This window comes from Camellia sinensis, chromosome 15 (genome assembly GCF_055761805.1).
Source record: "Camellia sinensis isolate YWXY chromosome 15, ASM5576180v1, whole genome shotgun sequence".
Classification (NCBI taxonomy): domain Eukaryota; kingdom Viridiplantae; phylum Streptophyta; class Magnoliopsida; order Ericales; family Theaceae; genus Camellia; species Camellia sinensis.
In genome coordinates, this window is record NC_138975.1 from 77,335,062 (window position 1) to 77,407,150 (window position 72,089).

General features: G+C 37.7%; 1 long non-coding RNA gene and 1 other non-coding gene across 2 annotated transcripts in view; one reads left to right on the top strand and one right to left on the bottom strand.

Annotated features, from left to right (window-relative positions):
- Positions 1–33,494: 33,494 nt before the first annotated feature.
- On the bottom strand, positions 33,495–53,239 carry LOC114321402 (conserved oligomeric Golgi complex subunit 2). Its single transcript, XR_014356986.1, has 12 exons — positions 52,621–53,239; positions 48,893–49,106; positions 44,757–45,096; positions 43,274–43,435; positions 42,947–43,046; positions 42,570–42,785; positions 42,368–42,476; positions 39,404–39,598; positions 39,086–39,190; positions 34,427–34,552; positions 34,182–34,316; positions 33,495–33,961 (listed from the first exon to the last, which is right to left on the bottom strand). It is a non-coding gene; the product is annotated as a conserved oligomeric Golgi complex subunit 2 (transcript).
- Positions 53,240–69,211: 15,972 nt separating this feature from the next.
- The window catches only part of LOC145813743 (uncharacterized), a 4,202-nt gene continuing 1,324 nt past the window's right edge, over positions 69,212–72,089 (top strand). The window contains exons 1-5 of the long non-coding RNA XR_014356987.1: positions 69,212–69,609; positions 69,761–69,846; positions 69,960–70,005; positions 70,651–71,360; positions 71,447–72,089. The exon at positions 71,447–72,089 is cut by the window's right edge and continues 1,324 nt beyond it. This is a non-coding gene — a long non-coding RNA (uncharacterized LOC145813743). The remainder of the gene's footprint in view (positions 69,610–69,760; positions 69,847–69,959; positions 70,006–70,650; positions 71,361–71,446) is intronic.

A 72,089-nucleotide genomic window follows, 5' to 3' on the forward strand; every position in this document is an offset into this window, starting at 1 on the left:
TGTAAAAAATTACACCGAACCGATAATGTCAGTTTTATTATTGTGAACACCGATACAGACCACTTCTCCCATCAAATCGCACCGAACCAAACCGATTGAAACGGTTCGGTTTGGTGCGGTTTAATCGATCTAGGATTTTTCAAACTTGAGCCACTTTTAAATATAATCATTAATCTATATAAAAACATTAAATTAGTTATTTGTCTACCATTTCAAACATATCCAATCCATCCATTTAATACACTTTTTAATTCCTAAATTAACAAAAATAAAAAGAAAAAAAATTAAAAATACTAAGGTTTCAAGAATAATGAGTTAGAGTTAAGATTATATATAATAAGAGTTTACAAACTTAGGTTATAAAGATGATAAGTGTAAACACCTCATTTTTGACCAACCTTAAGACTCAGACGTCATCGTCTGTGCACTCGGTGATTGTGCATGTTTGTGCTCGTTTTGAGTTTCCGAAGCCTTCGACTGAGCACCTTGTCTTGGAACCTCTTAACTTCCTCCTCTTGACCTGGTTTTTGGACCATGCCTTGCTGCCTTTTGCCTAGAGGGAAACAGAGGCCTGTAGACCACTTTTTGTAGCCGTGGGCTACCTTTCCCTCTCTTAGGCCACTTGTAGTGGCCCGTAGACTAGTTTTCGGAGCTTCCGGCTGAGTGCCTCGCCTTGCGGATTCTTGTCTTGCTTCCTTTTTGGTTTGTTTTTGAACCAAACCTAGTTATCCTTTGCCTGGAGAGTGGAACAAGGGTGTAGACCAGTTTGTCCCCCTGTAGATCACTTTTTGTCCCTGTAGACCACTTTTTATGGTCGGCCAGCTAGGATTGGTGGTCTGTGGACCACCTAAGGTGGTCGGCAACCTGCCACCACCTTCTACTCTCTGTGTAGACCCTTTTTCTCCCCTGCCAGCTAGTTTTCTCCCCTGTAGACCATTTTTCTCCCCTATAGACCAGTTTTCTTCCCTGTAGACCACTTTTGGTGGTCGGTCGACCAGCCTAAGTGGTCTACAGCCTGCCACCACCTTCTACTCTCTGTGTAGACCCTTTTTCTCCCCTGCCAGCCAGTTTTCTTCCCTGTAGACCACTTTTGGTGGTCGGTCGACTAGGGGGAGTGGTCAGTTGACCACTTTAAGTGGTCTACGGCCTTTTTTTTACTTTTGCAGATATTTTTGGTGCCAGCTGTACTAGCTGGTGGCCACTGAATACATCCTCCATACACGTGTATGACGAGATGGAGGCCATTTCAAGCTTGTCGACCAAGCTTTGCATTGCATTGCTCTATATAAGGGGAGGTTCCTCCCCCTTTACAAAGGTTGAGCATTTTTCAGAGCTAATGAGATCCCTCTCTCACTAAAATTCTCTCTCTCTATATATATTTGTGCTATATTGCCGCAAAAGTGTAGTTTCTTGATACTTTTGCACACAAACACCCAGTAAAACACCACCATCATTGAGCTGAGGTTCTTGGGAGTGTTATTTGAGTTTTGAAAGCTGGTTTTAGGCTGAAGAATTGGCTGTTCTTGTTGTTCTTCAAGGGTGAGTCCTATTCACCCTTTTAAAGCTTTGTTTTGATTGCATACTTAGCCACCTTTGCATGCTTCTTTTGGCTTAACTTTCAACTGCAAAAACCTTTGTTTTAAAGTGTTTTAAATGGTGGTTTAAGGCCTAGTTTGAGTTAGGGGTGGTTTACCCCCTTTGGTGGCTTGTTTTACCTTACTTTGTGCCATCTTTTGAGGCCATTGAGACCATCTCTTTTTGGCCTTCTCACCACTGAAACTCAGAGGAATTTCAGCGGTAGAAAAGTGGTTTTGAGGTCCTAAATGGGTAGGGGTGGCCCCCTTCCTCTTCTCTTGTCTGTATGTGTTGATAGCCCTCCAAAAGAGCATGCGTTTCTACTTCTTAGAGGCTTTGTTTAGGCGCATTTTTATGACTTTTAAGACCTGCCATAACTCTTTTTTTGGTTGTCTTGGGCACCTCTTGCATGCTTATTGTACTTGTAGTATAATCCTACTTGTAGCCTTGCAAAGTAGCATGTATTGGCTCCATTTCAGCATGTTTTTAGCCATTATTTGACATTTCATGACTTTTTTTTTGGGTTGGTTTGGTTGCCTCTTGCATGCTCCTTGCACTTATAGTGCAATTTTGTTCACTAGCCTAGCTTGCTTGGTGTTTTGGCCTTTTATTCTAGCATGTGTTGGCTATGTTCAATCATGTTTCTAGCATTGTTTTGACCTTCCTTGGGACTGTTTTGAATCATCTTGACCCTTTGGGGCTTCCTTGATATGGCCATGGTACAAGTGCCTTTGCTAGCCCTAAACTTTGAGCCTCCTAGCATGCCTCATTTGTGATATGTGCATGTTTTGGCTCATTTGGCATGTTATTTCAGAGCATATAGTGTTGCCACACTTCCATATTTTTCACTCTTTAGGTGCTCTTGAGAGTTGCACCTTAATGCCTTATTCATGGGCCAATGCATGAGCATGCATTTTCTTGCTTTCAATGTTAGCATTTCAGAGCATCTCACCCACTGTTTTGGCATGCATGGGGTCTATTTGATGTTGGTTTAGTCCATCGAGCATTGCTTTGCATGATTCTAGTGTTCTGTCGTTCGCTAGCTTTTAATGCTCAAGTATTCTAGCATGTTGTGCATGAGTGTTTACATGTTAGAGTCTTGTGCATACCATCTTAACATGTCAAGTTTAGCATGTTGTTGCATCACATGTTGTTTGCATGTTGTTGCATTGCATGTTGTTTGCATGTTGTTGCCTTGCATTTTGTTACATTGCATCTCGTTTGCATGTTGTTGCATTGCATTGTGTTTGCATGATTGTTGCATTTCATTGTGTTGGGAGTGTTGTTGTATTGCATTGTGTTTCGATCGGATGTTGATCCAAACACGAGAAATGAGGGGCGTTTCATACTTGAAGTGATGAAACGCGCCTCATTTCTCAGTCGCCGACCCTCTTGATCAAGCATGATAGAGGCAAAGGCTCTTATGTGTTATTTGTGCATTCATTGACATTGAATTATGCAAACTTGGCTTCTCGGCCATCGTGCATTGCGATGCTTGGTTGGAGGCCCAAGAGTCGAGTACCATACTCTCTTGAGCTTGAGAAATTATAGGGAGGGGGGTTGTGCACACATACCTTGCAAATGCACTGCTATGCCCCTTCTTGTTCTCTGTTGCAGCAAAACTGGAGTCTGGCAGAATTTCTGGTTGGCAGACCAGTAAAGGTGGTCGACCGACCACTTTTCTGGTCTACAACAAACTTTTCTGGTCTACAGGTGGTCTACACCACCCTTTTCTGGTCGACAGCCCACCAGGAGGTCCCTATGTTGGAGTAGAAACATTCTGGAGGTTTGTGCACCTTTCAGAAACCAAATGCAAACAGAGGCAATTGGGAGCATGGTAATGGATTTCCGAGCGAAGCCAACCGAGCATGCATCATTCATTATTCTGAGGCAAAGCTGTGGCAGCCTAATTTAGATGTTTTTCATACTTAGTTGGTTTTGTAACTTAATTGATTTGATTAATTAAGTCAAAGTTTTGTAATAATTAATTAGCTTAGCATAGTTAATTAGTTGTTTTGTAATAGTTAGCTTAATTAGCGTAGCTAGTTAGCTCTCTTTTATTCGGACCCTCCGTCGAGAGGGAAAATTTTGTAATAAGTGTGCGTGTGTGTGATGCATGTCTTCCAACCCCATTTCTTTCTCTTTTTTACTTATCAGCTTTCGATGGTTAGTTTAGGGCATATTTCGATTATCATACCTTATGCTTCCATGCGTGCATCCATTCATCTGTCTTGCATGCACCAGGCTCGGCACATCATACAAACTGCATTGTATTTCAATACCAATTTGAATACATGTTATCTAGTTGCATTCACATGACATCTTAGAATAGTCGAGCCTATTTTAGTTGCATTTTTGCATGTGTTGCATTAAGCATCTTAACATAGTTAGGATCATGCATGATTACTAACTAGCTTCTGTTTTGGCTCGGAGTACTCGGTGAGTGTTTATGCTTTAGCATCCTTGCATGTGTGTAAGTGACTGCCATGATAGCATGCTTTCCATGAGGCTAACTACTTAAGTGTTTAAATGCATGAATGCCTGTGGATGAAGGTTTGATTGCCTGAGTTGGAACAACTCGATGATTGTGAGTTTTAAGCTCACTTGAAGTGGCAAAATCATGTTTTTCTAAGCCCACTTGACGGTGGCAAATCTGCGTCTTAGCCTACTTGCGAGTAACATCTTCAAACTATTTTCGAAAAACAAACATGAGTTGTTTTGTTCCAATCCGCGTGATTGTGTCTATACTTGTTTGCTATGCGCATCACGTAGTAAAGGTTAGCTAATAAATCGGAATAAGAACACATGTGTTTTCCAAAACAACATATCATGTTAGTAGAGGCCGATCCTTTGATCAGGTGAGCGGGGGTGCTCATTTCATGACCTTCCCCCCTCGTACCCGAGTTCCCGAGTCGAAGCAACTTTGGTGATGATGGACACGTGGCCTTAGGCACGAGTCAGGGTTTCCTAAATTTTCAAAAACAAAATATTTAGGTGGCGATTCTGAAATCTGGCAAAGCAGTCCATGTTTGGCACTTTTTGATTCAAAATCAATTTTCTAAAACGATTTGCCGGATTTGGACTCTTTGGTGATTTATTAGTCTCACATTGCACTTTGTGAGATTAGATTCAGAACCGTCACAAGAGTCCGAACTGTAGTAGCTATGAACCCAATTCGCGCCCTCGCGCGTGGAGCAGAGTTTGGGCGGTCTACAATAAGGTTAATTAATTAAGGTTAATAATTTATTATAATTATTAATATCATTATATTATTAGATTATATATATATTATAAATACAATACATGTTGAAGCAATCCGTTTCAGTTTAGATTGGTACACAAGGTGCTTAAACCGATACCAAACCAAAAACTGAACAAAATCAAATTTAAAAATAGCATAGACCGATTCTTATTAAAAAAACATGCCAAATATAGTCGGTTTGGTCCGGTTCAATTAGTTTTTTCGATTTTTCTTACATCCCTAGTCACACCTATAAATGATTTGAAGCTAACCCACCACACTTTAGGGCATTTCAATCAACTCTCTCTCTTTTGTCTCTAAAATATCATAAATGTAGATATAGTTACAGAGTATCACAACTCTCAATCCACATTCTACTATTAGAGAGTCAATCTTCAACACAAGTTGTCAATTGATGGCAAATATAAATCCTTTCCTTCCCAATTGCTTTGGTTTTGTAAAGAAATGATAAAAAAATAAAAATAAACTTGAAAAATGACTGAGTTTTACAAACTTGTAAAGTTGCAAAAGTATACAAGAAGGCTAATTTAGTTAGTTCAAAGACAGCTTGGGAGGCAAAATTGATTTGGGACTCTTTTGTATAATGATTCTGACATGTTTTATATACATTTCTTACAAGTTGTACTTTTCTCCATCAGTGTAACCCACATCAACCAGCCCTTCTCCACCCACCAGTTACACCCAGTCCCTTAAATTATTTCTATCTTCTCCACCATCTCAATCCACCAAGCACAATTGCATCTCTCTCTCCTTCTCAAATTTTTCCACCACAAATCACACTTATTAATAATCTAAAACTAACCAAAAATCAAAAAAGAAATTTTGCACCCAAAATAAGTTGAAAAGCATGTCTAAAAATGGACACCATGACCTAGGAGAAATCAATTATCACTATTCAACTTCTATTCACATCAAGTACAAAAAATTATCTGCTTGGAAACAATCAAATATATATACTGAAGTTACAACTTTACCTATTATTTTGATTGGCTAAATGCCCATTGATTACTATATATTCTTACATATTTTTGGGTAAATTACATTGACCTCTCATGCTATAAAGAAAGTATTAATTAGTTGTATTTCATGAAACATGTATAGAAAGATTGAGTACTATGGTCATATCTACTATAAAGGTGCCATCTTTAGCGAAATGAAGTTGGAATTTTTTTCAACATTTGTCAATACATCATCCCTAGACATGCAAATAATAGGTTGGACCAATGGCAAGACTATTGCCGATTTTATTGGTAAGACTAATGTATTTGTTTCATTCTTGTATTATTTTTTTTTTTTCCTTCTTTTAATTTTTAATATGAAAATCTTTGTACAAGTAATTTATAATTTCCTGCCACCTTTCTTGGCTTGCCAATTGTTTCACAGCCTTACAATGATATTGTCAATGCCAGAATATCAAAAACCGATGTCAACTATGCCTATGTAGGTTGTGGTATGCTACCGCAAACTAGCCCTGTTTGCCCGCTAATATATATGTATATATAAATGTTTTTATTTTTTATTTTCTCACTTGATTTATTTTTATTTGTTCATGTTTATCCAAAATATTACTTCCAAGTTCCATTTTCAAATATATATAATTATATTTTTAATTTCTTTAAAAAGGTTGGACTTTCAGAGATCAGATTAACAAATTCACTTCAACCACGCAAGATACCTTGACCAAAATATTCAGCCAACAAGATCTTGTAGAATATTTGAAAAACTCAATCTTCATATTTTCTTTGGGAATAAATGACTATTCCCGCATTTATCTTCCCTCTAACAATGGTAGTCCTAGTAAATTTATGCTCGACGCCTTTGCAGAAAATCCTTCTCAATGAACTATCTATAGGTCTAACGATAAAATGCATCATGTTCACATCACCACCTTGAGTGATTATAAATTGTTTTATTGCTTTATGAATTCTTGTATGCAAATCATGATCTATAAATTATATTAACAATTCAACTATATTATTTATTTTATGAACCCTATTTGTTTAAAAATTAAAACCTGTAGATATAACTGTTTATTAAATATATTTTTCAGCAATTATTTTATAAGTACCACCACGGAAGTCCCATGCTTTGGGGGACTTAAATAACCATTGGCTCTCTGATTAGTCACTTTGTAACCCTTTGTCTATTATGGATCCATTGACCTTCTGTTCTATACCGTGGTTATAATTATTTTACTTATATGATTTTTGCATTATGTTTCTATTAGTTAAAATGATTTATTTATTCGAACCAAACTATTTATTGTTTAGCCTAAATAATTAACCATGGTGATTTGTATACCCTTATGCTCTTAGTATAATATTTCTTACTCTGCCATGTGCTTATAACTATTAAACCCTTTCAGGTAAAGAAACTTAAGAAGGAATTGTTTTACCCCATTAATTAGGACCCAGACTTGAGATAATTGTGTTTTTTTTTTTTTTTTTTTGGGTTATTTGTAATTATTGTCTGACTCATGTTAAATAAATTAATGTTCCAAAGTATGCTTTAAATATTTATGTGTACCTTTTATTTTATCCTGCTACATTATTTAATTTGTTTAATCTAGAATTAATCCTTGGTAACTTTAGAAATCAACTAGTTGTGACATCCAGCCCTAAGCACCAAGGTTAGGTCATGACACTCAGATTGTCTGCCGGTTTGAGGATGATAGGCGGCACTAAAAGTCAATTGGGTATCCATAACACTCTGCAAATTTTGCCACAACCGTGCGGTAAAATGAGGGTCCCTATCCGAGACAATACTTGCTGAAACCTCGTGAAGCCGAACGATCTCTCCAATATAAAGCGCAGCTAAGAAATCAACCGAATCCCCCCACATATGTAGGAAGGAAATGAGCTGACTTAGTCAATCCACAACCATCCAAACCCCATATGTGTTCTAGGATGGCTAGAAACAAAGTCCATAGTGATGTGTTCCCACTTCCACTCTGCTATAGGTAAGGGTTGTTGGCAAGTTAGACACTTAGACACAAACAACACTACATCTCATTTCATACTCCTCCACTAAAATTGACGGCTAAGATTATGGTACATTTTTTTACCTCTCGGATGCAACGCAAGGCGTAAATGATGGAATTCCCGAAGAACTTCATCTGTACAGAATTCTGGTACAAAAAGACATTCTAAAAATAGAACACTTGAATCAAAATGTACCCCCAAGCCCTTCTCTTCCTTGCCTTGGGAGGTCTTCCCTTGGATTACCTCCACTTCTGAATCACCCTATTGAGCTTCTATAACTTGTGTGACGAGTGTAAGTTGTGCAAGAACTATAAACAAATTGGCGTGCTTAGGAGACTCGCCAAATGCAAGTCAAATTCACCTAGATCACCCAACATTTCCCACTCTATAATAGCAAGAATAGCAATGGTACTCACGGATTTTCTACTCAAGGCATCTACCACCACATTGGTCTTTCCCGAAAGATAATGCAATATAAAGTCGTAATCTTCCATAAATTCCATCCACCTCCTCTAATGTAGGTTCAATCTTTTTGAGAGAATAGATACTTAAGGCATTTATGGTCTGAGAATACATCAAACTTCTTTGTACAGATAGTGCCTCCACAGTTTTAAGGCAAAGATAACTGTTGTTAACTCTAGGTCGTGAGTTGGGTAGTTTCTATCATGAGTCTTCAACTGACACAAACCATACACCACAACCTTACCCTCTTGCATTAAGACACACCCCAAACCTTCCCTAGAAGCATCGCATTAAATGGTGTAGCCCAACCCTCTCTCCAGAATAATCAAAATAGGTGGAGTAGTCTACCTAGACTTCAACTCTAGGAAAGATTTCTCACATGACTCACTCCAAACGAACTTGACACATTTTCTGGTTAGTGTAGTCAGTGGAGAAGTTAGGGTAGAAAAGTCTTTCACAAACTGCTTATAATAACTAGCTAGACCTAAAAGGCTACGAATCTCAAAGGCATTCTTTGGTCGCTCTCAATTTTGCATAGCCTCTATTTTTGAAGAATCCACTATGACCGCATTCCCAAAAACTACATGACCGAAGAGCTTCACCTTGAAAAGCCAAAATTCACATTTCTCATACTTAGCATATAACCAATGTTCCCTAAGCAATTATAAAACAATACAAAGGTGTCCCTCATGCTCTTCCTCGGAAGTTGAATAAATAAGGATGTCATCCACGAAAACCACTACAAATTTATCGAGATATACTTGGAAGACTCGATTCATTAAGTCCATAAAAGTGGCAGGGGCATTGGTTAAGCCAAAAGGCATTACAAGAAATTCATAGTGGCCATATCGAGTACGAAAAGCCGTTTTCGGAATAGCCTCCTGCTTCACTCGCAACTGATGATAACCTAACCTTTGGTCTATCTTTAAAAAACACTTGGAACCTTTAAATTGGTCAAAAAGATCATCTATTCTAGGCAACGCATATTTGTTCTTAATAGTGATCCTATTCAACTTGTGATAATCAATGCATAACCACAATGAACCATCATTCTTCTTGGCAAAGAGAGCCGGTACTCGCCATGGAGAAGTATTGGGGCGTATAAAGCCCTTGTCGAATAACTCTTGTAGCTACTCCTTCAAAACGAACAATTCTGTCAGCATGAATCTATAGGGTGACATGGAGATGGGTGTCGTGCCAGGCACTAAGTCTATAGAAAACTCAACCTCATGATGAAATGGTAAATCGGTAAGGTCCTTAAAAAAGACATTAGAATATTCGCAAACCACTCTAGGGAATACACCTCGAATCCTATTATTCTCATCATCGAATAAGGTTGCAAGAAGAGAGCTAAGTTCACCTCGACCATGTGGGTCATACAATGGCTGTAACAATCTATCGGTTCTATTCCCTAGAAAAGAGAAACAATCACCACCCGGTGTGCACACAGTGACTCTCCTATGATAACAGTTTATAACGGCACGATAGGAGGACAACCAATTCATGCCAAGGATGACATCAAAACCCAACATATCTAATAACACAAAACTGAAAAGGAGTCGGTGATCAGCGACTTCAATCACACACCCGTAATATCCCTGATTCAAGACAACTTTACCCCCAGCAGGTGACTCTACCATGAGCTGAGATTCTAGTTGTTCACTTTCTAACCCTAAAATGGATGCGAATGCAGATGCTATGAATTAGTGTGATGCTCTACTATTTATCAACACATTGGCCCAAGTATTGAAAATAAGGTATGTACCTCTCACTGCCAACAGCCCAGATGATTGCTCGGATGGGGCAATGGCATGAACTCGCCCTTCTGGTCCCTGCTTGCTCCGATCTCCCCTCTGGATGTAGGCCGGTTGGACTGATTGTGTGGAAGTGGCCCTTTGTACCGCCCTAGATGCCTATCCAAACTGAACTGGCTGATGAGTTTGCCTTTGACTCTACTTGACTGAAAACCTCACACTAGTCGAAACCCTAAAGCACTAGTCGTCTTGGCTATCTGTGGACCACACCCCTTTGTATGACCAAACTAGCCACACTAATAGCAGATGCATGATTGACCTCTACCTAGTGTTTGGCTCTAAGAACAAGTCGAAGTTTGGCATTGTTGACTACCCCTTTGGGGACGTGCAATGGACTTATGGCCTTGCTCACCACACTGATAACAAGTAACTCCACTTTGCCCCGTACTATCCGTACTCTTCCCTAGCCTAGGAATCGATGACACGACCTGTAGAGGTGGTGACTGAAAAGACGACAAACCCCTTGACTTTTTGGATGATTTAGTATCCCCCCAAGACTTTGAAAACCCTTGCCTCTCATGCCATCACCTCATTTCTTCAGCCTTCAACATTACTTCCACATATGCTATAGACTCTACCAACCTATCATAATCATGAATCATATTTCACATTACTTTCATCAAGATCCCTGGCCTCAATCTTTTCTCAAACTTTAGGCATTGGCGCCCCTTCATTGTAACTAGGTCAGGTGCAAAACGAGATGGACTAGTAAAGGTAGCATCAAACTCTGCTACAGCAGATTCAAATTGTTCAAGCTCCTCAAATTCCCTCTTTAGATGCTCATTCACAGTAGGAGAAAGGTATTTCTCATAGAAGGCATGTTCAAATGCCTCCCAAGTATGCTCAATTCAACTCTTGGTATACTTCCAGCATTGGCTTGCGTTCCCCTTCAACTGGTAGGTGGCAAGCGTTACTCGAAGTTCACCCTCACAGATATCCAAAATCTTGAAAGACTTGGTGATTTGATGTAGCCATTCGTCGGCCTTCAATGGTTCAGTGCCGCCGTAAAATTTGGTAGGGTTAGAGTGGAAAAACTCCTTTAAAAATGAAGTCCTAGACTCTCTTTCAATAATCCTAGCCACTTTCTTGGCTCTAAGAATATCCATGGACTCTCTAAGAGCCCCGACCATCTCTCGAGCTAACACCCCCATAGCGTCTTGGGATGATGGAGTGACCATATTAGTTTGACCCACTTATTCTTCCAGATGAGGGATTTCCAATTGGGATGGAATGTCCCGACTGCCTCAGCGACGTCTACCACGACCTCTGCCACATCCAGACATCCTATGTAAGATTAGATGTAAAATAGAATTAATTCATAGTTCACATACTAACACAGCACCTCAGACATTACTTCCAATTAAGTCTTGATTTCACTCTAGACACATGGACACACAAATAATTAGAGCACATTCAAGTCATCCTCCTAAGATATCAACTCGTTCCATGACACTCAAAGATTTCCAAGTGGAAGAGGTATTGATCAAGTGCCTTTCCAAAGGGACTTTGATGGTTGTAATGGACACCAGTTATATCCTAGAAACTTGACCCCATACCCAAATAGCACATAAGCACGTAAATAGCCAAACATGTAAGGCAAATAACATCCCATCCTAACATGATAAACCCATTATGGCATGAGCCACATCCCACGAGCTTCAGGTATTCAAACTCGGTTAGCTCTGATACCAATTTGTAATGCCCCCAAATCTGAAACTATAAATTATCCAACACAGCCGAGATGTACATATAATATTCAACTCAAATTCACAATAAATCCCAAATTTTCTCTTTCTCAATGAACTATAATTCCAAGGTTACAAAATACATATTCAAGCTTTCACGGTTCAAGAAGATAGAGAAAAGTTAAACAAATGCCCCACAACGGCTTACAATATTAAATACATGGCCTTTAATGAACAAAAGAGGCCCTTGATCTCAAAACTATATAAAAGTTCGACAATTACATTGCAAATTCAAAATATCATTGACTTTTAAACAAAAGAGTTGGTCAGCTTCTTTTTCAATGGGGTAGTTGCTGTTCAACAAGTCCTGAAATTTGTTAGATAGAAATGAGCAATTTCCTAGTAGAGAATATATTTAACCACGTATATAAACATTTGATTTAAATTATGCATAACAATGTTCCTTTACTTATGGACATTAATTTCCTAACCTCATAACCTAATACACATCATTCCATTTAACTCCACATTTCTTGGTCCTCACACGGATGGCCAGTAGACACCTCAAATATTCCACATTTATCATCCTCACACAATCAGGCATGTGGACACCTCAACATTTCCATATTTGTCGCCCTCACACGACCGGGCAAGTGGGCACCTCAATGCCCCACGTAGGTAAAACCATATCACACAACACGCAACAATCTAAAAACTCAAATTTCATCTCAACATAAGGGATCTAAACACATATCCAATTTACCCATTAATTCCTCTCTTATTACTCACCAAAATCCATGAACAACAATTAGGGTTTCTCAAGAAATTTAGGGTTTTTCTTTCCATTCCTTAGTTTTCCAAAATTATTGATATATACATTATTTTTTCCTAAGAAATAACCAAATCTCCCACAAATCTTAGGACAAAACTTGTTATCACCATTAGAGTATATATATATATCACCCATTACAAATCACATCTTCGTATCATGAGATTAACACATATTCAAACCAAAGCATAGATATACATGGGTATAAATATTCCTACCTCAAAGGTTGTGAGAGATGAGATGAAGACCCAAGGAGTGAGCTTGCTAAATAACACGATCCAATCGGTTCAATGTGTAACTTATGGTGAGATTAACAACTTTGATAAAAGGACAATGATGGATTCTTGCTAAAAATGAGTGAAATATATTGCTTTGATGCTAGGGCTTCCAGAAATAGGTGTTTGCAAGATCGAAAATCCGATATACTCGTAATCATCTCTTATGCCACAAATGACAATTATCCAAAATTTAATTTAATTTATGCACAAAATATTAGTTTTCGAGAGTAAATTTACAAAGATTTCTCTCAAATGAACAACCTTCCACTAACTATGGCGGGTCTAAAGCTTAATAATATATTAATTCCACATAACAGCATCACAATGTGAATTCATATAAAAAAAAAAAAAGCTAGATTAATTTAATAATGAAAAAAATTCACTAATATAAATAAATCATGCTATTTAAAATAACAACATACTACAAGTTCTAAATATTTAACATGCTGTATACAGTATTTAAATAATGACATAATAGATTTCTATAATTTTTGGAATTTTCTAAAAAATTACAAGTAATTAATAATCACGCAAAAAATTAGAAATAAATATTATAGCATCTGAAACAGTACAAAAATCATACCGACAAATTGATGTACATCACAGTAGTCTACTACAAAAATTTCAAGTTCAGAATCCCAATCACGCTCCCCCAAGAGCAATTTAACATAAAAATATTGAATTATTCATTAATGAAAAATATTTTATTTTTCAAAAAAATATGAACCTTTAACATATTGAGTCTAACGGTATAAGCTATGCTTCAATTAGAATTATAACGAATAATATAGAAGCAACAAATATAGTTTTCAAATTAAAAACAACCAAACAAAGCCTTAACTGTCCTAACGCCTGCATCTACAAATGATGTCATTGTAGACAACCTATTTTGTGCTAGCCTTGAGACTTCTGTGCTCTTTTTTGAGTTCCCGATGATGAAGACGAGATGTGTTAATCTTACAAGTTCTACAACAAGAAGCCTAAGGGTCAAACTTTAAACATTCAAATGTTTGTTTTGGACAAAGTGTTTTTCGACCAAAATGGAAACCTTATTTCAAAATGAGTTTAGTGGTGCAATTCCGAACATTACCATAGTGTTCTGAGGCTCTTATTTTCAAAATCAAAGCATTGTATTCTTTCAAATAAATTGAATAAAGAATATAGTAAGAATGAATAGAAGCAATTAAATCCTTTGAATTACCTATTTCTTCTTTCAATTCAAGCTAAACTTCTCTTGTTGGTCTGACGATGTGCTTTCTAACTAGTCGGACACCATATGTTGGCTGGTCAAAAACACACACCAAGAAGAACAATCGGCTAAATGTTCCAGGTACAAAGCATCAGAAATTTCAGCTTGTTCAACACATTTTCCACAAATATCTTAGATATTTACACCCTAAGCTCTATAAATAGAGCTTGGCAACTCATTTTAAAGGGTTGAAAGTTTGGCCCAAAGCTCATAAGAGCCTCTTGACCCTTCTCTCTTGACTGCATCTCCTACATACCACCATTTAGCTTTGGACATCCAAGCCCCATTAAAGCCTGATCCTAAGCACCTTGCTAAGATTCTTGGACATTAAACAATATAGCTAAAGTGGCTTGGGGGAATTAAAATGGAGTTTGTGAATCAAAAGGACTTATCCTTTTAAAGGTGATTTTCTTACACTTTTAATCATTTTTCTCTCTTTCTTTCTTCATTTCAAGCTTTGTTTTCACTATGTAACTATTGTAGGGATGGAACAAGTCAGCATGGATGTGGAGGGAGTAGATTTAGCCACTCATCCATTGAGTTGATAGCTTTTTATTTATTTTTTTTCTTTTCTTGGCTTTAACTCTTAGTTCTTATGCACCTTGGACCCTTGTAGATGTGTTTGGGAGTAGTTATTAGCCATCCATTCACAAGTTCAATAAGTAGAGTAGTTTTTCTAGTTGTTACACTTCTCTCCTTCACTTATCCTATCTCTCAATACATCAATTCATGTGTTTCAACTCCTTACTCAATGTCAATGAGTGCTAGGGGTTTGTCTCATAGGATTGCTTGGGTGATCCATGGAATTTGATGTTGGAAAAGTTGTCTCATGCCCTTTTCCTTGAGCATTTTGGAAGTAAAACAAGATATTTTGGGTCAAAGGAAGTTGGAAATCCTTTCTCAATCATTTGTGAACATAGAAAAGGGTGTAACAATCCTTGTTAAATGACTAGATAAGAAGTTTTCAATAAATTTGATGAATCCCTTATTTTTTTGGGCTTGAATTGGTTCTTGATTTTGATTCATTTAATTGTTAATTTGTTGCAAAATATCTATTGTATATATTTATTCATATTATTGTTAAGGGTTATAGCTCATCCACCTCTCCCCCAAATGATCCCTGTTAGTAGAGGAGGTAGAAATGATGAGTAACCCCCCTCCAGAAAGTGTCTTTTTCCTGCTGTCCTGGAATTCTGCACTGACCTAAATCCTAGCCGAAAGAAGAATTCACGACCAATTCCCCATTTGGTCGGCCCATTTTGTGTCTGGCCAAACATCTCTTTCCAAAGACAGAGCAAACGGTTTCTAGAAAGTGCTATCCTTGATGGTTCTAGAACTACTGGATGATTTATTTAGTATGATTTGTTAGATTCAATAGTAATTTGGCTGAATCGATTCATTATTGTAATAATTTATTCACCCCCTTGTTTCTCTTATTATTTGTTCGATGTTGTAATAATCTCTCTCCCTTTCTCTTTCTCTATCCTTCTTTCTCATTCAAATTGTTGTAATAATCTTTTAACCCCACATCTTCCTAACTTTTTTATTTACATGCTTTTAGTAATGCAACATGTTTCATTGATCATACCTGTATATTGTATCCATTTTTCATGTATTCGAATCTGGTTCATCCACATTTGTGGAATTTATTAGTTTCAAAAGCTGAATACGTGTGTTGTTCCATGTCTTGAGATGATATTCATGTCATATCTTAGTATCTGGTCTTCTAGGTTCATTTCGTGTATGTATTCCATTAGTCGGTTGTATATAAGTTCATCTATATAAGTGTATATATCTAAACATTTCTTGGGACCCACCTCAGAGTACTAGATGAGGAATTTTGGCTTTAGCATGCTGCATGTGCATGTTCCTTCTCATATTTGTTGCTACATCATGAGGCTAAGTGCTTAAATGAGATATCTGTTTAATACTAGTGGATGAAGGTTGTGTTGTTCATATTGGAATATAGTTGATTCTTAGGCTCTTGAGTTTGTACAAAAATACTTTTCAAAAATGCATGAAATCAAAGCATAACCAAAATTAATGGCATAATCTATACTTGCATGCCTTAGATAGTAATGGTAGTATTATTAATAACCGGAATACAAATATATATTGATTATTAAAACCACATCATGACATAGGAGAGGCCAATCTTCCGATCGGGTGGAGGGGTGCTAAATTAATGACCTTTCTATCTCATACTTAAGTCCCTGAGCCGAAACACTTTCGTTACGATGGACGGTAACCTTTAGCACGAGTCACAGATTTCCTAATTTTCGTAAAAGATTAGATGGCGACTCTGACTGATGATGTAGTCCATTCCTGGCAAACATTTTGCAATCAAATGGATTTTCTCTAAAAATTAATAGATTTGGATTCTGTAGACGCGCCTATGGGCCTCACACTAAAAATTAATAGATTTGGATTCTGTAGACGCGCCTATGGGCCTCACGCTACAGTTCGAACTCCAATTGTCACAGTTTTGAATCTAGTCTTTCAAAATGCAATACAAGACTGATAAATCACCAAAGAGTCCAAATCTGGCAAATCGTTTTGGAAAGCAAATTTTTGTAAAGAAGTGCCAAGCATGGACTGCTTTGCCAGATACAACGTCGCCACCTAAATATTTTGTTTTGGGAGAATTTAGGAAACCCTAACTCGTTGCCTAAGGCCACGTGTCCGCCATCACCAAAGTTGCCTCGGCTTGGGAACTTGGGTACGATTGGGGAAGGTCATCTATGAGCACCCCCGTTCGCCCGATCCGAAGATCGGTCTCTACTAACCATGATATCTCATTTTGAAAACATTATGTGTCCCTATTCCAGGTTATTAGCTAGTCTTTAACTACATGATGCGCACAGCAAAACAAGTATAGACTAGATCGCCTAATTTGGAACAATGCATCGCATATCCGTTTGTTTGGAAAATGGTTTGAGGTTTGCTACTCGCAAGTAGACTAAAACACAGATTTCAATGAATTTGATCCAATTCAAGCAACCCAACCTTCACCTACAGGCATTCAGGCAGTTATAGCACATAAGCAATTAGCCTCATGGCAAGCATGCCGTCATGTTAACACTCACATACATGCAAGATGCTAAACCATAAACACTTACAGTGTACTCTGAGCCAAAACAAGGAACATGTTAGTAATCAAATGCATGATCCAAGTCCATGTCAAAATGGCTAATGCAACGCATACAAAATGCAGCTAGAATAGGCTCGGCTAATCTACAATGGCATATGAAATGCAACAATTCAACACGTATTCAAGTTGGAATTGAAATACTTATGCAATTAGTATGATGCGTTGAGCCCGGTGCATGCAATATAGATGAATGATGCAAACATGCATAGTGTAAGGTTGCTGATTGAAACGTGCCCTAGAACTAACCATTGAAAGCAGGTAAGTAAAAGGGAGAAAAAAGTGGGGGTTGGAAGACATGCATCACACACACGCACGCTTATTACAAAAGTTCGCCCTCTCGCGGAGGGACCGAAAGAATAGTACAAACCAAATAAATAATTAACTACTCCAGCTAATTAATTATTACAGACCACTTAACTAGTTAAGCAAATTAACTAAGCTAATAAAGCGGTAAAACAGCCTCGGGAAGAGGAATGAATGCGTGCACGCTCGGCTCCGCTCGAAAATCCACCACCATACTCTTGCTGCCTCTGCTTGCACTCTTTTTCTTCTCTGGAGATTGCACACAAGTCCCAAGGATGCTTCTGAAATACTCCCTGAGGGTTGTGGGATGCCACCGACCAAGAGGAATGGTCATCGGCCATGGAAAAATGGTCATCGACCATTAATGTAGCTCTCAGCCAGAGATTTGTGGTCGGCCAGCACTCAATGTGGTCGGTCAGCCATCTATGCCTGCAGAAACCTATTTTTGCAGCAGCAAAGGGCAAACAAGACATGGCAATGCATTTCAAAGCAAATGTCTGCACAACCAACCTCCCTATCATGTCATGAACTCAAGGGAGTTTGGCTCTCGACCTTCGGGCCAACAATCCTGCATTTCAATGCATGATGGTCCAAGGTGTTAAGTTGTGCATTTGATGTCAAATGAAATGCATACAAACACACAAGGGACCCAACCTCTATCATGCTCGATCAAGAGGCAAGGCATGCATGCTCAATGCAATGCAACCTAGGCATGGAAGCTAAGCATGCACCATGAAAATGTGAACAAGCATGCAAACATGCAAGAACGTGACAACATACAAACATGTAACAACATGTTATGTGACTAAAAGAGAGAATGCATGCCAAATGCATTACAACCTAAGCATGCAACAACATGTCATGGATTAAGTACACAACGGGGCACAATTGAACTAGCATGCTACAATATGTAATTCACTAAACATGCAACAAGTATGTGACAACATACTAGGCAAGCATGCAACAACATGCAGGGATGGTCTTAAACTAATATGGGCAGCTCTCAAATAAACCCAAAATCAGTGGCCAAAATGCTATGGAAATGAGGTCCAAAACACATACAAACATGCATATGTGAAGGCCTAAAGACTAAGGCATAAGAGGGCAACTTTTAAGCACACTTAAAAGGGACAAACATGGACATATGGCAAGCATTTATAAACTCTGAAATCATGTTAAGAATGGTGCCAAACCAACCAAACCATGCAAATAAGGCATGCAACAAGGTCCAAAACTCAAGGCTAGCCAAGGGGCTCAAGCCATGACCATGTCAACCAAGCCTCAAAGGGCCAAAGGGACTCAAAATAGTCCCGAGGCAGACCAAAATAAGGCCAAAGACACACTTAGATGGCATCTAAATGGTCTAAACATGGAAGCATACACAAAGGTCCAAACATGGAGCATAAAACACAAACTATCCAAAGCACGGAATAGGTGATAAATGCAAGTATTTGAGCATGCTATATGGACTGAAATATCATTATAAGTGATGCCAAACCACTGAAACGATGCAAATAGAGCATGCCAGGGAATCCAATACTCAAAGCCTACAAGCTAGATTGCATGGTAGCTATGTAAAGCAAGTCATGGATGACCCAAACAACCAAAATCAGACATCAAGCACACCAAAACATGCATAAAAGCTTCACAAAGCTAGGCCAAAATCATGTTAAAAACACATGTTGCAACATGATGCATGTTAAGGCCAAAACATGGGATTACAAGACAAGTGTATGGAGCATACAAGGCATGTCTAAACCAACTTAAAACAGTGCTATATCATGGCAAGACAAAGCCTAATATGCATTGAAATGGAGCTAAAACAAGCTCGGTAAACATGCTACAACACAAGCCATTCATGCAAGCATTAAAGACAACATGGAGAGGGGATGACCCTCTCCCATTTAGGGCCTCAAAACCACCTCTCCACCACTGAAAATACTCTAGATTTTAGTGGTAGAGAGGTCATGCAAAGCTAAGAACAATGGCCAAAATGGATGGCCTAAAACAAGGCCTAACAAGGCCTTGGAGGGGGGGGGAAACAACCCCAAACCTCAAAGAGACCTTAAACAAAGATCAAAAGCAAGTAAAAATAGAACTTTTCTTAGTTTATAGTCAAGCTCAAAACAATAAGCAAATAGGTCTAAAACCTTAAGCAAAAATGGGGAAACTAAAGCAAGAACACTCACCCTTGTAGACCTTCTTCAAGAACAATGGTCCAGCAGGTTTTTTGAGTTCAAAGCAACCCAAGAACACCAAAATCAACCTCCAAGGATGTCAGCTCCAAGAGGATGGTGTAATGCTAGGTGTTTTTGTGCAAAAGTATGAACAAAACAACCTTATACACACACAGATATGTAAAGAGAGGGGGATATAGAGATAGATAGATATAAACTTCTAACCCTAATTTTCAGACCTCTGGAACTTTTTTGGAACCTTTGAGGAGGGAGGAGAAGCCCTCCCTTTATAGGAATTCCAATCTTGCAAAACTTACAAAACAAGCTAAGCAAGAGGGAAATCCTTCCATACACGTGTATGGAGGGGCTGCATTGTGGATGCCAGCTATCACAGCTGGCATAAAATATCTGCCAAAAGCAGATGAACAGTGGTCGGCCAGCCAAAAATGACAAATTGACCAAAACAATGGTCCATAAAGAGTGCCGACCGGCCATCACCAATGGCCGGTAGCAACAAAACAGGGCCGGTGGCCTTAAGCCATGGCCAGTGAGGTGTGGGGATGGCCAACAAGCCATTCCCTGCCCTCAGAAGCAAAATAACAAGTGTTTGGTGCAAAACCAAACACAAAACAAGCAAGTCGAGAGATCCTAAGGCAAGGCGCGTAGCCGAGACCTCCGAGAACTCAAAACGAACACGAACATGGATGATCACCGAGTGTTCAAACAGTAACGTCTAAGTCTTGAGGACGGTCAAAAATGGGGTGTCTACAAATTCCTACTCTCTGTTTCACATTACACTAGTGACATCAGATCAGAAATCGGGAGTCTGAACTGTTGGGCGCACTTGGTAACCCCAAAGGCATCCTACAGTTTCTGGCAACTCTGCTGGCGACACTAAGAGAGCTTGACTCAAAGCTCATGATATGGATTTTTATTTTCATGTATATTCATTGAATTTCATACATGGTGTGCTAAGTCAATGTATTTTCCATCTAACACCTTGGATGGCTTGTCGAACGTGGGCTTTGTTATGGTAGGAATACAAGCCTCAAATTTGGATCACCAATGTACTATTTGATCCTCCCTTCACTTATAGATGTTGGAAAGGGTAGGTATATTAGGTGTCTTAATGAGGTACCCTCTTTGACCAGATTGACCTAGTTTATATATTCAGCTTTAGAAACTTCCATAATTGTGACAAAATGCTTTCCTGTTTCTAAGATGCGGTGGTACCACTTGTTTGAATAGTGAAGCCCTAGTTCATCTCCAAAACTATAACAGGGTATCCTAAACCCCCATAGAGGTGTTTTGATTGCCTTACTTGCTATATGTTATGTGTGAGTTCAATGTAAGGGCGCGTTGTTCATATCAGTAGTTCAGATACATCAATGGTTGGATTGAGAATAGTTCAATGGGATATACAGTGGTCAGTGGTACAGATATAATGATTGAGCTAAAATGTTACCGGATTGATGTCTGATATATGTGTTGTGAGCCGAATTGCTACCAGATTTGTGTTTGATGTGTGTTTTGTTTTCTTTGTTTGTCTTTTTTTTGCTAGGTAGTTGGTTCATCATAGCTTCGAAAAGTTTTGACACCCCTAAAACCCTATGGACTCGTGTTGGTAGGCTCTACAAAACTACAGATTAGGTTTAAGGTCAGCCAATGTTAGTGTCACTTTCATCAATATCCAAAAAAAAAGTCAGACAAATACAATTGATTCAGAGTCTGCGTCAGTCACCTCTTAGATCTCCTTCACAGGTTTTAAATCAGTCACCCCTTAGATTTCCTCTGTTTAGTACCGCGATAAACGATTCTCTAATCTCTACAATGGCTTAGAATCTGCCAAACATAATGGAAACGATTGCTAATCTTCAGCGGTCCATGGATGTTATTAATTAATTGTATAGTAGCCATTCAAGGCGATGCCATCCCTGGGATGCAACAATCAGTCAAGGCAATTGCTGCCCATCCACTGCCAGTCAATCATCTAGATCTAGACCTACCTCTACCAATTAAGAATTTCCCAAGTTTTGGCTAACCAGAAGAACTAGCCTAGGCTTCTGATGCTAGAGCCCTGATACATCCATTGAAAGACTATTTTCCTTCGATATCGCCGAGTTTGATCCAACTATGTTAAAGATAGTTAAGTTAGAGAAATTGTTCAAGAAATCCCAGGGGATCAATTTCATTCTTGATATTGAGGATGGGTATACAGAAGTAGCTATTAAATTACCAAAAAGATTCAAGATGCCACATACTAACCGATTTGATGGACTAAAGGACCCTATGGTACATATTCACCTGTTCTCAGATATTTTAAAACCCATGGGTCTGACCCGTCCTCAGAAATTGTCTTTGTTTGAAAGGACTTTATCAAGAATTGCTGCTACTTGGTATGTTAAATTGGAGGATAAAGTGAAGCAAAGTTTGGAGGAATTGGCTGAGATATTCATCGCTCAGTACTCCTATAACACACAAATCGAAGTAACCACTCGGGATTTGGAAGCAACTCGCCAAGAACCAAATGGAAACTTTGTTGAATTTATAACAATGTAGAGGGCCAAGGCTGCCATGATGACTAATAGACCCTCAAAAACGGATCAAATCTAGATAGTGGTATGAAACCTTCACAACAACATGTTACAAAAGATGATAGTTCTCCCGCTCTTTACCTTGAAAGATTTACATGAGATAGGAGTCCAAATTGAAGATGCTATGAAACAGGGGATTATTGTAGATGAGAAAGAACCCATAAGAAAGACTTTCGTTCCCAGTTCCAATGTTACTAGCAGTAGTAACACAGTTGCGAAGCCATAAGAAATTAGTATTGCCACCACATCAGCTAAAACAGCCAACCCCATTACTGATGCCACCCCACAGCCCTACAATCGAAACTGATTCCTGAACCATGACTTCTATCCACTTTATACGTTGGTGAAAACGGCCAACTCAAACTTCCTGATCCTCGATGTCTTCCTGACCCACTTCCACCCAAGCATGATACATCCAAGTACTGTGCTTTCCACCAGTAACAAGGCCATGAAACTAACTGATGCATTTGTCTCCGTCACGAAATTTAGGATCTCATAGACCACAAAATCAAGCTCCACCTCAAAAGCCAAATGTCACCACCAACCCATTGCCTACCATGATCAAGTTCTGCCACCTCCATGTCTTAACCTTATCCATACACTATATCCGCCTTTAACCCCCAGCATATACATTACTCCTTTCCACTTACCCAAACTTGAGGTTCACGTTCTTGAGGACATTGATCTGTACATGGTAGATGCACCCCAATCTTAATTGGAACCCAAATACTCTATTATGGCAGTATCTAAAATATGGGAGACAGTGATAGAGAAAGAAGAGGAGAAGGGCATAAAAGAAGGGACAAAACCTGAGTGATAAAGGTACCTGTGATTGAAATGGAGATATTACCGGATGAAGGATATAATCCCAATAGATGTATTGTGTCAACTAACTGCCCAAAGCCAAAGGTTATCTTACCTGATACATTCTCCATTGATGTCATCAGGGAAGATGTACATGAGCAGGGTTGGACGATTTGGCTGATTTGGAAGAAGACTTGGATAATCTCCATTTCTCCGAAGAGCAAAGCCTGAAGGATGTACAAATAGAGTGGCGGAGCCTGAATAATATGGCTAGTGTTCATGGATGGACAAGCAGTGATAGGGATTTAGAAATGAAAGAGGATGACTAGGAAATAAGAAGGAAAGCGCAAGCCAATAGAAAAACAAAGAGAAAGGGAAAGATAGACGAAAGTAGTAAAATCGGGAAAAGCAGTAGGTCAGAAAAATCCAAAACGGAAGAAATTGAGAAGGAAATGACAAAAGGGGTTGAGAAAGATGAAATTGAAGTGGAAACACTAGAACAAAAAATGTCACGACCCAAACCCGACCCTGTAGGTTTAGTGCCATGACCGGCCTGTAATCTTAGATTTCCTACAGTCTCTATTAACAAAATCAATCTTAGTATAATTTACGGGGCTTAGCAGAAGCAATTTATGACATAAAGATGATCCATTGAGCTGTGCTTATATGAAAACATCCTCATAGCATAATTATACGTCCATTCTTTGCATATGAGCATTCATTCATCACAATAGACTTTTAACATTTAATACACATTTCAAATATCCAAAGCTTTAAAATTTAAAAAACCCCCAGTAACAAAAACAAAAGTAGATCATAAAAAAAAGTGGTTTTGACTTGCTTGGCTCTGCTTAAGCCGCAGATTGCTTCATTCTGGAAGCTCAACAAAAGGCTGACAAAAGGGTAGACTCACGGCTTTCTCTCTAACCTTGATGTGCAATTCGCTCACCTACATACATATATAAATAGTGAGCTAGGGCTCAATGAGTAATAACATAATAAAGAGCTTATATGAATGAAGTTCAGTAACATATCAAATATCAATTCCAATTCTATTTGAATCTCGATATCAATAGCCATTTCAATAAATTTACATGGTACATCCATTAGAGTAACAATGCATCAATGACAATGGGACCACAAGGGTCAATCAATGGGACCACGATGCGTCATTCGATATTCCATATTCAATGTGACCACGTGGGTCTAACATCAGAGATCTCTTTGTTTCAATTACTCAATGAGCCATGGTATTACATCCCCAGGCAAGGGCTTATTAACAATGGGCCATGATATTGTTTCTCCTATGCATAGGCCTCACTAAAAGATGTCACGATTATAATTTCAAAATAGAACTACATTCATTATAAGGAAATAATGTTTCAATAAACCATCCAATCAATCATATATCAATTTTGAGAACAATAACAATTTCGAAAATAAAGATAATTTGAACATATCTTTATAAGTTACTACTCACAGTGGGTTAAATCGTCACTAGGCCTTGGGCGTCCACCTATACAAAATGCATAACAAAAACACATTGAGGTTCCATTTCGATTTAACGTGTAATCTCAATTCAATTCTCATCTTGAATGTCTCTACATCAATTCCTTATTATTGATGTCTTAATCAATGTCTAAGAATGCTTTAGTAAGCATGAGGATGTAATGATGCACTTATGAAAGCTTTTTGAAAGTTGCTGAAAACAGGGTGTTCGCTTGAGCGCACACTTGTCGCTCGAGCGATCCATCAAAATGTAAAGGGTTCGCTCGAGCGCACACTCGTTCGCTCGATCCGTGTGTAAAGACTGCAAATGTACTAGATGCTCGATTTTCACACTCAACGGTCGCTCGATAGTCGCTCGAGCCAAGTACTGAGTAAAAATGGGTTTGCTCGTGTGCACAATCGGTCACTCAAGTCATCATGCAATTGTCTGAAAAACTACTGGGAGCTTGACATGTACACTCGAGCAACACTTCCATCGTTCGAGCAAATTGCTCGAATTTTGGAATTTCCAAAATTGTGTTTAAAGCTCAAAACTCATCTTTTAGGTGTGAGACTTGCGTGGCTTGTTCCAAAAACATAGAAAAGCATTGTAAAACATGAAAACAAAACTAATTTTTAACCAATTGTCCAAAATCGTGGTCCATTTCTTAAATTTGAACTCAAACTTTAAGTTATAAACCATGCATTTCTTAACTTGAGTTCTCTTCCTTCCAAAACATAACAAGATGGCATGAAATCTATAAAACCGTGACAAACCCACAAGTTCTTGTCTTCTAGACCTCATGCATGTATGAAATTCAAGAAATCTTAACTCAAAAATGAAGAATCATGCATGCATGTATATAATTGAACTCAACTCTTCCATGGTAATTCTAGCCTCCATTGTAAACTTACACGCATATGAACATAAGAACTGGATGAAATCAACTTCTATATGTTTTATCTACAAAGATTAAGGGAGGATTTCATACCTAGAGTGTGAATTCAAGAGTCGATTAGCTCAATTCTCCAAGTCTTTCACCAATGCCCTTCAATTTCTCTTTTCTCTCTCTAGAGGTGTTGAGTTCTTCCTCTCCCTCTCTCAAAATCTCAGCCAAGTTATGTTTATGAGTTCATTTAAGCTTATGTAGCTCATATATATATGGGTAATTAGCTTAAGTTAATTAAGCTTACTTAGGACTAATTAATCACACTTAATTCTAATTAATTCCAATCAATTATTCTAATTATTTTGATTTGAATCAAATTTTGATTAAAGTTGCCATAAAATTCTAAATATTCTAATTAGCCTATAGGGCTAGTCAATTTCAATTTTTAAAGCTGTTAAGGCTCTGAATTTCTAATTCTAGGTCAGTTTTCAACAGATATTTTATGCATTAACAGATATACACACTTAAACATATAATTAAGCAATTGAACTCACACGAATAAATATATAAAAATAACGTACGCGTTGGGAATCGTCACATCTCTCTCCTTTAGAAAGTTTGGTCCTCCAAACTTAAGCTACCTCTATCGGAAAACAATTCTAGGTAGCGTTGTTTCATTTCCTCTTCTTTCTCTCACGTGGTTTCTTTTTCTTAATGCTCTTTCCACTCGACTTTTACCATAGGAATAGTTTTGTTCCTTAATCGCTTAACTTGCCTATCAATAATCTGAATTGGCTTCTCTTTATATATCATATCTTCATCTAAAGCAATCTGATGATAATCAATCACATGAAATGGATCTCTAAGATAAACTCGAAGCATAGACATATGAAATATGTTGTGCATCTGTTCCATTTTTTATGGTAAGGCAATTTGGCAAGCCACGGGACCCATTCTCTCAAGGATCTGAAACGGTCCAATGTAGCGAGGAGTCAATTTTCCCTTTTTACTAAATCTCTATTGCCCTTTCATCGATGTCACTTTATTAAATACATGATCCCCTACTTCATACTTTGAGTCTCTCCTCCGTTGATCAGCATAATTTTTCTGTCGGCTCTGAGTAGTCTTGAGTCGTTGCTGAATAATCTTTATCTTCTCAGTTGTCTGCAGCACAAGTTTGGTTCCATATATAGCTCTGTCACCAACCTCTATCCAACAAATTAGAGATCTACACTTCCTACTATATAGTGCCTCATATGGCGCCATACCAATACTAGCGTGGAAACTGTTATTATAAACAAATTCAACCAATGGCAAATATGTTTCCCAGCTGCCTTGGAATCCCAACACACACATACGAAGCATGTCCTCAAGAGTCTGAATAGTTCTCTCTGTTTGTCCGTCAGTTTATGGATAAAAAGTTGTGCTAAACCTTAACTCTGTTCCCATTGCATTCTGTAGATTATGCCAAAATCTAAAAACAAATTTAGGATCCCTATCTAATATAATAAACACTGGAACCCTATGCAATCGAATAATCTAATCAATGTAGATAGTAGCAAGTCCATAAGCATTAAATGAGGTTTTCACAGCAAGAAAATGAGCAGACTTTGTCAATCTATCAACTATAACCCAAATAGCATTCATACCTTTAGATGTTCAAGGTAAACCGACAATGAAGTCCATGGTTATGTGCTCTCATTTCTAATCTGGAATAGGAAATGACTGGAGCAAGCCTGGCAGTTTCTAACACTCTGCTTTCACTTGTTGACATTGTAGGCATTTAGAGTTGAATTCAGTATTTTCTCTTTTCATGTTGGGCCACCAATAAACTAACTTCAAATATTAATACATTTTGGTATTCCCCGGGTGCATAGCAAACATCAACTTGTGAGCTTCTTCTAGAATTCTTCATTGGGAATACAAAGTCTCCATTTAAATTTCAATACTGAGTCTTTAATTGTGAATCCCAGTTTAGGTTTAGCTTCAAACTCATCACAAATCTTCATCAGAAATTCATCATTCATTTTCTTTTGTTTGATCTCTTCGATAATTGTCGTTTTTGCGGACATTGCAACTATCTATCCATTTTGTTCAAAAGGTACCATTTCTATTTCAAGCTTTTCAAATTCTTTTAAAAGCTCTTTCTGATCTGTAAGTAAACAGGCTAAACCTCCCACGTTCTTTCTGCTAAGTGCATCTACTACGGTATTGGCCTTGCTCAGGTGGTAATGAATCTGTAGATCACAGTCCTTGATCAATTCAAGTCATCGCCTCTGTTGCATGTTTAATTCTTTCTGTGTGAAAAAGTACTTCAAGATTCTTTCTGTGTAGATCATACTCATTGGGTTTACCATCGTGGTCACCCTTTTTAGTCCTAGTTGTATCAAATGCAACTAGTTGAGGCTCTAACTCCCTCACACTTCTTCAAGTGATCAACGCTTGCACCTATTTATGGTGCTTTCCATTCCCACCCGACCCCTCTGCCCCATATTGACCCTTAGGGTTAGCCACAGTCTGACTCGGTAATTTTCCCTCCTCCCTCCTATTCATGTTGTTAGCCGTTTGACCTAATTGAGCCTCTAGCTTGGTAATGGAGTGAGTATGAGAGTGAACTATGGTGCTAACCCCTTAAGCTCTGAGAGAACTTCCAACACCTAAGTCTCAAAAGCTGACTTTCCTTGAGGAACAGGCGGGGCTTGTGGTTTCCGGTAAGGTTGTGGTGGTCAGTAGGAAGATTGGTTGGCAAAATTATTAAAATTCGGCCTTGGTGGTGGAGGATTGTAAGAAGTGCCTTGTGAAGGAGGTCTCCATGAAAAATTAGGGTGATTTCTCCATCCCGAACTGTATGTGTTAGAATATGGGTCATTACTCGGGTTGGAGAATCCTTAAGCCGCATTCATATGTTATTGGACTAATTCTGGAAATTGTGACGCCGAAGGGCACTCATTCAAGTCATGAGCAGGGCCCGCACAAATAGCACACGTCTCATGAAATTGAGGTTGATCTTGCTGTGTAGGGGCATGTCCCGAAGCTAATAATTGGTTCATTTTGTAGGACAATGCCTCTACTTATTAGGCTAACTCTAGGTTTTGCCCTACCTCATAAATGCCCCCTCTTTTCGGGGGCTCCAACTACTAGTTGCCGGACTTGTCGAGCTACGGAGGCGTGGTGAAGGGAATTATCACTTAGGTTCTCAAATAATTGCCATCCCTCAACGTCATTTTTGGACATGAATGTCCCACCACAAGAAGAATCCACCATTTGGCGGTGAGGCTCAATTAAGCCATAGTAAAAGGTTTGAACAAGTTGCTAATCAAGCACTTGGTGGTGGGACACTGTTGGAGAAGGTCATGAAGTCTTTCCCATGTTTCACGAAATTGCTCGCCATCAATTTGAGCAAAATTGGTGATGACTCGCCTGAGTTGGTTGGTCTTACCAATGGGAAAGTACTTCTCCAAAAACTTATGTTGTAAATAGTCCCATGTTGTGATAGAATTAGCAAGTAAGGAGTGTAGCCAATATTTGGCTTTGTCCTTTAGTGAAAATGGGAACAATCGCAATATTAAGGCCTTATTGGTGAAATTTTAGATCCACACTATAGAGCAAATTTCCAAAAATTCATGCAAATGTTTGTAAGGGTCATCATGAGCTAGTCCATGAAACGATGGGAACATTTGGATAGTGCTGGACTTAATCTCATAATGAGCAGCAGTAGAGCCTGGTAACTGAATGTATGATGGTGATGTAAGCAATGGGTGTGACGAAATCCTTAAGAGTCCGGTTGGGCCCATTTAGGCCATTTGGGTTTGCCATCTCTATTGGTTCGAAGTATGAATATGGATATTCAAGCCTAGGAACACAAAAAAAGGCTCTAAGTTTCCTAAGAATCCTTTCTAGTTCAAGGTCCAAACTCCACAATTCAGGGTGACAAGAATGACGCCCGTGCATACACCACTCACACACACAGCAGTTTAATGAAAACACTTTACTTGTCTTGCAGGTACTTGACGTGTAGACCGTTGTCTCCAACCTCCACTTGAGCTCTTTCTTTCTTTTTAGTACTTTGGAGCTTTGCTTATGAGTATATGCTTTTTTTTTCTTCTTTTGTTAAATCACTTTAGTGCTGCGGTTTGTTTTTAAAGCTCGATTGCGATCTGCTTGTACTTCGGTGATAGCTCTACTTGCAAAGACTCTGCACACTTAGCAACACTAAAATTTAAAATCCTAAACTAAAAATTAAAATAAGAATGTAACTTTAAATTAATTAATTTCGTCAAAAGTCCCCAGCAACGGCGCCAAAATTTGATGGGTCGTTTCACACACCAAAAATAAACACTAAACTATACCAAATTCCTTAAAATAACGGTAAGTCCAAGTATCGATCCACAGTGTCAAACGGGAAATTATACTAATTTAATTGTTAAATTCCTAAATTAATTTTGATAAAAATGATTAAAAGTAGGGTTTGAGATACTGATTTTTGGAAAAATCTTAGGGCAAAGAATTCACCACTAATCACATAAATAAGACTTAATATCGGCCATCAATTGCAATCCGGTTTGAACTACCCAATATTTCACAACTTCAAGTTTGAAACATTGAACAAGAGGATTGTCGCATTCAACGTACAGGCACGAATCATCCCAAGTAGCACGAGTCGTTTGCTCTAAACTATAGTAGCAACGTGACCCGTCTCTCGTGGCATGACTCGTCTCATATTTTGAACACAAACACTAAGAAAACTAATGTATGGAAAGCATTAAACAATCACAGAGAATAAAATACTTGAAGAGATTAAAAGAAAAATTATTATAAACTTCTAAAACATCCATACATTTATTCAAACCATTTTACAATCAAAGCCTAAGAAAATCTCTTTACATGGCTAGGTTCATCAAAACCCTAAAAATAGTAGCCTAGCCACTCATGGAAAAGTGGGAAGAGGTGGAAGAAAAAGAAGCCATCATGAGAGCCATTCTTCAAACTTAAAGTTCTTTTTCTTCCAAACCCTACCCTCTCTCTCCATTTTCTCTGAAATATTTTTGAACCTGATTATAGCCTCTTTTTTCTCCTTTTTATTCCCAGCAGAAAAGCCTTAAATTTTCACGCACCCTAGGTGGGCCGCTCGAATGGTGGTGGGCCGCACATGCGGTGAGGTGGTAGGTTGGGACTTTTGACTACTCGCACCAAGAATCTACTTTTACGCCATTTTTTGCTTGAATTTGCGTATTGACTGTCAAATCTGTACAAGTGCACAAAACATGTCATCTCCACCAAATAAATAAAATTCAAAGACTATAAATGTAACATAAGCGGCCTCAATGTCATACCTCTCAGCCTACATCAATACCCTAACCCCAAATCCAAAATCCAAACCCTAACCTTAACCTTAACCCTAATTCCATCCTCACCACCTCTGACAGTTACCACTACCTTCGACCGTCACCTCCAACGGTCATCTTCTTATTCTTGTTCTTCTTCTTCTTCTTCCGACAACTCCTAAACCAACCACCATTGTTACATCCTTCTCTCTGCCACCCTCTTCCTAGCCCAATTGATGAATCCATCGTGCGACCACCGTCATGGTTTCCCACTACTGGTGGACGTTCTCCCACCACTCAAATCTCCCATCTTTGTCACTAGTCTATCATAGCGCTTACTCGCAACCCTCACAGATTGCGAGAGACAAAGAGACAGAGAGCGAGTGAATAGGTAGGGATAGGCTGAGAAGTGGCTAAGAAGTGGAAGATGACGAGGCTGTGGAAATGGCAGTAGGGCAACGGAGATGACAGGGAGAGTCGCTATGGCAATGCAACGACAACGGCTCAAACCAGGTTCGATCTCAGTCGGTTTACCCATAAAAACAACTACATCGAAATTGTTTTCCGGTACCAACTCAGCTGGAGATCGGCAGAGAGCGCAAGTGGAGTAGAAGTGGTGGTTGTTGCGGTAAGAGGTGGTCGGAGATGGTGGTAACTACTAGAGATGATAACAGTTAGAGTTAGGGTTTGAAAAATTAAGGTTAGAAGGTTAGGAATTAGAGTAAAAGTGGAATTGTAGGTTGGCACAATTTTGGAATTACAAAAAAATTTAAAAAAAAATAGATGAGGTGGCAGTTTTAAGAAGAAAGGTAAGAATTAATAGCAATACTCTAAGGTCATGTTTGATTCACAAGATTAATAGTGAAGTATTAATAATCTTATTAAATTAGTGTGGTATTCACTATCCAATTGGATTAATATCCATTGGATTAATAATCCACCCCTACCCCATTACTAATAATCCTACAAATTTGTTGAATTAATTATCCATTGGATTAATAATCCTAAACTAAAATGTTAAAACAAACATAGGATAATTGGGCCTACAGATTAATAATCCCAATCCCATACTCTAATCCACCCAATCAAACATGCCCTAAAAGAAAAGATAAAATAAAACATTTTCACATTTTTGCATACTCTCTCAACTGCTCTTTTGCTTAGACCTCTTTACTTTTTGCTTCTTTCCCTCTTACGATGGGCAATTTTAATAATTTCTATTTACACACCATATAAATTTTTAGTACACACCACATATAGTGTTTAGATATAAATTTTTAAATGAGAGTCAAATATTCGGATATAAATTTATGAACATAAAGCAGTTGTTCCAATATAAATAATTGAACGGAATATATATTTGAACAATGTACTTTTGTTAATAATTTTAAATCCGAACATTTGACATTTGTTCAAAAAAAATTATATCTAAACATCATTTATAGTGTGTGCGGAGATTTCTTATGTTATGCAAATAGAATTTCCCTTTGATAATTGATTCAGATTGATAAGTTTAACTACAAACCAAGACCAATATATTATCTGTGGTTCTATTAAATTTGAAACCAAACCAATTTATGAAAATCTTAGAGCCAATCCGAACCAAACCTCTAAACTATGGTTCAATTTGGTTTAGAACCGCAAATTTTAAAAATATTATAAGTATTCATAATATAAATCACAAAATATTATTCACAACTTAAAAATTACTTATATGATTGTTTAAAAGTAATTCTATCACCATACAAAACTATACTTAATAGTAAAAAGTTATAATATATATATATATATATATATTTGATACTAATAAAATATTTTAATATTTATATTCAATAACAAATTATATATATAATTTAAACAGTCCAATTCGATTTCAATTAAATTCATAACTATAAAATCACGAACCAAACCGTAAAATCTGGTTAGCCTATTTAAAAGGCCGAAACCAAACTATGAATTGAAAAAACCAAACCAAACCAAACCGTGCAATTTAATTTAGATCAAACACGTTTTATATTTTTTTTTTAATTTTTCTGCTCAGCCGTAATAACCGTGCAATTTAATTTAGATCAAACACGTTTTATATATTTTTTTTAATTTTTCTGCTCAGCCGTAATAATTTGTACAAAAATTGCATAGTAATAACAATAATAATAATATAAAATAATTTTAGTGAGAATAGATGAAAGCAATATCTCATTAACGGCTCTGCTGCAAAGTAATCATTTGGTTTCAAAAAAATTGAATTTTTTATTTTTTATTTTTTATTTTTTATTTTTTATTTTTTATTTTTTATTTTTTATTTTTAATAAAAAAAATTTAATATTTTAAGAAAAAATTAATTTTTTAAATACACCTAACCTAACTACACTTAAAAATATAACATCTATGAAAAAATATTTTAAAATTCAATACATTTTCATATTTTTTTTTTTGCATATATTGAATTTTTAAATATTTTTTTACAAATATTTTACTTTTTAAATATATTTAGATTATGTACATTTAGAAAGTAAAAAATTTATCGTTCAAAATAAAAAGTAAAAAATTTACTTAAAATATTAAAAAATAAAAATTTTAATTTTAAAAAAATCAATCAAAACCTGAATAATATTCTATCCATGAAGGTTTGTTGAAAGAATGCTTAACTATTCTCATTTTTATTATTATTCGCAACCAACTAAGAATTATCTAAAATATACAGAACTCTGTATTTCACCCTGTAAGATGAGCTACTGGAAAAGCACGTATCTCAACATGCAACTACTGAAAATAAAAATAAAATAAAAAAATAAAAAAACTGTTACACAACAAAAAAACACCTACAATAGAATAAAAATTGAGCGAAAAAAATAAAAAATGGTATTTCTATGTTACTATGCCCACTTGCTGGCCGCTGCCAAAATGCCTTCTTTCCCCCATTGCGCAAGGTAAACAGCAGCCAAATGCATCCTTGGTGGTGGTATGCTGAAAGCCAAAAACTAGAAACTAATTGTATTTTGACTGTCTGTTGGGGCAACACACTGCCACAAGGAACGGTATGCAGGAATTTTTGCCGCTTCAACCCCAAGCGCAGAGAGGTTGCGCCCATATTCCTGTTCAATAAAACGAATAGCCAAAATATAATCACAACAGTCTTGAAAATAAAATAAAATAAAAATTTTAAAAAAAAAAAAGCAGAAAATAAAATCACAACTGTGAAAAATCTTCCAATCAACCACCCATTGATGACTCCAAGACTTGAACACAAACACGAACAGGAATGTGCATCCACACACAGCCACACACTAAGATTTGTACGAGGATGAGGCTAACCTGAATATCAAGAAATAATTGCATACAGATCTTATCAGTATTGGACACATTATTTTCAGAGACATCAGAGCTTGCTCCACCTCGCCTTTGTGCACCCTGACGAATTCTCTGAAGTGAAGAGTCCGTTTTCTTTGCCTGGTCAACATGTTTGAAAGCTTTTAAATCAAGACTGTCTAAGATAAAAGATTGCTGACAAAAAAAAGTAGAAATCTCAGAAGAGTAGATATTGTGATCTTCATACTAACCAAACTAACAAGATCCGCAACTGATTCATGATAATGACCAGTTATCTCAAAAGCAGCACCATGTAAGAGTTCATCCCTAATATCCCTCATCAAATACGTGTTAGCTCGCTCTCCGTCCAAAAACGCCTGGAAACAGGGAGTGTTTCAACACATGTTTCAATATCTCAAAGTAATCAAGTTGATAAATATGGCCACACAAGTGCACACTATATAGAGGGTTAAGATATCCGGAAACGGAATAAAAATTTCTTTTCTATAGCAAAAAGTTTCCAAACAGGGGCTGAACATGCAAAAAATTAATTAAAAGGAAGATCATGAGCATGTGAATAAGGGTGCACACACTGCGAGGGCTATAAAAAAAATTACTACAGAACTTTTCATATGTTAATGAAAGGAAATCAATTGTTCAAAGAAGGGTGTCACGTCTGCAATGGGAACCCTTTTTGAAGAGTTTGTTTGTTAAAAACCAGACATGCGTAGTTTGGAAAACAACTTCAACTTAACTTCAATCAGATTTTTTCGGCAACCACGGATTACTTATCCTAAAAAAAATTGGGGCAAACTACACTGACCTCTACTGAAAATTGTCCAAATTACAGTTAACCTCAGTATGAAGAAACGAGACTCAGCTCACCAAATGGGTCTTAAACGTTCTCTATTAACGGGTAACATGAAATGGCAAAAATGTCCTTGGCCCTACGAACCCCACTGCCAACTCCTTTCTCACTCTCCCTCTTCAATCTCTCAGACATCACTCTGTCTCTCTTTCTCTCCATTAAAATCGCAAACTCATAGATCCTCGATTTTAAAATCACAATCTCTTTCACCAATCAGCTTTCTGCTACCACTATGACCGTGACTACTATACATAGGCACCCCCATAGATCCTTAATTTTCAATGTGTTTCAAAGAAATGACACTGACCATCATTTGAAACCTAAACAAAATCCCCAAAATTCTAGCAATTTGGTGACTTTAATGATCTGCATTGGTTTGCACTTTCACAACATCAATGGATACAAGACTAGACGTTAATCGCAACAAGAGTATGAGCATCGATGGCGAAGGTGTTGATCCGGTAGTGGCAGGTTTGTATGTGATGGTGGCCATGTCGGTGGGTGGGTGAGATATGATAGAGGTGGAGAAGAAAGAGAGGGACGGTGGTAGTTGTAATACCACGAGTATTAGATTCTAGTTTAACACACAAACACGGGTTCATCGACACAGTTCAAGATCATTGATGCATTAAACTATGTCTTGTTATTGTTATTACTGTTGTAGAAATTGGGGACGTTTTACTCTTAAATGGATTTTGATTGTTGATGGTTGAATCCCGGGACACAAACTTGAGGCATAGAAACCTCCACAATTTTCTGAATCTAACAGGTGCCACTGCACATGCAGTGGGTATTCCCGCACGTGCAGATCCATGCAATGAAGGTGGAGAATTCTGGGAGAATTTCCACAGGTGCGACCTTGGGCCCCACATGTGCGGCAGGCACATTCCGCATGTGTGGCTTTGGGTCCCGCACATGCAGCAAAATGTGTTTTCAACTTTGAAAATTGACCCATTTTCATCAAATTTGACCCCAAAACTCCTTTCTCTCTCATTTCTTTTAACTCGCCTCTCTGCACCAAATCTTCTCTTCCTTTCTACACTCCCCCAAAACTTCTATCCAAGGTTAGATTTCATCTAGTTAGGGCAAGATTTTGAGCATAGTTCTTGAGGCAAATTGAAGAACAAATCAAGGGCTTCCTAGCTACCAAAGAAATCTTGATTTTGGGCAACCTAGCGCTCTAGGGCTTTCTTCTCTTCTCAAGATAGAGGTAGGTTTCTAGCTTTGGTTCAATATATGTTTATTTGTTGATGTGTGGTAAGAATTTGTGTTAAAATGTCAAAGGTTTTTCTCATATGCATGAGGGAGGGTTTTCTTGAAAACAAAATTGTGTCCTATCTCTACAATTCTTCAATAAATATTTGAGTGGTAAAGTAATAATGAAGTTGGCAAGGGGGAAAGAAAAGCCCCAAATTTTCTAGGAAAAAAAACCCTATGTCTTTCTCATATTGGTTTCAAAAGGTGAAAAACTTAGAACTCTTAATTGTTTGTAAGTATGGGGTTAGATTTGATCTTATTATTCTCTAAATATTGAAATGATTGTAAAAATGTTGGTATTGAAGATTTTCTTTAGTTAAGAAAATCATATAACTTTGATTTGGATGCCTTGTCTTTAAATTGTGAGACTGCTATTGAATGTTAAAAAAAAAAAAATTAAGTTGAATGTTTGTGCAACGAGTTATTCTTGGGATTTATGGAGAAATTCATCTTGTTATTTATCTATTGATGATATTGAATTGGGGAATTATCTTTGGTTTGAATAATGAATCCGGGTAGTATGAATTTGAGAATTAAGGTGGCGAGAGTGTCCATGTGAAAGACTAAAAACCCGCGCGAGAATAGGTACTACGTGCCTCTGGCTAGCAACCGGTTAAATGGGGGAGTTTTGGTGGTTACTAGTTGAGTACCACTGGCAGAGACTAGCCTAGGATTCATTATGTATATGTTGATGGTTGAATTCAATGAAGATAATTGGTTGTGTTGAATTTCGAGAATGTTGTGTATGTTCAATTATGTTGTGTGTGCTAAACTCTCATTGAAACTATTATATGTATGACTTGCATCATGATCATGTTCAATATTTATGCATATTGCTCTAGTATAAAAATCTCTACTAGACTTTGGTTCACCCTTTGTAGACAAACTTTTCAGATTCAGATGGCATGCCACTATCTCGTTCATGACTTGAAGAGTCGTTGAGCTAGTGTAACCCTTGTTTTTGTGATTTTTGTGCAATCGGCTCAGGCCCTTTTGATGTAATTAATTTAGTATATACTTTCGAACACTTAATTGATGGAGGGAATACCCTCTTATTTTGTGTAAAGCCATAGGGCAGTTGACTTCTTTTGATGGTGTAGTTGATGTAGGATACATGTTCCATATTCATGTTATGTAGGAACATGAATATGGTGGCATGTGTACCTTTTCGTATCCTTTTATTGTGGGTGTGATAATGTATGAATTCGGAGCGCGAAACTCTTAGACTTCCATCGTGTAATTATCGACTTATCCTTCTTTCTTCCATTTCAATTTATGTTCTTATTTCTTGTATGCTTAAATGTCCAATCTTTGTCTATAATTTCAGGGTGTGACAGTGGGTTTGGCACTGGTGGTGCCATGGAGATAGCTATCGAGGTGGTGGAGCTGTTGAATGGTTGGGTGTGGTGCTGTGGCAGTGATGGAGGCAAAAGTAGTGGTGTTGTGTGGTAGTGGTGAGAGAAAAATGAGAGAATATAATGATATCCTATTTTTAAGGTGACGGTTTAGACAACTTAAAAATGGGTATCGAATTGTACCCACATGGATAATCAAGGGTAAATTGGGTATTTTATTGTTAAAAATAATGATTTCATCATTTTCCATCCATATGCTTAACAGCAAGGGGTAAAGTGTTGAGTGAATTTAAAAGAGGAGGCCAGTGTCATTTTCTCATATTAATGGGGTCAACTGTAATATAAGTAATTGACATTGTCCACAAATCTCACAAATCTGTAATTGTCAGAGAGAGTATCAATTTTGAAAAAGAAAAGTTTGATTTAAATTTGACAGCAAGATCCATTATGAATAAAATGAAGGAATTAATACAGTAATTATTTCTCTTGAAAGTTGTCTAAACCATCAACTAGTTCGCCCATATTTTGTACCCTCCATCACAGCTGTGTATCATGTGTTTCTTAGCACGATGAATCAAAATAAACAAATATGTGAGACATTATATATTTATGCCTTGGAACTATTATCCAAGTCAAGCAGCGCACTCCAAACTCTAGGCACTTGTCCACTTAACATAGTAATAAACAGCTTTTACTTCACAAAACCAAAAGGTGCTGGCCATTATCCAGTATCAGTATCATAAAATCCTACCCTCTAGACCATGACTCCAATAGCTATTAGCCCCGTTTGGTAACACTTACACTTCAACTTATTCAGCTTATTTTCTAAAAAACATAAACTACTGGTGTTTGGTTGCAATTTTAAAAAATAACTTATTTGGCCAAAAAAGTGAGCTTTTTTAAGCTACAACTCCTTGTTTTTTTAAACTAATGGCCCTGATTATAACTTTTGAAGGCATTCTGGATATTTTTACACAACCAAAAAGCTATGTGATAGCTTACTTATCCATACAGGTTCAACTTTTTAACAGATTATCAAAAGTTGTACTAAACAGATTTATTACTTATTTTAATTCTTTTAAGCTAATGATCTAAAAAGCTAGCTTATGGGTGATACCAAATGGGACCATTGTATAAGGGCATGACACCACAGTAATTGTATCCAAATTAAAGTGCCATGCTTCTATAACCAAGTAAATCACTTTATAATAAAACATTACAGAAGTCTGATATCAAGGTTGCATCATTTAAATTACAACAGTGCAGCTGACGGGAAGCAAAATGATGCTTTCCGATGGAAGGATCCATGCATTTGTAGAAAAATAAATGGTAACATCATTTGCCATTGAACCAGAGGCATCCACACAAATAAATCTTACATTCAAAACTGAGAAAAAAGCGATATAAAATATACAACGCAGACTACTTACCTTTAAAGGATGTAGTACACCTGACACGTATGGTGAATGCCTAACAGGAAGAGGCTTATTAGTCATCCTGTAAGTCGCAGTTATTCCCTTCAACTGTTTCAAGGCCTAAAATATTTTTGAACAAAATATATTAAAGACAAATTAGGGTGCAGAAACATGGATGATCAATGACAACTTTGGAAGAACCCAAGTAGAATTGCCAGGTCTTCACAGCATTCCCACATTTAACAAAAAGAATCAGATCTTCATAGCATGCCTCCATATATTTTTCATTGCATAATAATTAAAACAGAACCTTCTACAAAGTATGTAGCTTACCTCAACAGACTTCTTAACTACTGCTTCTATTATTGAATTCATCACAATAAGATCCTTTAGAGATTTTGCACCCTGTAAAATGCTTTGCTCTACAAGCTCAAGTACTTCAGTGGAGCATGAACTTAGAAGCCCAATTACATGTCGCAAGAAATCACTGCAAATCTCTGCTACTAGACAATTTAAATCATGAATTATCTGCAACACATGAAATCCATTAACATGCAGCTAAGCATAATTATCTACCGAATATGGCATCAATTAGGCTGCCAACATTTCTCGTCACAAAGATGCGTAAGACTTTTAAATAAGGCAGCAAATAAAATGGGGCTTGTCAAAGTATGCAAAAATAAGAGCTCTTATAGAACACCATAATCCAGGAGACAGTAAAAAATAAAATAAAATAATTGCATAAAATCTGGACATAAAAGTCAATGGAAATGAAAGTCGAGACAAGGATTTATGCCAATTATAACCCAATTAATCATAATTGTGTGGCTCAACCTAAGGCAAGCTTTTATTTGTGTGAATAAAATTAACAATAGTATTGTTGCCGAGAGGAGTAGATGGATCCATACTAACACTAGCACAAAACTGGGAAATATAAAGGTAACACCAAAATGCCATTAATTTGCATCCGCGACCTTGCAGCTCACAATATGGCAGTCAGGTTTAATTAGCAACAAGCAATGCCTATGAGGCAGCCGCATGTACAGGAATATTGAAGCACAGGACGTGATATAATATAAGGTGATTACAGTTGATTACCAAAAGGCAAACAGGGGTTTGACCATAACAAGAACACCTAAGGCAACGAGTAAAGACTAGTTGAAACACAGAATGCAATATAAGGTGACTACTACTTGTTCGCAAACAGAAATCAAGGGTTTGATCACCAAGAAACTATCACTACAAGGATACAACTGAGTATATTTAAAGTGTAATTGGACTAAAAAGCTAAAGATCAACTAACAAACTCAGAAGAGGCTATCATCTCAGAGAGAGAGAGAGCTCTTTTTGTACGTCCATCGTTGGCGGAGTTTACGTGATTGGATGGTGGATCATAAGATCCTAAAGAAAAAAGAAAAGAAAAATTCATAATAATTACATCATGAATTAAATTTTTTTAGTAGACACAGAATGAGCCTAAATTACACACACACACACACACACACACACACACACACACACAAAGCAGAAAATATTATGGAAAAAAATAAACCAAATAAATATAAACATTATATAATACAGACCTTGATGTAAAAGTTTTACATTTCATGAAAAAAAAATTAGAGGTGGAGAAGAAGAGCTTTGTAATAGATTTTTTATGCTTTTTTTTGGGGTACATTTACATTGGAGGTCAATGGCACAAAAGAAAAGGTGAAAAATAAATAAACAGAGCTTGATTTAGAAATAGATTGACAATAGAGAGAAATAAAAGAAAAATAGACCTTTATACACAGTAAAAAAAAATCTGAGGTAATTGCATTTGGAAGTAGCAATAAATTAAACAAAGAACAACAAAGAAAAAACGAATTTTGTAAAAAAAAAGAAAAAATATTTTGATTCGTGAAAAGGAAAAAGGTAAAGAGCCGGAAAAGGCGTCAAACAAGAGGTTTGTCGTTAATGTACAATTGTGAAGAAAAAGAAGAAAAGCAAATATAAACATGAAAATGATACTCTAAGAAATCGAAGGGGGGGGGGAAAAAAAAAAAAAAAAAAAAGAAAAGAAAAGAGAGAATTAAAAAAAAAATTAAATAGATCTAAGGCTATTTGATTAAATGGATAAAACAAAAAAAAGGCAGAGGAAAAGCAATGAAATGAAAGGTTATGCAAGATTATGGAATGAGAGAGAGAGAGAGAGAGGAGTAGGTTAGAGAGGGAGATGGAGATGATTGGATTGTATCCATGTTCCTTTAGCTCTTTAGTTTCCCGGATCGCAGTGACGTATGAATGCCAATTGCCCTAATTTGTTTTTGAGTCTATTTGATTTAACTTCACTTAATTTTTATTTTGTTTGGACCTAGTTTAAAATGAGTATTTAGGCCACAAACAAAAATAACAAAAAGCCAACAAAGTAAACAAGACAAGGCCTAAAAAATGGATAAGGTAAGAACAGGGCCCAAATTGGAATTGCAAGATCCATAATATCCAGCCACCAAAATTGTGTGATCCTACTGTGAGGCGAAGTCCCACATTGCCTAAGTACTAAAGTAATGTTAAGCATATAAGCGTGAGGGCACCCTCACCTCAATAGCTAGCTTTTGGGATTAAGTTCCACCCAATACCATGTAACACCTACCTCCAAGGGATTTTCTACACAATCAAAAATTATTTTTCTAAAACCGATCGTAACAGTTTGGGATTGTAACAACCATATAAAGAACATATAATCATATGCATCACGGCCCCTCGTATATTTCCATTTGTAGGCCACATCATCACATCATCAGGCTGAAGCAATAAGATAATTTGCTAGGTTCAGCTTTGACATATGCTTATCACAATCATATCCTGAAAACAAATGAACAGTCACTTCTGCCACATGCTTTCTCTGGAACTGGAAGATACATCCTTTGACTGTCTACCAAGGTTACTAGATAGTCTAGTATTTTCCAAGACCTTATCATGTTACTTTATTTGTTAGAATAGATTAGGTGCAAGTCATGAAGTATATCTCTAATTTTGTGCCAGCATAGAAGTAACTTTTTCTACTATAGCTGAAGAATTTTCATTTGCATGATTCACAGTTTGAATACCAAAAAGATATTGATCTCATGAATATTTTTGCATCAAATGGTCTTCAGTCCTAAAATGATTTGCCAATAACAAATAATATCAACCAACAAAACAATATTGTCATTGGCAAAATGTCTACAGAGAAAAATCAGGAAAGAAGAAGACCACGAATAAGCTCATTCCAACGGAAGAAAGTATATTATGGTAAAATCTAGAAACAATACATACATAAACAAAATCATCTGGAACAGCAGAAATAGCCCATTCAGAACCAGGATTGGAACCTTCATTACCAGCTTTGCGAGCAGCCAATCCAGATGACAACCAATTGGAGTACCTATAAGCATAATGTAGTCACATATTTCAACATGTCAGCAAATTAGACCAACACATGGAAAATGCAACTGCAAAGTTCCAAATACAAACTCACCGAGAAAGAAGCTGTAAAGACAAGCGAAAGAACTTGTCAGAGAAAGAAAGAACAACAACATCTTCTCTCCAGCACGACTTCAAGCATTCCAAAAGAGTAACACTTGGTTTTAATGTTAAATCTTGAGAATTTCTTCTCTCTGAGTGTGAGGTTTGAATTGGGACAAGGCTAGCACCTGCAAGTGCAGAATCTAAAGCCCCAGCTATTTCCTGGAACCTTAGGTAAATTTAAATTATATCAGTCAGTCAGTCATGTCTTTCCTCTTTCCTCCTTTCTTCTTTCCTTTGGGGGGAGTAGAGGAGTACAATTGCAGCGCTAAATTGTAATTTACACAGTTTTGATATTAACAAGAACCATCAAAGAACAGCGTTGAGTACCTCAATGAGAAATAGACTCCAACATTCCACTGCTTCATGAACTCAACGTAGACAGCCTCAGCTCGAAATTTGGCAACAGCAGATCTGGATGGGCAATAGCCTTACATGACAAATGGATGTTATAAACAGGAATTAACAACATATAAGCACAAAACAAGGTGATCATTAGCAGTCGAAAATGTAAATACAGACAGTACAGAAGTAAGTCTTGCAACTATCTTCTAAATCCAGACTCAAAAAAAAATAGAAAAAAAAAAAAAAAATGAAGAAGAAGAAGAAGAAGAAGAAGAAGAAGAAGAAAACAAAAGAAAAGAAAAAAAACTCTACCTTCTAAATGAGCCAAGAAATCTAGGCTTGATTTGTAATTTTTCAGAAATTCTGTAGGTCTTCCAGGTGAAAAGGCCCATGGTCTTCCCCTTTGGATTGCTGAGAGAACCTCTATAAGGATTGAATTGGAAAGGAAGCTAAAAACATGTAAACCTGAATTTTCTGCATACATCAAACAGTACAACAATTTCATAAATATGGGGGGAAAAAACTAGCAAATTAACATTAAGGCAAATGTAAGAGCATCCCATTTGTCATTTCAGAATATGCTGCAGAAATCCAATTTTCTTTATATGGATTGGATCTATCATCCAAATGAAGGGAAGATTAAGAAAGAAAATGATGAATGAAGAAGAAAAAGAATGAATGGACAGAGAAAGGGTTTTGCTCATTGGTGTAATTATCAAATCCATCAAATAAATAGGGAACAAAAGGAAAATTTGGAAGAACATAAAGCCATCCATGCTTTATTTACAAAAGATCTAGGGCAGTCAAGATGCAACACAAAATGGCCAGATGACAAAGCAAGAAGCTATTAAAATAGAAACCAGTTTATTAAAAGCGTAGGCAGCTCACTGAAGCACCAACTGTTAATTTGGTTTAAGAGAAACCTTAGGACTCGAAAAGTGTCGGGTTGTAATGTATGTTTTGGAGTTTAATCCTTTCTAGTCGCATGTAAACAAAAAAATAATAATAATAAGTGAAATCAATGCTTGTAATTGTAATAAACAAACATTTAAAAAAAAAAATGTACAAGTCTTGCACGTTAAGCTTAAGCCTAAAGCGCACACTTCATGTGCCTTTATGGGGCTTGTTTTACATTGGTTGGCTTGAGATGTTCCAAAGCGCACTGACTGCGCCTTGGTCCTAGGCACGCCTTTAATAACACAAATAAAAACTAGGGTAAATTACAAATACATCCCCTGAAGTTTACTTAAAATATGAATTGTCCCTTATGGTCTTAGAAATTACAAATACCCCATTATCAAAAATTTTTATTTAACAGGATTGACAAAAAAAAAATGAAATTCTTAACTATTCTCTTATACAATAATAAAATTACATAAATTGTTAATTTAAATATAATTTTGACATTATTAAAAACTATTAATTGACTTAACAATTTATTAATAAAATGAGTCATTTGTTATGCAATTAGAAACTTGAAGGGACGGGATGTAATTTCCATGACCACAGGAGGCAATTCGTATTTTAAGAAAACCTCAACAAGTGTATGTGTAATTTACCCTAGAAAATATGATTCTCTGATAAAGGATCCGTTATAAATGTAAGCCTTGGAGCAAAACAAATATCGGTGATTAAACCAACAAAGATTCATATATCAAGAGACACTACTCAAAAGAAAAGCATGATAACGTCATTAGTTTGTGTTTGCATGAAAGAAAAGTATCACCTTTAATAGAAGGTTCAAATAGAATGCAATAGTTGAAGTGCATGTTATGTTGTTTGCATTATTGCATACCTGTAGAGGAAATTTCAAGTAAAAATTTGCAATCTTTCTCTATATATTGCTTGATTTGCTTATAATCCTCTTCAAGTTCATCTCCTGATGCCCCCCCACCAACCACCCCCGATGAACTGTGTGGAATAATTTTCTGAATCAATGGTGCCACAACAGTTGAGCGAAAAATTTCTTCAGCACTCCTGGTGTTATCAATAGCTGCATATGCCCGTAAACAATTGAATATGACATTTGCATCCCTGTGTTCCAGTCTATCTACAAAACAGTGCCCCAAGCTAGCATCCAATAATAGGCTAGCATTTTGTATCCTCTTCTCCATGTTCTCAATAAAAGGCAAGTTCTGTACTGCCATAATATAGAAAAGGAAAATGTGTAAATTATTAATACAACCATTCACAGGTCATTGATTCTTCACATCAGGCAATGTCAACTCAATGCATGCACAAAACCAGCTCAAGCACAAATGAATAAAATAAATAATTATCTATGCCAAAAAAGGAATTGATGAACCACAATTCAAGCCATACTACATTCCCAAATTGGACATGCAATGTTTCACTCCAATTAGCCAGTCTGATTGGAAAAGTATTATCTCAACCATTAAGCATTAGTGGCATACAACAAATCAAATTTGTTTCCATTGCCCCCTACAAAAAGAGACACAAGTTTCCAAAAACAAAATAGTTGCTTTCGAGGAGTGTAGATTACCACCAAAGCAAAGTTGTACAAATTGCCAGCATGGTGAAATAGACAGACAAGCTGAAAACAAACCAGCCCTTAGGGATGTAAGAAAAACCGAAAAAACTGACCAAACCGATTGAACCAGACCAAACCGGCTATATTGTGTCTGTTTTTTAACAAGAATCAGTTTGTGCAGTTTTTAAATTTGATTTTTTTCGGTTTTCGATTTGGTATCGGTTTAAGCACATTGTGCACCGATCCAAACCGAAACCAGCCGCTTCAACATATATTTTATTTATAATATATATATATATAATCTAATAATATAATGATATTAATAAGTATAATAAATTATTAACCTTAATTAATTAACCTTAGCATCTTTATAACCTAAGTTTGTAAACTCTTCTTATATATAATCTTAACTCTAACTCATTATTCTTAAAACCTTAGTATTTTTAAACTTTTTTTTGTTTTTATTTTTGTTAATTTAGGAATTGAAAAGTATGCATTAAATGGATGGATTGGATATGTTTGAAATGGCAAACAAATAACTAATTTAATGTTTTTATATAGATTAGTGGTTATATTTAAAAGTGACTTAAGTTTGAAAAATCCTAAACCGATTAAACCACACCAAACCGAACCGTTTCAATCAGTTCGGTTTGGTACGGTTTAATGGGAGAAGCGGCATGTATCAGTGTTCAAAATAATAAATCAAACATTATGGGTTCTGTGTAATTTTTTACCTAAAACCGACCATACCGAACCGATTGCATCCCTACCAGCCCTTCTATCACCAAAAAAATGGTTTTTGGTTGACAATACCAAGATCACCATAAATAGAAAACCTGTTTCATGACTGGAAAGAAAATTAAGATGGGAATTGTAATACAATATCATTGAAAATACACAGATGACCTAAGAAGTACGGACACTTCTAAAAAGGTGGCGTATCCATGTCGTGTCCGTGTCGGACACTGACACTCATCAGACACTCTCCCGACACGTGTCCGACACTCATCCAAATGTGTCTTGATTTTTTATAAAGAATTTAAAACTTGGACACTCTTCGGACACTTGAAGGACATGCGTGTTCATCGACTAGACACACGAAACTAATTATAAGTTTGAACAAAATAACTTAGAATAAGATGATAAAGGAAAAATAACGTTAATTTATAGAAATTAGTGTTATAATGTATTTATTTATTGTCTTAGAATGACATGTTCATATATATGACATATAATAAATATATAAAATTATATATTTTGTCCGTGTCCCCCACGTGTCGTGTCCTACATTTTTCAAAAATTGCCGTGTCTGCGTGTCCGTGTCGTATCCGTGTCGTGTCACGTGTCCATGTCCATGCTTCTTTGCAGATGACAAACAAAGTCGAGTCTAGAGGAAACAAAAACAAATGAACTCCTTGATCTTGAAACTTCTTAGCTCTTGTATACGAAATTCAACAATTTTCACATTTTTTTTTTGACCCCCAAATAGCTCTCGGAAATTTTATTTTGCAAGGAAAAACCCTGCTTCTGGGTTTCAGGCAAGTAATAACTGGATTAACATGTGACTGACAATCAATCCAAGAGCACCTACCAAGAAAGATGAAATAAAATAACGATGATGATGATAATCCAAAACCAAACCAAATGCAAACCTTTAAATTTTTACTTTCTGAAACATTTACATACAATCTTTAATGTTGTTAAGTTCACTGATTGTTTTCTATTGTCCCAAATATAAGTCTGCAATTGACTTTTATTGTCTTAGTTTGGCATCAATGTTAAGTTTTAGTTCAGTTTGTAACCAAGGGTTTAAACTTTGGATGGAACAGAGTACTAATTACCAATTGACTTTCAACCATTAGACAATAATTTATAGGATCTTTAGGTAAGAGACTGTGGAGCATAACTTACACGCAGGAGTACATGTTAAAAAGTAGATGTGCAACACTTTCAGTTTATAAACCTCACAGGGTCAGCCTTGACTTTCTGGGGGCCTAAGGCGAACTTAGAAGATGGGCCCTTGGCTCTCATACATATTTTAAAATATATATATATATTGATAAAATAGTATCAATCTTCAATTTATTTTTATTTTTTACCTGTATCTTCTATAAATTTGTTGCATATGTTACACATAATTATTGACATAAATTTCGAACATTTTCAATTGTTAACACTATAATTTATTCACACTTTTTCCTGACGTAGTAAATTAAGTTGTAAAATTTGATTAACTTCAACTTTAAAAAATTTATTTCTGAAGCAATTGTAATTCATATAGTCAAACAATATTCTATAAATAATTCATACATTTGGCAAACAACCATCCATTATTTTTAAATAATTCACCAATCCAATTGTTTGTCTAAACCTTCATTTCTAAACTACTAATACTATAATGTAGTGTTTGGTTCACTAAAATGAAATTGGATTGAATGAAATAGCCGTTCCTTAGTCTCTTTATAAAACTATTACTATTTCCTCACGATGGTGAACGATGATTTCGTTTATAATCTTTTTAGTAAACCAAACGTGAAAATAGACATTATGATAGAATGATTACTCTATTCAACTTTATTTTAATAACCCAAACATAACTTAAGACCAAAATAATTAAACAAAACTTAAGATTGGAATTATTTCGGGGTCTTATTTTTTAGACAGAATTTGGGGGCCCAAGGCAGCGGCTTTGCCCGCCTTACCTCAGAGCCGGCCCTGCTCACAGTGATGCAAATTCTAGGATCTTCTCTGAAAGTTGGTTAATATGGTTCTCATACTTTTTAAGAAAACATTGTTTCAGCCATTTGCATCCTTTCCTATTTCAATTCCCACAAGGGATGTCAGAAGTGCATACAATGGATTGCGTGTGAACTACATCACATATAATTTCTCTCCTTGCTTGCTAGATCCACATTCTTTTCTGCAGAATGACTACTTCCATCCCTGATAAAGCTAATGTCTCAACTTCTTAGACCATCATGGACGAAAAAATGACTCATTGATGTAGCACACTGTAGGGGAAAAAAGAGATGAACAAAGGAGAAGAGAGATGAAGAGAACAATGGCCACAACACAAACAAGCATAGCCTATTCAATATCTCATTAAATCAAAAATTCTGCTCACATCAACCTGGTAAGGCTCCTGAACAACACCAGATAGTGGACTTTGAAATATTCTTGATTCAGTATAAGTTTCAGTTCCAAGATGAAACAGTCATAAAGAGTAAAGACTTACAGATGGATGACTCATGAGTCACAGAAACAGAAGGTATTAAATACATATAGAGAACTATATCGTCAACAAAGATAGTTTAACGACATTATTGCCACATAAAAGATTGAACAAATGTAATAAATGGGATAAGATTGCTGCTGCAACTATTATAACACAAATGTGAGAAAGCTAATGGGGTAGGCATGAGTGCAAGAGCAAGATAGACCTGTGCGTGAGTGATGTAGAACTTAAACCGATTCATTTCGCTGGCAATTCTATCCAAAAAGCATGCTTTGAGTCTCCCTAATATTTGTTTCATTTTCAGTGTGTTGTACGGAGAATCCGTTGCTTAAGTGATCCAGATCCTTCTCTGCAAAATTTACATCGCCATTAGACCAATCAGCAGGCACACTAGGCAGCTCCTTTATCAGTTTCTCAACCTGCATTTTAAAATAGATATATAAAGTCACCACAATACAATGTAAATAAACTAATGGATTCCTAGAATAACTAAAATTTGAAGCATAAAGCTTGCAAATGCAATTTTTTTTTTTTTTTTTTTTTTTGGGGGGGGGGGGGGGGGTCCAGGGGATGTATTCCCCTTTGTGTAATGAATTTAATTTTACCACGAAAAAAAATTTAGCGAGAGAGAAGGATCTTCTTATTGATATGAAACCGTAGGTTGAAAAAATAAAAATAAATTAAAAAAATTAAAACCTTGAATTTTGAATATTAGAAATTGTTGGAATAGTGTACTAATCATTGACCACTCGATCGATACAAATTTTGAAGCAAGGGTATTTCGGTATTTCTGCACTCGTTTCTCGTTTCCTTAATTTTTGTGTATTTTTATAGTTGAGGGGGAGACAACTATGATATCTTTGTATCTTGTAATTTTCTGATCATAGTAAAACTATAGTAGCTGTGGACATAACCCTAGTTTTAGGATGAACCACGTGTGGGTAAGAGAGGTTAGAGGTTGTCAGTTATGGACTTGTGGGAAGATGGAGAGCATTTCTGATGGAGAATACAAGAAGTTCAAGGAAGGTTAAATTCAAAGAAGTGGTAATATTTAGACATTGGCATGATTTCGAAGAAAAGCTGATAGAATTCATATATAATTATATTTCTAGTATTATTATAGTCCTATTTTATAGTTTCTAGGATTTTTAGGTCAACGGTATTTTGGTAATTTTAATATTTGTTGACATGGGTTTGTGGGTCGTCCATGGGTTGTCTTGTGGGTCAAGTTATTTAATTAGTTTTTATTTATACTTCTTATTTGGTTTTAGATAGGTTCTGGAAGTCAAAATATTAGTAGTTTCCTATTTTGGAGTTTTAGTTGGAAAAGGAAGTCTCTAAGTTTATATAAAGTCATGTAACACTTCTAATTCAATAGAGTTGATATTTTATAGAATTTTTAGAGCTTTGAAGCCTCTTTTGGGTTTGTGTGATCCAACCCCAACTTTAAGTGTGATGCCTATAGGATTCTAGGAATGATTCCTAGATCCATCTTCTTCTTCTCCTTCTTCTTCTTTCTTTCTTACTTTCTTTCTTTCTTTCCGAAATTTCAGTGTTTTCACAGCCCCAAAACTGCCCCGAACAGCGCTGTCCTACATCAATTTCAATGGCTCGAGATCACCGGAGATGAAGAGTAGAAGACCCAGGCAAGTTCAAAGTTAGAGAGGGTGGCAATAAGAGACCTTGAACACTTAGGGTTTATGTGTTGTGATAGATGTGGTGTTGTGTGATGATGTGAGCTGCTGCATATGCGATATGTTAGATAAACTCCATAGTATTGGAGCCCAAGCAACATGTTGGATAGGTGGTGAGCTCTCCTCAACTCGACAAAGAGCTGATACCATCCCTCCTGCCATCTGTAGCTAGCAGGTATGATATTTTTGGGCAACATATCATGCAGGCAGAGGCATGGGTGTAAGGTCAACATCGCCTCCCTCCAAACCTGGTCAAGGTAGAGTTGTCTTGAGAGGAAGACAACCAAGGAAAAACTTGATGATTCCATAGTCTTAGCGTCCAATCCACAATCCTCCAATAATCCCAAGCGGGGGTGCCTAGGCCCTACTACTAGCCTAGGCAATCAAGTGCTGAAGTAGAATGAGTGCACATTAAGGTGGTCCAAGAGCCTAGCCTTAGGCCGCCAAGTAAGCATATGTAGGGCAAGGACCCAAACGTGCACATAGGTGAGCCAAACTGCCATGTGAACATAAGTGAGCCAAACTGCCATGTGAACATGGGTGAGCCAAGGGCCCAAAAGAGAGCGTAGGTAAGTTCGAGGGCCTAACTCATTTATCTTGAAGCGCTCCATACTTGGCGGTGTACATGCCCCCGCTTAGGCTAGGCATGTAATCCCAATTGATCATGGTGCCTTGGAAGCTATAAAGCACCGACACGTCCCCAGGCCCTACGTACGAGTGTCGGACACGTGTCGGACACGGACACGAACCCGCGATGGACGTGCAGTAGACACGTGTCCAACACTCTCTCTAATGTGTCCCCTTTTTTTTTTTGAAATTTCCCAGTCGGACACACCATGGACACTTCGGGACACTTTTCGGACACGCGTGAGTGGATCAAAGAAGCCCTAACTGTTGGAGAGGAGACAAAGAAAGAGAGAAAGAGATCGAGGGAGGAGAGGAGACAGAGACAGAGAAAGAGAGAGAGATCGAGGGACAACAAGGAGCCTAACCTGTTCAGATCAATCGAAGAAGCTGAGGTATGATTCTTCATCTTCTCTCTTCTTCTTCTCCTTCTTCTCTTCGTCTCTGTCTCCATCTTCTCTGTTCTTCTTTTTCTCTTCATTTTCTTCCTCCTCTCCTCCCTTTCGTCTCTGCCTTTTCCGACTCTCTCTCTCACAGCGTTTTTTATTTCACTCTCTCTCCTCTATTGTTTCTCTTTTTCTTGATTCCCGTTTCTCTCTCCCTCTCTTTTTTTTTTTCTTTTTCTTTTTTTTTTTATCCTTATTTTTTGTTAAACCTAAAATTCATAGAATAAATTATTTTTATTTTAAAAACTTATTTTTTATTAAAAAATTTAAAAAATGTGTTTATTAATTTTATTATTATTGTAATTGTATAAGAATTAATAATTTTCTTTTTATTTTAGACATATAATAAATAAATAAAATTATATATATTAAACGTGTCCCCAGCGTGTCGTATCACTCATTTTTTGAAAAATTGCGTGTCCGTGTCGTGTCTACGTCCGTGCATCACAGCTTGGAAGTTTGCAACATGGGGGTGTAATGGCGATGATGTGATGCCCGAAGGACTCGTCATGTGTCGGGCATGATAAAATACCACGTAAATCATTGTAACCTATGTGTGCGCTTGATTTTCCATTACTTGTTCAAGTTCTTATTTGTATTTTGTGTCTCAACGATCCAAGTTAGGTGTATCATTCAATTCCTAACAGAAATTACCTTCGCAATTAGTACCCCTGAAAATAACACCTTCAACTCAAACAAATGTTAGTGTTGCTGACTTAACATTTAGGTTTCGGCATCACAAAGCTTGCACTGTCTTTTCGCACTTAGGCACACGACGTGCCATTGGTAAAAATGATTCTACTACGGTGCCACAAATTCGCAAGCTGAACAAACTTGAATTCTGTTTTCCGATTTTTGAGGACATAACATAACTATCAAATCCTAAGAACCCCCCTCCCCCAATTCTAATTTGGTAATTTTCCTACTTTGGCTCTGCAAACAAAACAGGACTTGAATTCTATTATTCATTTCAGAATCTAATATACAAAACTTCAACCTAAATGCAAGTTTAAGTCAATTGTGTATTAGGCTCACATATTTTCAACAGAGACAAGAAAATCCATTTTCTTCAAATATATATATATATATATATATATAGTTTTATCACTACATTTTCTCAAGAACCAAACGGAAAGTAATGTGAAATGAATACATACATACATACATACCTTAGACACAACATGAAACGTATCAAGCAACAACTCCAAGACCTCCCTGGCGGCGGAGGCCTCAGCTCGCTGCCGCAAACCAGTCTGCAGAGCGAGGAGCGAGGCCTCGACGGCGGAGCAGAAGACGAGGATCTTCTCGCGAATCTCGGAGAGGGGGGCGCGCATTCGGACGACGGCGGCGTCAACGTCGACGAGCTTGGTACTGAGGTTGACGAAATCGCCGTAGTCGCGGTTGATGAGGTCGACGAGCTCGTGTTTGAGAGAGGAGAGATGTGAATGGAGCTCGGATCGGAGGGTTTCGAAGGGGACGAAGGTCCTGAGATCGGCGATGTAGGACTCGGAGTCGAAGTTGGGTTGGAGGAAGGAGGATTGCTTGAACCATACCGGGTGGGAGTCGACTGGGTCTCCGAAGAGGTCGGCGGTGGGGCGAGGCGGCCCCGGAGATTGTAGATCCGCCATTGTTATTGTTCGTTTGGATGTAATAATTTTATAAATGTAAAATGTGGAATTTGGATTGTTTACAGATTTGGTTACGGAATGGACATTAGAGAATAGGGAAATTTTGGGTGCGTTTGGTTTGTCTTTTAGAGTAATTTTTGAGATAAATAGTACGAAATTTTGTTTGGTTTGTTATTTTTTTATAAATGATTTTAGAAAATTGTTTTGGGAGAGAGAGTTTTTAAAAAAATGATTGATTTGATGTATATGAGAGAGAATGATTTTGGAAAGTAGGTAACCAAATAAAATTTTGAGATTTTTTTTGAAAAATTTTGTTTGATTCGATTACTCTTGAAAATTTGTTTGTGGAGAATTTTTTCCAAAAATTTTTCTGAAAAACAAACCAAACAAGGTCTCTATTTCCACACACCAAAGTTTCCTTACTCCACACACTTAATGAATTTTTTCAAAATTATAATTTTATCTTTTAACAAAATTACCATCTCACCCACCGCCATCTCACCTACACATCTCACAATTTCTCCATACACATCTCACCCACCACCATCTCACCAACTACTTCACCGCTAGCCATCGCCTTCCATGCCCAAACCTCAACCATACAAAGCGGGGAACAACACCAGATTGTATAACTTCTTCAATCGATGGACTTCATTCTGAAAATAAAATTTGAACAATTAATCTTCCAAAAGTTGAATAGAAGACATATAGCCCCATGTATCAAAACATGATCATATACCTACTGAAAGCAATTTATGGAATTGTGTTTACAAAAGTTGCATTGAAGGGTGTATATTAGATGTCCAATCTCCATTGCCAGTGGAGAAAAGACACATGAAGTTTTATCAATGGGCACAAGCAGATAAAGAATTCTTGAGACTGTTGAGCAAGAACAAGCAAGAGGAAGGCTCATCATCATCATCATCACCATCTTCTTCTTCTCTTTTTGGCTATGCAAGGCCACTCAAAAATCTCCATGAGAGCTATGCTTAGAAACAGAGATATCTCAGAAGTTACACCTTTAGTACCAAGAAACAAACTACTACAGCTAAGACAAAGAAGTGGCTTAGTGCAAAGAAGAACTACTTGATCAAACCCAACAATGATCCAAAGGTCAAGAAAGTTTCTGAGAATGGGTCATGTTCTTTCATTGATGCTTTGCTCAAGTTCGTGTTCCTGTTTATGGCTAAAGTTGATATTCATGAAAATTAAGATTTTTTGAGTGAGAAATGATGGAATGAGAGGATGTGCACAGAGAAGGTGAGGGTATATTTAAAATGTGAAGTGTGTGGACTGAGATAAAGAAATAAAAATCAAATTACTAAATGTGTGGATTGAGAAAAGATGTACACAGAGATAATTTAGTATGTGGAAATAGAATTTCCCTAGAGAATAGTGTGTGTGCGCACGCGCGCGAGAGAGAGATAAGACTTGGAGTTTTTAGGACCGTTTAAAAATCCGTTTAAATCGGTAATTCGGACCAAATCAGATTGAATCGTACGATTTGGTTCAGTTTTATTAAGAACCGGTTTGGTTTTGGTTCAAAAAATATTGAGAACCATAAAACGGTTCGATTAATGAATTTTATGAAAAAATCACGGTTCGAACCAACCCGAACCAAATTAAATTTTAAAATATATATAGATATATATATATATATATGTGTGTATGATATTTAATAAACATCAATTCATAAATTCACCACACTCACGCCATTCTTGAGAGAGAACTCGAAGGGTCTGACCATTTCTTGGCCTTCAAATTCGTCTCCTCGATTCCATCTTCGTCTCTTCATTTCTCTCACACTCTCCTCTTATTTGAATATTACATACTAGTCATGCCATCAACCATCTCTATCTCTCTCAATCTCATCACAACACTACCTTCCACCATTGTTACTGTTAGGACCTCCAAATCTGGCCAACTATCTCCTTTAGTATATGATCTTGCCACCAACAGCTTTCCAATACCATCGGCTATTCACTCTTGCATAATCGTAATACAAGATCAGTGAGTAATTTTTTTACTTTTGTGTTAGGTTTTTTTTTTAAATACATAAATATATTTTGCTTTCCCGTTCTAATTTAGATTTTTAATTTAATTGTTTTGAAAGAGGGGATCAACAGTGTATTTAATCCATGCAATAATAGTAGTATTACACTTTGTAATAAGAACGAGATACTTGGGTTTTAGACCTCTAAAAAAAATAGTAGTAACTGGTGTAAATTTTGATTATAGTATGATGCTGCTAAAAGTAGTTCCATTTATCCCTTGTTGTAATATAACACACAAATTTACAAAAGAAATTGAAAAGGAAATGAAGCAATCTAAGAAGAAAATCAGCAGAGCAATGCCTTTAGCTGGAAGGTTTGATTTATGAAGAAAAAATGAAGATACAAGTTTCAGAAAATAATCCACACCCTTTTTCTGATATCTATTTATACAATATCTTCTTTTCTAACTACTATTCCTGCCCATATTGGTAACTAACATCCAAAACAGAGTAATTAATATTCAAAACATAACTTGACTGCTAGCTAATCTGTAGAAATTTAATGTATAAAGAGAAATAGAGAATTGTATTATTGATTGATTTATGTTTGTATACAATGACTCTCCTATATATAGAAGAGAAAAACATATTTACCTACCACACTCAACTCTCACCTAACACACTTACATCTACCTACCACACTCAACTCTCACCTAACACACTCAACTCTACCTACCACACTTACAGCCCCCCTCAAACTCAAGGAGGATAGAGACTAACCAACTTAAGTTTGGAGAGAGTAACAAAACAGGAAAGTAAACTGATAAATAAAATAAAACAGGATAGGAGACACTGTATGGTCGTGTCAGACCGTTGTAGAAGACTGTATGGTTATGGCAGACCGATGTAGACGACAGTTTATGGGGTCATGTCGGACCGTTGTAGCAGACAATGTTGTGACAGTTGTTGTGACAGTTTACGGAGTCTTGCTGGACCCTTGTAGAAACTAACCGGAATCAATGTCGGGACAGTTTACTGAGTCTTGTCGGACCCATGAAGGAGCTAACCGGAATCAATGTCGGGACAGTTTACAGAGTCTTGTCGGACCCATGAAGGAGCTAACCGGAATCAATGTCGGGACAGTTTACTGAGTCTTGTCGGACCCATGAAGGAGCTAACCGGAATCAATGTCGGGACAGTTTACAGAGTCTTGTCGGACCCCTAAAAAGTCGCACCCTCAAAAGGTGTGCCCAATCTTTCAAAAGGCGTGTCATTAAAAGGCGTGCCCAATCCATAAAAAGGCGTGCCATCAAAAAGCGAGCCCAAGTCATAAAAAGATATGCCGGACATGATGGCGAGACGCGTGACCACATTGGCTTGCGCGCCCGGTTTGTCGTCTGGCGTCAAGTGGCGCGCGATGCGCGTGTCTGCCTCGGCTATTTAACCAAGACGGAGGCTGAGGCTGAGGCAGAAGCTGAGACAGAAAAACTGAGAGAAACCTCTGAAAAATTCTTCCTTTGCTGAGAGAGAAACTCTATAATACGCTGTAACACTCTGTTGCCCAGAAAATGGCTTCGTCTTCCCGTGGGCTGCTCACTCTCTTTCCCGACCTCAATGAGTCAACAAGAGAGAGAACTGGTGCGGTGGCCAGTGAACCTCAACCAAACACCTCTGTGTTTGCTCCGTTGAACTTTCCGATGCGGTCGGTGGAGCAAAAAATGGCGGTGCAAACTGATATTGAGGCCAATCAGTATACTCTGAAGTCATGTGTGGAAACCATGACTGCGGTCACAAACTTGTCGCACCGGCTGCAGAGCAGGACAAATGAGGTGCAACAGTTAAACTCTCAGCTGGCTCTGCTCCAACGCATGTATAAGGATGCGCGAGCAGAGATAAGTGTGCTAAAGGCAGAAAACAAGGAGCTGAAGCGGAAGGCCACCGTGATGTTCCGATTCGGAGGTCCGCCATATGCTGCAGTGGAGGAGCAGGGAATAGTGATCGTTCCCAGCGGCGTGGGAAACACGGAGGCAGCACCGTCAAGGGCCGCCCAGGACGGAGGCAAGAAGAAGAGACCTGCGGCAGAGTAGAGAAGAAAAAATCCCGCCGGTGGATGTGGTTGTTTTGTTTGTTTGTTTGTTTGTGTATTTTTTTTTTTTTTTTTTTTTTGTGTGTGTGTGTGTAAAAGTGTGATCGGGGTTGTGCCCTGAGATGAATAAAATATGGTTGGTGGTGCAAATTTGTAAATTGTTTGTAATGGTGTTTGGTTTTTTTTTTTTTTTTTTTTTTAAGAATAATAATAATAATAATAATAAATAGGTATCATGGAGTGGGCGGTGGTACAAAAATATGATTAAAAAAAAAGAGAGGTGGTGGAATGATGGGTTGGTAGTTTCAATAATAACCTGTCAAAAAGTAGAATAAACAAAAAAGTGCACATGGGTTGGTTCCAGAGTTATAATTTTCTCTTCAACCACTACCTCTTTCTCTTTGTCGGCTGCTGCTAGCTGATAGGGCCGAGCTTGATCTGGAATCGGGAGCTCTGAAGCGACAGCTCTCATTTCTTCCACCGACGCCGCAGTTCGGCGGTTCCGGACTCGACTCGGAGGGTTTGGTGGCTTCTCGGGGGTTTTGAGGATTCATCGAGCTTAGCCCTGTTAGTGCCGTCGTCGAGCTCCATAGTTTTTCCTCACTAGACCTTCCATCGCTTGACAATGGCCGTCGGGAAGAACAAGAGGATTTCGAAGGGAAAGAAGGGTGGAAAGAAAAAAACTGTTGATCCGTTCTCAAAGAAGGATTGGTATGATATCAAGGCTCCATCGCTCTTCACTGTCCGAAATATTGGGAAAACTCTGGTCAGCCGAACTCAGGGTACCAAGATTGCTTCAGAAGGACGCAAACATCGTGTTTTTGAGGTCTCCTTGGCTGACCACAGACAAGCTAAGGTCTCTGGTGACTCAGAGAAGAATCGGTCCGTGATCTCTGTGCAAGTGGCAAACATTGATTGAGGCTTCCACTGTCTGCACACATATATGCCATTCTCCGGCCAAATCTCGCCGGTAAAGTTTCTCTCATATCACACTTAGAGAGAGAAAGTGAGGAGAGAGGGGAGGGACGAGAACAGAGGAAGCTTCAAGGAAGAAAATTGGTGGTGATGGGTTGACTGGGTGAGTCAAGACAGCGACTCGAAGGAGTTGGGCGTGAAGGTGGTGGACTTGAAGAAATTTCAAGGTATGTGTAGAAAATTCTAGCGGACTAGGTTGAGGTCCGGCGGGCGGCCAAGGCGAGGTTGCCGCCCGCTGGTGAAGCGAAAAATACTAAGTTCTTAACCTTGCTCTGATATCAACTTAGAAAAGATCGGTCCAAATGACCACTTCAACCCCTGCCGCTGCCATTCCAGTGACAACGTCCAACTCTCACTCTGTCCAAATCACTACCATCCGCCTAAATGGTGATAATTTTCTCCGCTGGTCACAATCTGTCCGGATGTATATCCGTGGGCAAGGAAAGATCGGTTACATCACTGGTGACAAGAAGGCTCCTGCTGTTAATGATCTGCTGTTCGACAGTTGGGACGCTGAAAACTCCATGGTTATGACATGGTTGGTCAATTCCATGGAGGAGGATATAAGCTCTAATACCATGTAGAAATTTAATGTATAAAGAGAAATAGAGAATTGTATTATTGATTGATTTATGTTTGTATACAATGACTCTCCTATATATAGAAGAGAAAAACATATTTACCTACCACACTCAACTCTCACCTAACACACTTACATCTACCTACCACACTCAACTCTCACCTAACACACTCAACTCTACCTACCACACTTACATAATCTAACCAACTTAGCTTGCTAACTTGACTGCTAGTAATTAATATTCAAAACATAACTTGCTAATTGGCAGCTTCTCTTCCATTAGCAGCACTCCTATCATAATACTAACAAGACAAAACAAAGTATGGATGAGATGATTCATATGATACAAATATATATATATATATATATATATATATATATCAATGATTGCATCAATGGGAAACAAGAAAGCCAATAAAGACATTTTCAAAAAATTTGTGACAAACATGATTACTTGTCATGATTTAGGTATTTTTTTATGCACTTTATGTTTATGATTTTATTAGGGGATTTTTTATTTCAGAGATTTTTCAAGCTAAGGAATTTTTTATTTTTTAGAGATTTTTGAAGTTTAGGGATTTTGCTGAGTTAGGGATTTTTTGGGGATTATTATACATTCTGTCATTTGATATATTTGTGTATTTGTGTTTCTTGTTAGATGTCAAGTGTTGAAGAGATTGCAAATCCTGGTAACAGTAGCACCCCTATGGAGCATAAACTTGATGCTTCTATGTCTTCCTCTTAGACAAAGGTACGTCATCCTAAAGAAAATAGTAGGAAAGGTTCAGAGGTTTGGCTTCATTTCACAAAAATTTATAAGGAAGGGTGCAAGAAACCTAAAGGGGCTAATGTTATTACTGTTATAACACATATGCATGGCTGAGTGAGAATGAGACTAGTACTTTGAGAAAACATGTTGCTAATTGCTCGAAGTGTCCTTATAATCATGAGATAAAGAAAAAAAAAACTTTGTCATTTCAGTCAATTAAAGAAGAAGGTTCTGAAAATAGTCTTAGACTGTGGAAATTTGAACAAGATGCATGCAGAGATGCACTTGCTCAAATGATAGTCAAAGATGAGTTACCTTTTAGGTTTGTTGAGCGTAGAGGTTTTTGTCACTTTTGTAGTGTGATGCAACCTAATTTCAAAAAACTTTCACGCATTACAATGGCAAGGGATTGTGTGATATTGTTTAGTAATGAGAAAAAGAAATTGAGGAATTTGTTCATGAAATCAAATCAAAGAATTTGTCTCACTACTGATTCATGGACTTCCCTACAAAATGTTTCCTACATGTGCTTCACAGCACATTTCATCGATAAGGATTGGAAATTACACAAAAGAATTTTAAGCTTTTGTGTAATATCTAGCCACAAAGGTGAGGCAATTGGGAGGGCAGCAGAGGCATGCTTGATTGATTGGGGTATAGAGAAATTGTGCACACTAACTGTTGATAATGCAAGTGCTAATGATGTTGCACTTGCATATTTGAAGAGAAAGTTCTCTAAAAAGAGTGATGCCTTTATTTTAAAAGGTGAGTTTTTTCACATGAGGTGTTGTGCCCATATTATTAATTTAATTGTGAAAGATGGCTTAAATGAAATCAAAGGGTCGGTAACTCAAATTCGTGATGCTGTGAAGTATGTTAGAAGTTCTCCTTAAAGAGAGCAGCATTTCAAGTCATGTGTCGAGAATGAGAGGATTAATCATAAGAGTTCTTTGTGTTTAGATGTTCAAACACGGTGGAACTCTACTTTTCTCATGTTAAATACTGCACTCAAGTTTCAAAAAGCTTTTGAAAGATTAGAAGATAAGGATCTACATTTTTGCTTAGAACTTAATGATATACCTTCTACCACCCAAGATTGGAATGATTCTAGGCATTTTACTTCATTTTTGGAAAAATTCTATCATGCCATTGTTCATTTGCCTGGTTCTTTGTACGTTACTTCTACTATGTATTTTACTGAAGTTTGTGCAATTGAAGGTTTCTTATCTGAATGTGCAAAGAGTTTGGATCCTTCTTTAAGTGTAATGGCTATGAAAATGAAGAGCAAGTTTGATAAGTATTGGGGAAAAATTGAAAAAGTGAATATGTTGTTGTTGATTTCTGTTGTGTTGGATCCCCGTTGTAAGTTGAGATATGTTAGTTTTTGTTACTCTAAACTTCATGAAGTTGCCACTGTGACTGAGCTTACAAAAAAGGTAAGAGAGGCATTGAATCAAATTTATGATGAGTATCAAAAGCTCGAATTTGGAATGTGTTCTTCTTCTAACCAAACTTGTGTTGAAGTTGATCAACCAATTAGTAGCACAAGTAAACAGTTAATGTCTCTCAAATCAAAGTTTCAAAAACATTTGGCACAAGAAGAATGTGATGGTGGAAAGTCAGAAGTGGATAAATATTTGGAAGATGCTTGTGAAAAGGAAGGCCCAAACTCACATTTTGAAATTTTGAATTGGTGAAAGGTGAATTCCTCTAGATATAAAATTCTTTCTCAAGTTGCCTGGGATATTTTGGCCATTCCCGTATCCACTGTTGCCTTAGAGGCTGCCTTTAGTATAGGAGGTCGTGTCATTGACCAATTTCGTAGTTCTCTTACTCCCAAGCTTGTAGAATGCTTAATTTGTTTGCAGGATTGGTTGCATGCTTCGCCACTCCCATTTGAAGTAGAAGAAAATATTGCGGACATTGAAGAACTCGAACAAGGCAATATTGATTTGGTATTTTGTTATGAAATTTATTTTCATGTATTATGTACTTCATTTTAAATTAATGTTATCATTTTTTGCAATTTCAGCTCTAAATGTTGTGTCTCTGAATGTGATTACTGACTAATGGAGAATGATTTGGCTCTTGGAAAGTTGGAAAAGACCACTGTTGCTGTTTTGCTGGGCTGCTAATGTTGCTGGTTGTTGTTAATGTTTCCATTTTGTTGCTGCTAGAAACTCGGAATGCTCTCTTTTGTTGCTGTTAAGAGTCTTTTGGCTACTGTATTTGCATCCATATTGTTTAACTTGTCTTATGTTTTTGTTGTTTTTTATTTGAAAAAGTTTCTATTGACTGTTTACAATGTTTAGAATGTTTTTAAATGCTTTTGGATGATTTCAAATTTTAATGGTATGTAATGGTTATTATCATATCAAGTTTTATTTTTATTAATTGGTTTTTTATAATTTTAAAATTTTAAAACCGAACCAATCAATTTGAGTAATCAATTTGAGTAATTATTTTGCTAATATTAACAATTTATTCTTATACATAGAAAATTTTGGAACCGTGAACCAAACCGCAACCGAACCGTTATTTCGATTTGGTTCTGGTCCGGTTTTACAAGTGTAACGGTTTGGTCTGGTTCTCAAAATCCCAGAACCGTTAGGATCGGTTTGGTTCTTGGATTTTCTTAGAACCGAACCAATCCGGACCGTGTACACCCCTAGGAGTTTTGGACAAGTTTATGTATGACCAAAGGAGAGTCACAGCCTCAGAGGGATTGTACTATTGTATCAACTGTAGGATTGTAATAGGAGAGAGAAGCTGATCTCATTTATTTTATGGATAATTTTGGGTGTAAGATCATTAGGTTGGTTTGTACACAAAATTTGTTGATAATATTTATTTGTGGTTAATATTATAAAATTTTGTGATTTAGTTTTGACATGGCTAAAAATTATGGACAATTTTGTTAGGTTAATTAGTGGGAGATTATTGTAGCTTAGTTACGATATTTATGATTTCTAAAAATTTTGGATATTTTTGTTGTACCAATTGGTGGGAGATTTTGCATTTTATAGTTATGTTACAAAATTATGTGACTTAGGTACAATATTTGTGGTTTCGAAAAATTTTAACATTTTTGTTATATCAATTAGTGGTTGGTTACTCATTTTGTAATTATTGTTACAAATTCTTGTGGTTTGGTTATTGTGCGGGCTGATTTTTGCAATAAAAAGAGATGAAACTTCGTAGACGAGTACTGGTGCATCGATGGGTGAAGGCCTGCACAAGGAACAGATGGTTAGTCTGTTCGACCAGGGTTTGGTTAGAAACCCCTTTGACAACGAGTAGAGAAAAAGTAAAGAAGAAGAAAATGTATAAAGAAAATAGAGAATTCATTTTTTCCCTACGTAAAGGAGGATCAAGTTGCCTTTGATAAGGAGGGTGTGGGGACTTTTATCTTGCCAAGCTAAGCCTCACACAATTGAACTTGAATAATTGTGCCCCTTTATTTGCCCCCTAGGTTGCACTTAGATTTGTTAAGTAGAAGCTATTTGTTGTATCTCTGCCTAATTTATTCAAAAGTATACTTCAACCTTCGTGCTTATACATAGATCTTGGCTCTCGAGTTCTCAATAAGACGACCATATATATATATTATGAGCATCTCGGCCCATTCACAATTTTTGAGTAGGCTAAGCTGGTATGATGGTTGTTTTGGGTGCCACGTAATTGTACTGCTTGCCAATTCAAATAATTGATCTTGCACGGGTATTCTAAGTGAGTCCCAAAAATCCATTTAGCTCCTTACTTCATTTGTTTGGTCCTTTGTACATGGCCTTTCAAAAGAAACATCTTGAATGCTCGCTTGGGCCCACAACTTTTGACTTTGATTTGTTGTGCCTTATCAAAATGGATTTATTGACAGGTTACAAATTGCATGGTTGGGCCCACATTGGTGGTCTTTGCGTGGTCCATTATTTCATCATCTTGGTCCCACCTTTAGGTACTGCTCGGTCTTGCATTTTTTTTAAAAAAATTTACTTCAGCCCTCCGTATAGCTTGGTCCTTTTTTATTAGTTTTGGGTGTTTTTGTTCGAGTCCAAACCCTCGCCTGTCCATTCTTGCGGCTGTTCCTACGGATCCCCCAAAGTGACGCCGTTTTGGGAAAAATTTCAATTTAAAAAAAAAAAAACCGAACAGAAACAAAGCAGAGGGGGAAAAGAAGGAAGGGAGAAAAAGAAGGCAACGACAGATCTGAGCAAACCAGAGAGGGAGAAGAAGGAAAGAAGAAGGTAGAAGAAGGAAGGCAGCAACAGATCCAAACTTCTTCTCTGGGTCATCCTTGTAAATCGCTAGCTTTCACCCACTGCTATCGCCGCCCACCTGTCCCTCTCTGTCTCTTTCTCCTTCAACGTTGGGGCTCTGATCCGGCTCCCATCTATCCTCTCTCTCTGCAACTTTCTCTCTTCTTATTTTTCTCTCCCTCTCTACACATACATGCATGTATATATGTAAGCCAATTCATGTGTTTGATGAACGAATCACAAAACTGATTTTTTTTATTTATTGATTAATTCTTCTTCAATATTCTAATGAGTGAATCGAAAAAATGAATATATCTGTAAAACTAGTATGACGCAGCGGGAAAAAATTTCAGATCATACCTTAGGTGATAGAAGCGAAGAATCTTGGGGGTAAATCACGTGCTTCAATAAATGCGAACAACGAACTCCCAGTAGTGGTGTGTAGACCGCCCGAACTCCGCTTCGTGCGTGAGGGCGCGAATAGTTGTTCTAGCTACTTCAGTTCGGACTCATGTCACGGTTCTGAATCTAATCTCACAAAGTGCAATGTAAGACTGATAAATCACCAAAGAGTTCAAATCTGACAAATCGTTTTGGAAAATCGATTTTAATAAAAAAGCGCCAAGCATGGACTGCTTTGCCAGATTTTAGAGTCGCCACCTAAATATTTTATTTTGAAAAATTTAGGAAACCCTGACTCGTGCCTAAGGCCACGTGTCCGTCATCACCAAAGTTGTCTCGGCTCAAGAACTTGGGTACGAGAAGGGAAGGTCCTGAAATGAGCACCCCCGCTCGCCTGATCAAAGATCGGCCTCTACTAAACATGATATGTTATTTTTGAAAACACATGCGTTCTTATTCCAGTTTATTAGCTAGCTTACTATGTGATGCGCACAGCATACAAGTATAGACTAAATCACTCGAATTGGAACAAAACATTTCACGTTTGTTTTCGAAAATGGTTTGAAAATGCTACTCGCAAGTAGGCTAAGACGCGGATTTGCCACCCTCAAGTGGGCTTAGAAAACATGATTTGCCACTCTTAAGTGGGCTTAAAACGCACATTTTGATGAATTGTTCCAATTTAAGCAATAAAGCCTTCATCCACAGGCATTCATGCAGTTAAACACTTAACCAAATAGCTTCATGGCAAGCATGCTGTCATGGTAGCACTTACACACATGCAAGATGCTAAACCATAAACACTTACAGTGTACTCCGAGCCAAAACAAAAGCTAGTTAGTAATCATGCATGATCCTAGCTATGTTAAGATGCCTAATGCAACACATGAAAAAATGTAACTAAAATAGGCTCGGGTATCTAGAATGGCATATGAATGCAACTTGATAACAAGTATTCAAATTGGTATTGAAATACAAAGCAGTTTGTATGATGCACCGAACCCGGTGCATGCAAAACAGATGAATGATGCACGCATGCGAAGCATAAGGATGCTAATTGAGATATGCCCTAAACTAACCATCAAAAGCTAATAAGTAAAAGGGAGAAAGAAATGGGGTTGGAAGACATGCATCACGCACACGCACACTTATTACAAAATTCGCCCTCTCGACGGAGGGTCCGAATAAATCAACTAACTAGTTATGCTAAGCTAATTAATTACAAACCGAATTGAAACTAGTTATACTAAGCTAATTAGAATATTGCAAAGACGAAATAAATTAGCTAAATACATTAACTAATTAATTACAAAATAAGCAAATTAACTAGCTAAACAAAGCAGTTAAAATGGCCTCGGGGCGAGAAGTGCATGCATGCTCGATCGCCTCGCTCGGAAATCCACTACCGTGCCTCATGTTGCCTCTGTTTGCACCTTTTTGGACTTCTGAAAATTGTGCCAACTTCCAAGATGCTTCTGATCCACCTTAAGAACATGCTGAGAGATGGTCGGCCAAGGGGAATAGCCATCGGCCAAAGATAATGGTCATCGGCAACTTTTGATAGCCGATCGGCAGACTTGGTGGCCAGTCGGTAGCTCTGATGGTTGGTCGGCCACTGCTTCTTGCAATTTCTCCTTTTGCTGCAACAAAGCACAAACAGAGGCATGGCAGTGTATTTGCAAGGTATGTGTGCACAACCACCCTCCCTATCATTTCTCAAGCTCAAGGGAGTGTGGTACTCGACTCTCGGGCCATCAATCACGCATCTCAATGCATGATGGCCGAAGAAGCCAAGTTTGCACAATTCAATGTCAATAAATGCACAAATGACACAATGAGCCTACACCTCTATCATGCTTGATCAAGAGGGTCGGCGACTGAGAAATGAGGCACGCTCTATCACTTCAAGTATGAAACGTCCCTCGTTTCTCGTGTTCGGATCAACATCCGATCCAAACACAATGCAATGCAACACACATGCAAACAACATGCTATGCAACAACATACAAACAACATTCAATGCAACAACATGCAATGCGACAACATGCAAACAACATGCAATGCAACAACATGCTCTCCTAATAATGCTAGAATGGCATGCACAAGATTCTACTATGCAAACAATGCATGCATGACATATTTGGAGGCTAAAGCATGAAAGCAAGTAAAGAGCATCATAGAAGAGGCATGCAATACAATGCTCCATGGACTTAAACCATATATGGACAGACCTAAGAGGCTTCAAAACAGTGGCCAACACACCAAAAACTTAGGCACAAAAGGGGCAAAAAAACACATGCTCATGTGATGGCTCATCAACTAGGCATAAGGTCAACTCTTAAAAGCGCTTAAAGAGTGAAAAACATAGAAGTGTGACAATACTATATGCTCTGAAATATCATTCCAAATGATGCCAAAACATGCACATATGACAAATGAGGTATGCTAGGAGGCTCAAAGCTTAAGGCTAGCAACGGTACTTGCACCATAGCCATATCAAGCAAGCCCCAAAGGGCTAAGGTGACTCAACACAGTCCTAAGGCAGGTCAAAACAAGGCCAAAAACATGCTTGAACATAGCCAACATATGCTAGAATTAAAGGCATGAAGCATGGGGCATACTAGGCCAACAAAGGGGATTCCACTACACCTACCAAAGCCAAGCATGAGATGACTTCACCAACTAAAATCAGAGTTAAGGCATGTTAAATAATGACCAAAAACATGCTGGAATGAAACCAACACATGCTAGAAAGATGAGCCAAAACCTTAAGCATACAAGGCTAGTTTGTAAGGATTACACTACAAGTGTAAAAAGCATGCATGAGGTGACCAAACCAAGCCAAAACAGAGCTATATCATGGCAAAATAAGGCCTAAGACATGCTGAAATGGAGCCTCAAGGAGGTAGAAAAACATGCTAACTTGGTGAGCCATCAACACAAGCACACAAGATACAAAAGGGAGGGGGGGGGACCACCCCTACCTATTTTGGGTCTCAAAACACACTTTCCACCATTAAAATTCCTCTGGAATTCAGTGGTGAAGAGGCCAAACAAAGGTGATCCAAAGGCCTAAAAGAGATGGCTCAAAACAAGGCCAAGTAAGGCACAAAAGGGGGTGAGCCACCCCTAGCACCAAAGAAGTCTTAAACAACCATTTTAAACACTTAAATATAGAACTTTTTTCAGTTGAAAGTTAAGCCAAAAGAAGCATGCAAAGGTGGCTAAGTACTCAAGCAAAACAAGGCTTAAAGGGGGTAATAACTCACCCTTGAAGAACCACAGCCAAGCAGCAACTTCTGAGCTAACAAAGCAAACTTTGAGAGTCCAAACAAGGTCCTCTAGTACCTTAACAACAAAGCAATGGTGCTGTACTAGGTGTTGTAGTGCAAAAGTGAAGAGAAAACACACTTTTGAGCACAAACAAATGCAAATATAGAGAGAGGGGGAGATATAGAGAGAGATATATGTATCACTCTATATCAATTTTTTTGAACCTCTGGAAAGGGAGAGGGACCTCCCCTCTTATAGAAATCCAAGTCTCAAGTTTGTTGAACAAGCTAGAGGCTTGGTTCAATCCCTCCATACACGTGTGTATGGAGGATGAGTTCTATGCTTACCAGCTGTCACAGCTGGCAATAAAATATCTGCAAAAGCAAATAAAAAGGTCTTGGCCAAAAAGTATGGCCGACCAGCCAATAAAGGTGTCGACCGGCCATTAGTGATGCCGACCGGCCACCACTGATGGCCGATGGAAAGAATGAATGGCCGATAGGCAAGAGGCCTGGCCGATGGGTTGTAAGGCTGGCCAACAAGCCATCTTCTTCCCTCAGAAACAAAGCCACAAGCTCTTGGTCCACAACCAAGCACAAAACAGATAAGTTGAAAGGCTCCAAGGCAAGGCGCGCAGCCGAGACCTTCAGAAACTCAAAACGAACACAAGCATGGATGATCATCGAGTGTTCGAACGATGACGTCCAAGTCTTGAGGACGGTAGAAAATTGGGTGTCTACATGGAGTGATACCACAATATGAGTATCACCCACACAAGTCACAGTGCAAAGGTTGAATCGTTCTCATAATGGAAGAGAGTTAGAGAGAGTATATAAAAATGTTATAGGTAAAAACCACATAACGTATCTGATATAAATATATTATTCAAATATAAAATCAGATATATAACCATATATATCAATCTATCTATATCAGTTGATATGATAGATATAGATATCAAGAGTGGGTTATCCAAATAGGTTTTGAATTCAAATTCAAAACTTACATGGGTAGGGTTCAAAAAGGGTCATGGGTCATGCCACATAGGTTCAGAATGTCATGGGTCATGCCACATGGGCGCCCAATTTCTAATATTCATGGCTATTTGTAGAGAGAATCACAAAAATGAGTGAATCACAAAACCCAAAAATCTTGCCTTTGTAGAGAGAATCAGAGGAGATATGGGGTTGTTTGTGTGGTTGAGAGGGAGAGAAAGTTGATTTGGGTTTGTGTAAAGAGCTAGGATGGGTTTGATAGTTTTTTTTTAGACATCCTCTTCTCCCTTCTTGGTTTGGTTTGCGGATCCTCTTCTTTCCCTCTCTGATTTGGTTTACAGATCCTTTTCTCCCTCTCTTTGGTTTGGTGTGCTTCTGTTTTGTTTTTGTTTTTTTTTTAATTGAAATTTTTCTCGAGATGACGTCGTTTTAGAGGTGTTGCAGGAACAGCAGCAGGAATAAACGGCCGAGGACCCAGACTCGTTTTTGTTCTACCCACCCACCCTTTTTTTATTATTTATTTATTTTACACATTTGGTGCTCTTTATGAACTCCACTCCTTTGCTCGGTCCCTCGTCTGAGTTCAGTTTTCTATTTCTTTCAGCTCGGTCCTGCCAAAACTGTCCACCTGTTAGCTAATTTCGGACATGTGGCATTGGTTGGAGTGTTTTTTTGTTTTTTTGAAATTTGCAGCTATCTTTCCTTATTAGACATGATTCAACTCTATCACCTTTACGTGGTAAAATTATACATTTAATTTATTTTATTTATTTATTTTTTTAAATCTCCAACCAAACAAGCGGTAAGAATTTTCGAAAACAACTCCAAAACCACTTTTTCACAGACGGAAGGCCAAAACCAGTCTGGAACTCAGTTGCTGTCTTCATCTCCAGCAGCCGTCCCGTCGTTGTCGTCGGAGTTCATCTGTTAGCATCGTGTCGGAGCCACCCCACGTGGGCGACAACTCTGTCCTGCTTCACCGTGAGTTTGCCTCTTGCCGCCGCCGACTCACCATTCTTTCCAACGGGTTCATGGTTGATTTTCTTTTTTGATGTTTTCTTCACCGGCGCTGGGTTGTTGCCATAGCGCCGCTACCTTGCTGTTGGCAAGCTTGTATCGCTGGTTTCCAGCTTCGTTTCTTGGCTTCGACTTGATTTTGGTTGTTCATCATTAATTGCAGGGGCCACTTTATTTTGATCCTGTAAGTCCATGAATTCATCATTTTTTTTTTCCCCCCAAGTGTCTGAATTTTTCCACTATTGTTGGAGACTCCCTTCAATTTCTCATTATAACTTGATATGAATCTTGGTTTGAACAAGTGTGGTCTTTGAATTTGTTTCAACTTCTGGCAGGTCGGTCTTGCTGTTGTGGGCTTCACACGACATTCATTGCTTAGTGGTCGTCATTGTTTCGTAGCTTGCAGCATTAGCTTGATATTGTGAGTTCACCCAATTTGCTTCACCCAGTAACTCAATTCCTTCTTCTGTTTTCTTGGTTGGGTTTTGAATTTCCTTTTTGCATCCTCATCATTTCCCTTGAAATTCATGGCAGGTTTGGCTTGACTCCGACATTTGTTTGATGCCCTAATTTCAGCATTGTAAGTTCTTGATCCTCTGTCTCTCCTTTATTTATTTTGTATTCTAGATTTAGGAGATGGGTAAGTTTAGAAGGCTAATAAACACATCATCCAAACTAGCATTTTTTTAGAAAAGTACCATATTCCAAAAGACATTACTCCGGTGTTACGGGGTTTAAACACACTTCGTTCACTGACCGCCGATACCGTGCCCCTTCCTGTAGAATCCATAGTAGAAGGGGAAGTTCGGTTTCCTCTGGACCCCTTGTAGCTTAAGTTTTTCCATTACTTCAAATTCCACCCCATGGAGATATCTATGAATACTTTTAGGGTTGTAGGTGGCTTCATTGCCCTTAACCGGTTGCTTGGCCTTAGCTTAGGAGTATGGGACATACTCCATTGTTACACCTTCTCCTATAACCCAGATTGCACCTACTACCTTAAAATTTAGACCAATGTACCCCAAATGATCCTAGACCTCCCTGATGCCAATATGTTTTCGAAAGACTTCTTCATCATAGGAGGAAACTTCAAGTATCCAACTGGCATAAAGGATCGACTAACATGGGTGTCGCATAAGGGGGGTGGTCCAAGTTAGCTTTGGTCCTTAAGGTTTTACTTTCATGCTTTTGATGTTGGTTCTAACTTTTGTTATGGCTTTGACAGATGCTTCTCAGACGAGAAGGCATATGAACAAAGAACATCCGACCAACCTTGAGACTGCCTTCGCGTACCCCAACCGAACCATGACAGAGCTGCTTGGATACATAACCACTAACAAGCATAAGCTTAACAAGAGGAGGGTTCACGTGATTGATTACCTTAAGGGGTCCTTGGAAAGTTTGGTCGAGCAACAAGCTTGCAACAACACCAGTGCTTCTACTTTCGCTGTTGTTCGGTCATCAAGCGGAACTACGAGTGAGGACCCTTTTCCTGATGAGCAAGAAGCCATGACTCACCAAAAGCTTGACCTTGCAGCTCTAGTTTACAGCACAGACCCTGTTGCTGAAGTGGCTGCTGTGACTATACAACTGGCCAAGCAAAGAGTCTCAGTTCCAAAGCAATCTATGTAGATTACCGAGGAGGTTCTCATTCCTATTCTACCTACCACCACTCAAACTAAAGCACCGAAGGCATCCAAGTGGAAGAGGGATAAGGGAAAAGATGTTGTTGAGGGCTTTGAGGAGCTGACTTTGGTTGAGGAGTGGCTGCCGCCTTTGGAGCATGAGGGTCACCCTATCACTATGTCCGACAATGTGACAGCTTCTCGTGAGTTGGCTTTCAATCTATTCAAGGTGTTACTTCTACCCTTATGGTTGAGAGTAATGTGGACTCTAAATCCCTAAAAATAGGGATCCCTTTAGATGGTGACCGTAGTAAGTGTTTTCTTCTTGATTTGATTGATTTCCTTTATTTTCTCTCTCTAGTGTTTTATCGTGGTCTTTGACAATTGGGCCAACAGTTTCATGTTATGGAGCAACGTCGCTTGGAGCAAATAGTAGACTGTGACCAAACTACGAAGGTGCTAGTTGACGCTGACCTTGCTCTGAAGTCAACCGAGGAGGAGACCGTCGCTGCTAGGATGTCAGCCATTGCTTAGGAGAAGGTGGTGTTGGAGGCTGAGAGAGTTTCTAAGGTGGCTCTGGACACCAAGAAAGAGGTCGAATAGGGAAGGACTGAAATGGAGGTCGAGCTGGAGGCGATGAAGGCTAACCAAGCTAAGCTTATTAAAGAGGCCAACCAGAACAGTTGGGATGAAGCTAAGGCGGATTATGCCCAACAGACGTTGGAGTTGAGAGATGGTTTATTTGTCAAGGGTTGGACAGAGGCCCTTCGTGGTACTGGGATTGAGAAGACCTCTGCTCTTTTCAAGGACATCCTTGTTTTGTCAATAGTTGCTGCTGTAAGGGCTGCCAAAGCAAATGAGGCATCCTTAAAGGCTAAGACTTCGGAGGCCACCCCTTCCGTTTCTCCATTTCCTTCGTCTGCCAAGCCTTATACCGAACAAGCTAGAGCAGCCCCAAGATAAGGACTAACAATCTTCTTCTTCTTCTTCTTCTTCTTCTTCTTTTTTTTTTTTTTTTTAAACTTTATTTTGCTTTACA